Raw genomic sequence first — 72089 nt, 5'->3', positions numbered from 1 at the left:
AGGCGCGTTACAGAATACCACCTAATACAAAATGTTAAGAAATACCGGGACGTCTATGCAGTATTCTACAGGGTATTATTACTTTTTGCACTAAACACATAGTATAAAATGGGTTGTATCCAGTTCAGAATCTCAGGAGTCGAACTTATCCAGGAAGCATCTTGAGCAAGGCAGGAACCAGCTCTGGACGTGACGCAGCGCATTTCATGGCACGCTCGCTCACTGATATTCCCTCATACACAGAACATACTCTTCACATTCATTACTATTTTCAAAACGGCCATCATGCAGATCTCCGAACAAAAAATGAACAAAAACGAATATATAGAAAAGCAGACAACCAAGGAATTTTTAATTGCCATTAATTAACCCTTTCCTGAATGGAAGAAAACTTAGAAAAACAAGAAAACTAAAACAAATCATACGTTATTAGCTATTAACCATTTGAAATAAACATACATCCATCCCTCCATTATCCAGCCTGCTATATCCTAACTACAGGTTCACGGGGGTCTGCTGGAGCCAATCCCAACCAATATAGGGCGCAAGGCAGGAAACAAACCCCGCGCAGGGCGCCAGCCCACCGCAGATTAAACATTCAGCAAATTATTTTATTTCTAGTAGGCAGGCTGTCTGTTGGACAACTGACATTGTTGGTTTTCAACTGAGTATGTCTGCATACGCCGTGAAGCCAAAATAAAAAAGGACAAATAAAATCTCGCCAGTGACAAATATTTTGACAAGCCTCGATAATCAATAAAGAGGAAAAACTGCGGCTTAGAAATACGACAATCCACTCAGATTTATATTTCAGCATGGATCAGCAGCACATAGCAGTGAAAAAGGGAATTGGTTGGAAATGGAGACGCTCGACAGTTAAAACGTGACAGTATTATATGTGTTTTAGAGAGTTGCCGTGCGCGAGTGTGCGTGTGTGTGCGCGTGCGTGCGTGTTTGTGTGTGCGTGACATAATTTCTACAGGTAGCCAGAGATTCGGGCATGGGTGTTGAACAGAAGGTTGCATAGAAGAGGATGGGAGGCATGGCTACGAATTAAAACGGTGAATAAAAAGGCAAACGCCGTGATATTTTTCAGTTGGTTATACCCAACATGACAGCATCCTTTTGAAGGGTTCTAAAGAAGATTGATCAATAATACACATTACAAAATGTGCCATCTTATAAATCACCATTGTATTTATTTAGTTATATTCTGACATCACTGTTTTAAAGAGGATTGCCCAGCATTAATTCAGACATATTTTATGTTTTGAATCATTTCGAAATTTCTGGCATGTAAATTAATTACATTTTACTGCTCTGCAAATTTGTTTTAAATCAAATACAGTGGGAAAAGGCGGGGGTAAAAGCATCAAGGGTCTTGACGTTTATACTTCAAGACAGTAAAGACGTGCCAGATTTCCTAATTTTGCTGGGAAGGGAGACGTATGGATACGGACGCATTCGCAATCTGTCGCATTCCTATACCACTGCCATCATTTTATTGCACCTCGGTAATACGTATCAGAAAGCATCTCAACTTGGCCTTTCCTAGGGGGCGGGCAAGTGATCAGTGCGGAGGGGCGACCAGGATGTGACAGGTAGACTCTCTTGGAACCTGAGAACTGCTACTACGTACTTAAATGCTTTTTAAAAACTACGGAGAACCCATCCCGCTCGAGACCCCTCCCCTTCGATTCTTCTCTCCCTCTTTCATTGTTGCGGCTGAACAGTTTTAACAGTCCCAAGTGTAATGGTCTACGAGATAGAAATGAAAAAAGGAGGTGAACACCGATCAACCGAAGAGGTCTGATTTATTTGATTCTTTAAACGATCTTCACTGGAGGGTGTACAGTTTTCCGGCTTCCAATCAGGTAATCTGAAAATATTAGCTTCTTATACATTGCAAGTCCAAAGGGAATTGAACGGTTGTATCTTTACGCATTTTTGGTGGTATCGATATTCTATGTGGTTACTTACAGAAAGCCTTTCAAAACACGAGCATGTCAAGCATGTGATATCACTGCTTACATTCGTTTAATTGATAGCTAGCAGAGTTGGAAAGGTGGCGGGAGAGGTCCAGCACCTGCTGAACTTATTAAAGATCGCGCGTGTGTGTGCGCGTATATTGCCTGAAATATTTTTGAGTGCCCATCCGATCTGATTTCTGGTCGGTTTGTTATGAACAGCCTGAAAGTGGTTATCACTCAGTGCCATTATTCTGCAAACATGCCTTTGTGAATGTGCATGCGCCACGGTTATTCATCTGCTTCAATCCCGGAGTCATTTAAATTCTTTCCACGCAAATATTCATATTTTAAAGGGGCAAAACGGAGTCTACATTGCACAAAAACTGCGTCTAAAGATAGACTGATTGGAACCGGGAGATGACGCTTTTCGCTGTGTACTATTGAATACGATTGCGAAATAGGCAATTCCAATAACATTTCCAGAATACTGCCCACATGTGTGGCAGGAAAACAATGCAAGACACCTTGCGCTTTTTTAGTTTCAAATCAAATGGCGTGTGATAAAAACATTTACTTCTTTTGCTTGTTTTTGATGACAGTGACATCACAGACTTTCTATAGATTATCAAGAAAAAGTTCAAAAAGGAATACTGATTATGAGTTTAAAATATGCCTTTTAGTCAAACATTACATAATGTTTATACAAATTTAAACGCTGATTGCTCTCTTTCCATTTTCAATTTGAATTTTATCCACATTTTCTGCGTTTCCTATTCAAACGGAGTTGGTGCATATGAGGTTAAAAACTGACAGTCAAGTTAAAGCAGATAAACAACTCCCCGGGTTCTCTTTGTCTGTGGCAATCTTTGCCTAAAACATCCTGGTGAAGTCAGTAATTGAATATGGTGGGGCTCTCTATCTAATATAAAGATCTTTTAGAGATATGTCTTTATACCTCAGGATTTGATTACACCTTTGTATATCTTTTTAGATAGTAGATCATCAATAACCAATAGTACTGCTCCCAATGGTAATAATATATCAAACTTGGCAACAATGAATTTGGGTTAAGTGGATTTGGAAAATTGATTAATATTATTACAGTAGTAGTAATAATAATAATAATAATAATAATCCTACTCCTGCTGAAAGTAATCACAAAAACACTTGAAAGTCATCAGTTGAAGAATAATGGCAATCACAGTTCTGCCCATTTTCATATTTATTGTAAGCAAATCAATAGACTCCAGTATTTGCTTTATTTATTTGTTGATTTATTGTGATGCTTTTGAAAGCATGTATCACATCACACTTAAATTATGAAAATGAGTATATATTTAATAATTGTCTTTAAATACTGTATAGTGTGCCTGATATAAAAATAAAGGGAAAGTCGCCTGCTAGATTTCAGTTATTGAGACGTACTCTGTTTTGTGGGGTGGGGCATATTTCAGAATATTGACAAAAATGCTCAAGCCTGTGGAAAATTCAAGAATAAACAATAGCAAAAGTCATTAAATAGAGTAATCATAGTTGCCATTGTCCTCAACAAAATATGGTAAAGTTTTCATTTAGAGATACTGTTGGCTTTGATGTATTCTTGCAGTGAAGATTGATGCTTCAATTTCCAGTGTATTGTCCATAGCTTGTAGTACCTTGTAACTTTAAAACAGAACAATTTTTCACTATTGGCAAATTCCCATCTAACTCAAGATAATATTTTCTATCTCACAAAGAAAATAGTGAAGGTAAAAAATGAACATATAAAATAAAATTAGATTTTCAGAGTGATATTTTAAAATTTAATTTAAAGATTTTAGACTGGGCTTGCACTTCAGAATACATACTATCATTTTATTTCCATGTTTAAGGAACAATTTGTTGGTAAACAATTTAGCATATAATAGTTAAGAAGAATATACATAACACTCAAATTAATATTTTATAAGCAGTGCAGGTATGGTTAATTTTTGGTATTGTATTAAGTGGTCTGTCAATAAAAAGTATGTTGAGGAAATAAAAATGAACTAAAAATCTATAGAATTAACAAGAGAAGTAAATAAACATTTTTGACTTAAACTGACAATTTATTATATACTGAATGGTATCTTATATTTCTTACTTTTTAGTGAGAAAAATATGTATAGATATTAACAGAATGTCAGTTGCTTCCACAGAGTGTTATTGTGTGAATTAAACAGCTGTCAAATAATACATGTACTCAGCAGCCAAAGCTGAGATACATTGTAGTTACAGAGCACAATCATTTGAGCATTTGGCTGATAGTGTTGGGATTAGGTAATTTTCCCTGTTATGTTATATTGGGCAGCAGTTTACGCTGTACAGACCCAATACATTTTTCCCATTTTTTCTATATTATTGTTTCTGCACAGCCAGTCTGTGAAGCCTCAAAAATTATATGAAGCTTGGCGTAGTCATTTTTTTGGTTAACAGCAATAGCTTTATGAAGTGAAGTTGGTATTAGTGGTGTTCTCCATTGCATTCAATACAGCATACTAATGATATGGCTATCCCTGATTTGTCATTGGAACTTAAAAACCTGTAGAAGTTTTAAACCAAGCAAATATATTTATCCTTTATGCCAGAGGTAATCTTTACTTTGAAAAATGGCATGTGAGTAAAAACTGTGAAAATGTAATTGTCTTATTGTTAAACTTTTCTTTTAATCACCAAGCTGTTTTTGACTTGTGTAGTGATGGGTACATAAAACCAGGATTAGGTACATGGTTTTAAACAGCATTTGTTCCACTAGCTTTATGGTTCTGTCTGTTTTGCTTTATAAGTAATCTGAAATATAGAAATTAGAGCCATATATGCAGTAGTCTGAGTTTTCATTTTCAATATCTTAAATTGCCTTTTAGGTTTATTTCAGTTAGGTTTAATTTAACACATTCTAAAACTGAAAAAAATATCTGCACTGTGTTTTCATTTTAGGACTCTCATTAGTTTAGCTTTGTACACTCTCAGGGTCTGTAACCACCATGAAATTAGTAAATACTCAATAATGTGCATGTTTCGCCAGTGTCTGAATTTCTTTGTCTTCCAAAGAACTGGTGAGTCTGAATTGGCCCAGTATAAATGTTTGGTGCATGTGCCATATGATGGATTGGCAACCTTTCCAGGGCAGTTTTCCTCTTTTAGCTCAATAGGGCCAGAATAGACACTGGCTCCCCATGACCCAGAACTGGAAAAGTGGGTTACGAAATTGACTGAGCAATTTAAACTAAAAATATAAAATGTTTTAACCAGCTTTATTAGTGTAGTTTTCATTGTGAGGGATCTCTAGATAGCAATATCTGCAAGGTCAGAACATATCTGACATAATATGCAGCACAACTCCTGCTCCAGGGTTTGGTCTTGCCATGTCTGGACTATTGCAGCGCTCTGCTGGTAAGAGCAGTGGAATGTGTCACCAAGCAGCTGCAGAAGATTCAAAATGCAGCGGCACATCTGGTGTCTAACCAGCAGAAGTGGGCACATGTCACTTCACTTTTCAGATCACTACATTACCTTTCTGTAGTGGCACATGTTAAGTTGAAATCTTTGATGCTTGCTTACAGAGTAATCAAATAATCACAGCACCTATATATATATTGAGATACTACCGAGGTCTTATGCTTCTTCTCAAACAGTCAGGTCTGCTGTTGAATGGTGTCTGGTGATGTCACCTCTGCGTGGTATCAAATATCAATCCAGACTCTTCATGTGTTATGCTTGCCTGGTGGAACAAACTGCCCCCCTCCGTTCAAAATGCTGACTCCCTCAATGTGTTTAAGAAGCATTTGAAGACTCCTGTTTTTGGTGGTTTTCTGCTCAGCTGATATTAACTATTAAGTTGTGTAACTTAGAAATTGTAAATAACTTGAATTTTATTTTGAGCTCTTACTTGTGGTAATCAGTTTTGTAACCATGACTTGTAAAACCTGCTCCCAAACAGTCCCCCAGACTGATGTCCTCTTGATTATGTTGACCTCATTTGCTAGTTGCTTAGGATAAAGGCATCTGCTAAGCAAATAAATGTGAATTTAAACAGAAATGTAAGAGGTTGATAGGTATAAGGAAGCCATTCGTATGGCCTGGGGGAAAGGGGCCTAGATAACACTCTACTAAAGGCAATAGAGAGAGAATCATACTGTCATTGGCAGAATACTTTCGGATGCCTGTCAGTCATGGACAGTGCCATTTGTGCTGCTCTGAAACTGAAACCTTCTGCACCACCTGAGCAAGGGAGGGATAGAGAAAGAGGAAGGAAGAGCGAGAAGAGAGAAAGGCAGCCTGGGAATAACCTGAACAGATTCCCTTAGTATACAAGATTTCAGATAACCTGCTGATGACACACTGAGGTGAGAATCAAAGGCCTTGAAGGGATAGGGGGGAGTCACCACTAGAAATGGTCACGGGTAAGGCAGCTAAACAAAAAACTGTCAGAATCTTACTTGGAGACTCTATATGGACTATTTAGGGCTTAGGGTACAAGATAAGTGGACTACTTAGGGTTTGGGGGCAGCGGGGTTCATTAAGGGGAACACTGGTCTGATGTCTTTGTAAGCAAAGCAGGACACACCTGACCTTGTAAGTCATTCAGGGATTTAGCTGAAAATATTACCAGGGACTGGAATCAACTGGACTCAGGTCAGAAATCAGAGGTCAGAGGTAAGATGAACGTAGAATCTTAAGAAACGGCTCCACACAGGTTTACTGCAGGAGAATAAGAGACAAGGGCCAATAAAAAGAGAATTAATAGTGCTTTTGGGCAGTTTGTTAGGTGAGTAAATAGGTAAGACACAATACAATTACGGTGGTTACAGTATTTTTTCAGTTATATACCTTTGTTACTTTGTGTTCTCCCTGTATTGGAATTAGTGAATTTTGTTATATTTACTGTGCATTGCCATACTTCTAGGGGTGTAGAGACCTGCAGTTCATTTTCTTTTCACACTACGCTATTATGGACAAATTTAAAATATTTTCTGTTTAAAATGGAAATATCCACAAATATTAACCATATTTTAAATAGGATCTAGAAGATGACCTGCTATCAGCCTTGCAAGTATTAGTATGGTTAAGTACTTAAGAAGGGTGTCCCATAATTTTTTTTCCCATTGATTCATTTTTAAAACTTCTTAGTTTAATAAAGGGGTTTGAGGAACTGAAAACAGGGCAGGAGCCATCTTTAACACCACAGAGTACACTTACTGAAATTAGGCAAGTTTCAAGACACCAACACATCTGATAGATCTGGCTTTGAGATCTGGAAGGAACCAGGGTATCCGCGGAAAACCTCACCCTGCACACAGATATTGCCTTTGACTGGAGTTTGAAGGTGAGACATTGTAGCTGTGAGGTTGCAGTGCTTTTCACTATACCCTGTTTGTATATTTTACTGAGGTTTTAATCTTTCTTTTTTTCTTTCATATAACTTTTATATCCAAACACTGTTTGAAACCTACGGGTTCTCTAAGTGTGCTTATGGTAAAGTTGTGTATTCGTTGTAATGTAATCATTATTGGTTTTGACACTGCTGTTAGTAATGCTCCTTAAACAAATTAAAAATTAATGACTCACTTAAATTGCAATGATATGACACTAACTCAAAGTTTTAGAGTAACAAGGAAAGTGTTTTGCTAAACAAAGATTTTGTTTCCAGCCTAGAAAAGAGAATGTCAAGAGGTGGCACAGTCCATCATTGTTGTGTGTGTAAGCTCTGAGAAAATGAGTTTTTTGCTTCTGAACAATAGGTCTGTTATTGGCAGCTGGGACCATGACAGTTGATACAGGATTGGCAGTATATAAACAAGAGAGTGGGGGATTATGGGTTAAGTGTATTTCCTGGAGATAGGGTTGCCTGGGTCTTGGGGACTTTAAGGTTGACCTGTGAACAAGAAATAATAATAATAAATATAATAAATAATTGTTTCCCACAAGCTAAAGTAGCATGCAAAGTTTTCCTTTATATGTTTTTTGGGAATACAAAGGGAGAAAATTGTGAGGAACTAGTTGAGAAACCCCTGTCTTCATACCTAGCATTTGAGTGTAACATGTCTTTAAAAATCCATTTCCTAAACTCTCATTTCAACTTTTTCCATGGGTGTGATCTCTGATGAACATTGAGAGATGTTCCACCAAGACATCACTCAAATGAAGAGATGTTATAGTGGACAGCAGAGTAAGTCAGTGTTAGCAGACATCTGTTAGTTATTCCACACCTAGATAGAATTATAAGAAGACAAAAAAAAAACAAGTGACTACTTTTTGTAAGCAAAAATTTGATTATAAACAATTATATGTGTAATATGTAATGTTTTCGAGTCTAAATAATTAATTTTAAAAATATATTGCATTTTGTCTCTAAAATAGTTTTTTTTTTTTTTCATTTTAAATTTTCTTTCAAAAATTGGATGTCATAGAAATATTATTTTTCCAGATTTGAATTCAGCACCCTCAAATGTAAAAAAGAACACTAGAAATTCTTGACTGGAGTGAATAAAATAAGATTTTTTTGGCAGACCAGTGTTATTTGTCCTGAGATAAAAGAAATGAAGAAAAGCAGTTCTTTCCTTTGCCATTGGGGATATGTGAAGCTTTTCAAGTATTCTCAGGAAACCTTAAGGAACAGAGTACATTTTGCAGTTGATATGAGCATACATGGCTTATGGTTAGCAGGACCCTGTGTGCTTTATGGGCCCAAATCACATTCTATGAGAATAGTGGAGGATTACCACCACAGGGAGACATGGAGGCTCATGGGGACAGCCATTTTTTTTCCTTCTCCATTAAATATTGTAAGAATGGCAGAATGGACAAAACACAAAGCTATTTGGTAATAGTTTTAGGGGAAGGATTGCATTATGTCAGCTCCCAGTGAAGTAGAGAGACAAGTCTAATACACACAGACACACATACAAAAAAAATTCAATAATTTTTTTATACACACCATAGACAAGCTCACAGTATTGTATACAGTTAGAAACAGATCAAAAAATAAAATGCAACCAAAAAAAACACCCTGAAGTATCTACACATGATAAACATCTGTAGTTAGTAGTATTTTTAAATTAGGTTATTAAAGCTCCTAAAAGTGACAATATCTTCTTCTTCTTTCGGCTGCTCCCATTAGGGGTTGCCACAGCGGATCATCTCCTTCCATATCTTTCTGTCCTCTGCATCTAAAAGTGACAATATACTGTACATAAATGGCAGATTTATTAAGCTAAGGACAGTTGGATAAAACGTTACTCACACATTTATAGCATCTAGTGAACAAAAAATGGTGTGCTGACTGGATCCATCAACACAACGTGGTGATCAAATCTTTAAGGGTAACCCTTGATCCTATAAGTGCTCTTCAAAAAGAAATATAAATATGTGGGTCTGTTAGAATCCAGCAAGTGTTGACTCAAGAGGTCAAGTAGAATATTATTTCAGTGGAAGTTCTATATGAAGTTTCAAAAAGTGAAGTTTTGGGGAGCAAGGACATATGCATAATATACATAATAACATGTATACAATATATAACATGTTATATTATGTACTAGCCTATGTTATTTCTTGAAGACCGGTAGTAGAATAAATTATAAAATATTTGACATTTGATATATATTGCCCTAAGTGTATTTTCATCATTCCTCCAACACCTTTCGTCTATATATTTGTATGTCTCAATCTTTCTTGCCAAGTGCTCCCTCTCTCGATTGCATTCCTGTAAAGCTTGCTTTTCATACTCTGTCCTTTAAGGGTGTCTTGCTCTCCTCCTGTCCACTTTTTCACTACTGCCAATGGTAGATGGGCCCCCATTATGTACTGTGAAAACATTATTTGTATTCTTGCAAATACTCCCCATTTTTGAAAATGATTAGGGCTGTGCCACTTGGTATGCTATCTGGTTTGTTGCTGGTGAAATACTCCATTTTAACTACTTTTTTGTAAAAATAAAAAAATTGTCACAATCAGGAACTGAACTTTGCGCTCCTAACATATTGTGTCATCATTCCTAACACTGATTTACCAAAACCAAGCTGACCAGTCTGTTTGCTTTGAGGGATCAGACAAACATACACAGAAAGTAACATTTTATTATATAGTTGATAAATATGATAGGTATTGTACAGTATACATGCTGAGTTGTATATTATATGTTTTACAATGTAATATGTAACATTACATAGTAGATAGTAAATTCTGAACTCTACCTAGATTTTGGAACATAGAGGATTGGAGTCTAGCAGCATTGAATGCAAGGGAGTATTCAACTCTGGAAGGGGTACAGTTCACTGCATAGAACATTCATGCATGTGGCAACAACTGAAAGTCAGCTATAGCCTAAAATGAGTGCCTTTGAGATAACAGATGAAGAGCAAACAAGTATGTAGATCCGTCCATCCATCCATTTTCCAACCCGCTGAATCCAAACACAGGGTCACGGGGGTCTGCTGGAGCCAATCCCAGCCAACACAGGGCACAAGGCAGGAACCAACCCCGGGCAGGGTGCCAACCCACCGCAGAAGTATGTAGATATACTGTAATAATAAAAATAAACTTTATTTCATACATTTACATGCAACTCAAGGTGCTTTCCACAGATTAATCAGTAAAAACAAATTCCATTGGTTTCTTATCATTAATTAATACTATAGTAATTTCTAATAAATGTAAGTATACTAAATACAAAATTAAATAGGTATTGTTAAGCAAAATTTAACCACTAAAGTGCAAAACAAACCTTCACTTTTATCAGAAAAAATAAAATATTTACATAATTATATATTGAGGTTGACAATAGAATAATCAGATCTAATTAATATATATACAAATAAATATATATATTGTCACGCTTGGGTCACAGATTTGCACAGAAACACAGGAGGTTGTAGAGACAGGAACTTTATTCAAACACTGCAAACAAACATATGTCTCTTTTTCAAAAGTTTAAATGTGCTCCTTGACAAGATGGAGATGACAGTTCCGTCTCACAATTAAAAGAATGCAAACATATGCTTCCTCTTCAAAGGAGTGCGCGTCAGGAGCAGGGAAGGACAGAGAGAGAGAAAGGCAAACAATCAATCAAAAACTGACAGGTGCTGTTTGGACTTTTAAGTTTGTGAAGTACCGTGCAGATCGCGCGATTGATCAACCACAAGTAAGCCCAGCAAGCAAGGGAGCAATGTGAAGGTAGTCTTTCAGCGTCTTTCTTTTTACCTGTAGGGGTGCAATCAACCCCCCAGCTCACAATATATATAGTATGTATCTACATTTTTTTATAGACAACCCATTTAGTAGAAACAGTTTGATGTTATTAAAGTTAATAAAAAGATGTCAAAGCAAATAAAACGGTCCACAATGGTTTCAGTTGATTTAGGATGTAGATGAAGAATGTGCAATCATCACCCAGGCAGTAACCAGGCTGGGATTAGGACCCAGGACCCTGGAGGTATGAGGAAATAAGATTAACCACTGTACAATTCACACCTTTACTGTGGCTCCTGAAGTCTTTGTGACTTTAGCTTTCTCTTTCATCAAATGTGTGTGTCAAGTTGGCTATCAAATCTGAAGTAACTGCCATTTCTTTTTGGAGTGTCTGCTTTTCTGATAGTCTTCTCTTTTTGACACTTTTGGTTGTTTCAACATGCTGCAGTTTGCTGCTGATTGACAATCTCTAACCAAGCTATCAGAATTGGCACCAGGGCAAGGACACAACCTATAGCCATTCAACATGATCAGAGAAAGTTTGGTAGGATAACATACAAGGCATCCAGTTCCAATTAAGTCACATAACAGTTTACAGTCATTCATTTGGAGAGGATTCCAATAGGGTGCAAGGCTACTTAGTAAATCTGGCTGCCCTTACTGAATTGCCGGTCTAGGCAATGACCTAGTTTGCCTTTATGGACAGGCCAGACCTAGTAACAACAATAATGATCACTATGTCGCCATGTCAATATACAGTAAGGATAACATTACATTCTGAAACCTTTACAGTCCATTGGATTCATGGCCCCACTAAAGGTTTGATATTTTAGTATTTGTTAAGACAGACATTTAGACGTTTGCATAATTCACTCTATAAGAATATTTAGTTTGATTTTCACACTACAGAATGCCCTAGATAAATTCATATTTAGGTCAAAATGCTTTTTCTGAGCTTTAGATTGTTCCATTTTTTTTAAGTATTGCCATAGTTGTGGCAACAGGAAAATAAAAATGATGTATGGCTCAAATATGTGGAGCCATGGTGTTTAGTGAGTGGGCCTGAGAGTTAAGAATTGACAGACAACTAAATGGCTAATAATGGAGCCACCATATACTTTTGAATGACATTGGCAAGTCTCATACCAGCAATGCACTGCGTTTCTTAAGTTCCGCAGCAGTATAGCTATAAAACCTAGGGTGTGTGTTAATGGGCCTGCAATAATCATCCACAAATCCAAGTAGTGAATAAAATTTTAAATACAAATACCCTCTGTGCAGATAAAAAGTTCAGAAGAAAGGAAACTTCTGCGACAAGAACAGGCTAGAGAACAGTGGGTGAAACTGTCAAATACGTGAGAGACAAGGAAATAAAAAGGGGAAGAAGGCGACACTGGAAAGTTAATTATAGTAGATTAAAGTGATGCAATAGACTTAAAAACTGGGAACCCATGTGTGACTGTATTTGTCTTGGTATCCAGATTGCTTAAAACAATCCAGGAATGTCATGCAACAGGAAAGTAAATATTGTAGACAAATGTTCAGTGCATAATAGAAAGGGTCCATTATTTGCCCTTGCTTTAGGGCTGCTAGTGCAGCTTCAGTGGATATTGGTAGTATACTGCAGATAATTTCCATAATGTGCTCTTAAACATGAAAGATAACACTTATCATAAGCAAAGTCCCCATTTAAATAGTTAATCATATTTAATTTAATTAACTGCATTTGTACTTTAGTGGTAGATGTAGTCAGACAAGAGTCTAAGGTTTTTACGACAAAGGGCCTCTCAACAAAAATAACTGGAGTATTAGATATGAATACATATTTGTACAGTAGAGGCCCAACAAAAACGGATGGTCTTTTCAAATTTTAACACAACTCAGAAAGGAAGAGGGTAACTGTAAAACCTCTGCTCCAAGAACAGAACAGAGTTTCTTTGGTGTGGCTTCCTTAGCATTATACTTACCCCTGGAAAAACAAGTAAAAAATACATTAATTTTTTTTGACAAGAAAAAAAGGTTATTATGTGTAACAAAAACATGTTAATACCAAAATATTAACGTAATCACAGTAAGAAAGGAATGCATAGTGTTCATTGCTGTACTGGTGCAGATTTAGTACATATCCTTTAAGTGACATGTTTTGAAACACCCACCAATGCACAGCCCGATGTTGCAGTCGGGACAGAAAAAGCATGTTCCTTTGCACACTTTTCTCTTAATAATGTTGTTGTTTCCTGAGCTTAAGAGGGTATAATGTCAGTGCTTGATCCAGACAATGACACTCCCTTTGTGTTATTGTAGCCTACTATAGCACAAAACTTAGTGACTTTCACATTCCTCCTCACATGAACGACAGTAGCTGCATTGTAAACAGTGCTCATGAGAGAAATGTGTTTCTTGTCTTTCTTTTTGATTGCAGTCATTATGCCTTTATGCCACACACCTACCTGCACCACAGTGAACCCGTCAAGTGATCTGGAGATGTAGATCGAAAACAAAAGTGAGGTACCGGCATCAGCTGATCGTGGTGCTGAACACGTTCGTGTAGCTGATACACCTATGGCAACGTTCACCTGGGAGGACAGACACTTACGATGACATGAGGTACAAACCATATTGCGTCTCACTGCAACTGCCACCCCCGAGCACCTGTCTCACAAAGACACCCAGGCAGCCAGCCCACCGTGCATTCCTGCTGCCATAGAGCCACCCTCTGCAAAACTGCTGCTGCCGCAAACTGCAAACAGGCTCTCACAGCAGGCACAACAGGCAGCAACAGTCTTTTTATGTTGATTAATGTGTGAAACTAATGTTTTGTGCGCTTTTCAGAAAACTGAGTTTTTTGGAAAAAATATTAGCCCTCAAAGAATTGCTACTGAACATAGACTGTTTATGCTGCTCCCTCATAAAAGAAAATGTTTCTGCTGGTATCTGTTCAGATAAAAAAGAAAACAAATTTAGAAATGTTAACTTGCTGTTGTTTTGGAAGGTGCCTGTTATAATGTTATGATTGTGGCTCTGGACTCTGAGGATAACTTGTTTTTCTATAACAAACTAGATAAAACGTTAATGCCCTGGCAGTGGCAAATAGCTTTTGAGTTCATTATTGAATTTTGCACATAACAATGTGATTGTTGTGATTGTCTGTGATTAATCATAATTTAAAATTTTAATCACTGCCCAGCATCAATATATATATATATATATATATATATATATATATACATATATATATATATATATTGTAAAAGCTTGAGGTATCCGTGACCCCTTGAACCCTTGGATCAGACGTCAGACACCAGATAAAAGTCCAATTATTATTTATTATATAATAATAATGTGCACCAAGCACCCTCTACTCCACAATACTCATATAATTAATCAATAATAAACACAATAATCCTCCACACTCCCAGACACTTCGCCACCCTTCCTCCCAGCTCAGCTCAGTGTTCTGGGCTTCCCACAATCCTTTTATAGCCCCTGACCTGGAAGTGGTTCCTGGCCAAACCCACAAGTCCGTTTTCCTTCCGGGTCAGGGCAAACAGTCCTCTTCTTCACCCCGGGAGCACGTCGCTTCCTCCAGTCACGTGACTGTGACGCACTCCCGGGTTATAGGGCACACAAGAGCCCACTAGCCCCCCTACAGCGACTCCCGGTGGTCCCCAAGGTATCCAGCAGGGCTGTGTATAGAAACTACAAAGTCCATGAGGCCCTGCTGGAACTCGGGGCACCATCATGCTGTCCGGAGGGCTACTCCTAGCGGCCTGGGGGTGGCGACCGGAGTCCATAGCCGGTCGTCCATCACAATATATATATATATCTTGTCACGCTTGGGTCACAGATTTGCACAGAGACACAGGAGGTTGTAGAAAAGAAAGGAACTTTATTCAAAACACTGCAAACAAACATTTGTCTCTTTTCAAAAGTTTAAACGTGCTCCTCCATGACAATTCAGAGATGACAGTTTCCCCAGGAGGAGAGAATGTCTGAGAGAGGGATAAGGAGAAGCAAGCAATCAGTTTTACAAACTGATAGAAGCCCGTGCAGGCTTTTTGAGAAGGCGGTGCACCGTGCGAGAGGCACAGTACGCGACAGAGGGAAAGGAGAAATGTGAAGGTAGTCTGTCTATGTTTCCTAGGGGTTTTCCCAGAGGTATCTGTATCTTTTGGGGGTACGATTAGCTTCACAGCTCACACCCCCTCCCTCAGCTTTATTCACGTTTTCGTGAATCAAGCGATTCTCCAGACCAGGTTCAAACAGACGTGACAGGACATCAGCATTAATGTGCTCAGAGCCAGGTCACTGCCTGACTTCAAAATTGTAAGGTTGTAATCCTAAGAACCACCTCATGAGACGGGATTTTGTATCTTTTTGACGGTATAACCATTGAAGTGGAGCATGATCAGTTACTAATGTGAACTTTCGTCCCCATAAGTAATAGCGTAGTGCTTCTATAGCCCATTTAATTGCCAAACATTCTTTCTCAATAGTTGAATAATTGCGTTCTCTGGGGAGTAATTTCCTACTCAAGTATGTGATAGGGTGTTCTTCACCATCAAATACCTGGGAAAGGACTGCGCCTACTCCGAATGCACTAGCGTCTGTTTATAGAATAAAATCTTTAGAGAATCAGGATTTCGTAGCACTGGAAAAGAAGACAAAGCTTTTTTTAAATCTGAAAAGGAATGTTCGCAAGGTTCTGTCCATATAATAGGGCTTTTTTTTTTTCCTTTAGTGAGCTCTGAGAGAGGAGCAGCCCTATTTGCGAAGTCAGGGATGAATCTTCTGTAGTAACCAGCTAGTCCAAGAAAAGCGTGCACCTGTTTTTGCATTTTAGGATGTGGATAAGCGAGCACCTCCTGTATTTTCCTTAATTGTGGACGAAGTAAACCCCTGCCCATGGTGTAACCTAGATAATGAGTCTCAGACATACCTAGTTTTCATTTCTTAGGGTTAGCAGTTAATGCAGCTTGTTTCAGGCTATCAAGTACAGCCTGGAGACGTTTTTAAATGCGAATGCCAATCATTGCTGAAAATCACCACGTCATCAAGATACACCCCAGAATATTCAGAATGTGGACGCAGTATCTGATCCATCATTCGCTGAAACGTTAAAGGGGCCCCATGAAGACCAAACAGGAGTCTTGTAAATTCATAAAGTCCATCAGGAGTCGCAAATGCTGTTTTCTCACAACTGTTAGCCTCTAGAGGCACCTGCCAATAACCCTTTGTGAGGTCTAGCGTGGATATATAGGTCGCCTGACCCAGTTTTTCCAAGAGTTCGTCTACCCGGGGCATTGGGTAAGCATCGAATTTAGACACCTTATTCAAGCGCCTAAAATCGATACAAAAGCGAACCGAACCGTCCGGCTTGGGAACTAACACAACTGGACTACACCAGTCACTTTTGCTTTCACGAATCACAGCTAGCTGCAGCATCTTCTTGACTTCATCGCGCACAATATTTCTTCATGCTTCCGGGATTCGAAATGGCCGCATCTCCACCCGAACACCGGGTTCAGTGGTGATTTTATGTTCTGCTAAACTAGTGACGCTTGGCAAGTCTGAAAAAACATCAGTGTTCTGTTCTATTAAGTTTAATAACTCTGTCTTTTGTGAATCAGTCAAATCGTTGCCAATGACAACATCAGTCTGAGAAACAGCAGTCAAGGAAGTGTGAACCTCTTGTTGGTCATGCCATTTCTTTAAGAGATTAATGTGCAAAATTTGGAATGGTTTTCGTCGGCCTGGTATTCTAACCTTGTAATTTACTGGTCCCATACGCTCCTCAATAACTGCTGGGCTCTGCCATTTAGCTAGGAATTTGTGCGGGTCAGACGGTACCAGGACTAAAACACGATCGCCCGGTTTGAATTCGCGAAGTTGACTTTATCTATTGTAAAGACGTTTTTGTGTTTCCTGTTCCCATTGTTGATGCTGCACAGCAATAGAAGAAAGTCTGGAAATTCTTTCTTGTAAGGAAACTACTCGCTCTGCAAAACCCTCCCCAAGCGAAGTTGTTTCACGTCCTATCCATTCTTCATGTACAACATCTAGGACGCCTCTTGGGCGCCTGCCAAATAACAGCTCGAAGGGACTCAAACCAGTGGATGCCTGCAGCGATTCTTGTACGGCGAACAAAACAAAAGGCAGGACAGTGTCCCATGTTGTGCAGATCATTATGAGCAACTCTTCTGATCATTTGTTTTAAGGTTTTGTTAAATCGTTCAGTCAAACCATTAGTTTGTGGATGGTAAACGGTGGTGCCCAATTTCTTAAAAGCGAACCGTTTACATAATTGTTTCATCACATGAGAAGTGAAAGGTGTGCCTTGGTCAGTTAAAATTTCCCTAGGAATGCTAATACGAGTAAACATCACACAGAGAGCTTTGGCTACAGAGGAGGAGTTGGCCTTTTTCAAAGCAGCTACTTCTGGATATTGCGTTGCATAGTCAACTAACACCAGCATATACTGGAAACCATTTTTAGTTTTAGGCAAAGGTCCTATAATATCCAATCCCACCCTCTGAAAGGGGACATCCAAAATAGGCATAGGGCAAAGGGAAGCCCGAGGAGGCTTATAAGCGGAGACGATTTTACAGTCAGGACATGAAGTGCAGAACCGTTCAACATCTTTTCCCATATTCAGCCAATAAAAATCGTTTCGATAACCGCTCTCTGGTTTTATCAGCCCCCAGGTGCCCTCCCAAGATGTGAGAGTGGGCCAGCTGTAAAAGAATTTCCCTATGTCCCTGATAGGCATTCCTTCTGCCTATCAGCAAAGGCCAAGGGCATGAGTCAGAAACAGCAGACCACACTTTAAAGTGACGACCCTTATAAGTTAAAGGAAGAAGTAATGTCTCATAGTTTTTAACATCTCCATGTACACAGCGTATTTTTACAGTCTCAGTATTACTATGGTAACTGTTGTCAAGACAGTCGTGTCTGACAACACAAAGGTCACTGCCTGAGTCCAACAACGCTGTCACCTTTCGGCCCCCGAACTTCACCGAGAAAAATAAGTCATCTTTCTTTTTTGACGGATCCGGAATATTCGAGCAACAAACCTCTGCTATGCCAACTTCCATTGAACGAGCTGGAGACAGGCGACAATCTCTCACCAAGTGACTAGGTTGATCGCACCGGAAACATCTTCGTTCAGCACCACTGAGTCGGCGACGTCCACGACCTCTTTCTCCAGAAGCAGGCATCTCATTCGTGATTGCACCAACTGCGTTCCCTGGAGGCCTAGCCGACGACATCCGATAATCAGTTGCTGATGGTTGACGACGTTCCGGTCCACGGTCAAGTTGATGAGGATACTCTGGGCGATCCCTTATAGGTTGTAATACAGGATACGGAGTACCGAAGCCACCGCTTGTTCTCAAAGCGGTCTGTGAGCCTTCTAAACTTTGGGAAATAACATCCAGTGATTCAAGGTTGTGACGAAGAAACTCATCTTGGATGGGTGCAGGTATTCCAAACAGCACTATGTTCATAACAACCTTTTCCATGATGCGCTCTATCTTATCTCCCTCAAACCAGAAATGCACTTTATGAATCAAATCTTGTATTTGTGCACAGATGGAACTATCCATATACAGCCTCCAGTTGTAAAGTGCAAAACCTTTCGACAAAAAGGTCGTGGCTTTCCGCAAAACAATTTGATCCTTCAAAAAACCATAATCGCCAAGCTTTTCGGCAGGTACATTTCGTAATGAAAGAAGGGCGTCACCAGATAAGAACGGGGTGACGATAACAGCCCAAAGACGTTTGTCCCATCCTAACAAAGTCGCCACTTGTTCAAAAGCCAAAAGAAACATCTCCAGGTCATCAGACGGACCCATCTTCGTCAGCACATTCTTAGCATTGTCCGGAAACAGAGGCAGAGGAACAACTCGTCTATCATTTTGTGGAGGATGCGGAACATACTGTTGAGGGACTGGAGTAGTTCTCCGTCGGACACTTGGAGGTCGGACACTTGGAGGACGCTCGGGAGATAAATCATCTTCTGGATCATAAGGGAGGGGAACATTCTGGGTGAGTTGAAAAATGTATTCGGCTTCCAACTGTGCATCCATCTGTGCAACCACTCCTGGTACCACTTGTCACGCTTGGGTCACAGATTTGCACAGAGACATAGGAGGTTGTAGAAAAGAAAGGAATTTTATTCAAAACACTGCAAACAAACATTTGTCTCTTTTCAAAAGTTTCAATGTGCTCCTCCATGACAAGTCAGAGATGACAGTTTCCCTAGGAGGAGAGAATGTCTGAGAGAGGGATAAGGAGAAGCAAGCAATCAGTTTTACAAACTGAAAGAAGCCCATGCAGGCTTTTTGAGAAGGTGGAGCACCGCGCGAGAGGCACATTACGCAACAGAGCCGGCCAGAAGGGAAAGGAGAAATGTGAAAGTAGTCTGTCTATGTTTCCTAGGGGTTTTCTAGGGGTTTTCCCAGGGGCGTCTGTATCTTTTGGGGGTACGATTAGCTTCGCAGCTCACAATATATATATACAGTGGGTACGGAAAGTATTCAGACCCCCTTCAATTTTTCACTCTTTGTCATATTGCAGCCATTTGCTAAAATCATTTAAATTAATTTTTTCCCTCATTAATGTACACACAGCACCCCATATTGACAGACAAAAAAATGAATTTTTGAAATTGTTGCAGATTTATTAAAAAAGAAAAACTGAAATATCACATGGTCCTAAGTATTCAGACCCTTTGCTCAGTATTTAGTGGAAGCACCCTTTTGAGCTAATACAGCCATGAATCTTCTTGGGAAAGATGCAACAATTTTTCACACCTGGATTTGGGGATCCTCTGCCATTCCTCCTTGCAGATCCTCTCCAGTTCTGTCAGGTTGGATGGTAAACGTTGGTGGACAGCCATTTTTAGGTCTCTCCAGAGATGCTCAATTGGGTTTAAGTCAGGGCTCTGGCTGGGCCATTCAAGAACAGTCACAGAGTTGTTGTGAAGCCACTCCTTCGTTATTTTAGCTGTGTGCTTAGGGTCATTGTCTTGTTGGAAGGTAAACCTTCGGCCCAGTCTGAGGTCCTTAGCACTCTGGAGAAGGTTTTTGTCCAGGATATCCCTGTACTTGGCCACATTCATCTTTCCCTCGATTGCAACCAGTCGTCCTGTCCCTGCAGCTGAAAAACACCCCCACAGCATGATGCTGCCACCGCCATGCTTCACTGTGGGGACTGTATTGGACAAGTGATGAGCAGTGCCTGGTTGTCTCCACACATACCGCTTAGAATTAAGGCCAAAAAAGTTCTATCTTGGTCTCATCAGACCAGAGAATCTTATTTCTCACCATCTCAGAGTCCTTCAGGTGTCTTTTAGCAAACTCCATTCGGGCTGTCATGTGTCTTGCACTGAGGTATGTGTGGAGACAACCAGGCACTGCTTATCACTTGTCCAATACAGTCCCCACAGTGAAGCATGGCGGTGGCAGCATCATGCTGTGGGGGTGTTTTTCAGCTGCAGGGACAGGACGACTGGTTGCAATCGAGGGAAAGATGAATGCGGCCAAGTACAGGGATATCCTGGACAAAAACCTTCTCCAGAGTGCTAAGGACCTCAGACTGGGCTGAAGGTTTACCTTCCAACAAGACAATGACCCTAAGCACACAGCTAAAATAACGAAGGAGTGGCTTCACAACAACTCTGTGACTGTTCTTGAATGGCCCAGCCAGAGCCCTGACTTAAACCCAATTGAGCATCTCTGGAGAGACCTAAAAATGGCTGTCCACCAACGTTTACCATCCAACCTGACAGAACTGGAGAGGATCTACAAGGAGGAATGGCAGAGGATCCCCAAATCCAGGTGTGAAAAACTTGTTGCATCTTTCCCAAGAAGACTCATGGCTGTATTAGCTCAAAAGGGAGCTTCTACTAAATACTGAGCAAAAGGTCTGAATACTTAGGACCATGTGATATTTCAGTTTTTCTTTTTTAATAAATCTGCAACAATTTCAAAAATTCTTTTTTTTGTCTGTCAATATGGGGTGCTGTGTGTACATTAATGAGGGAAAAAATTAATTTAAATGATTTTAGCAAATGGCTGCAATATGACAAAGAGTGAGAAATTGAAGGGGGTCTGAATACTTTCCGTACCCACTGTATATGTATATATATATATATATATATATATATATATATATATATATATATATATATATATATATATATATATATATATACAGTATATAAAAAAAAGAATGAATTTGAAAAGGTGTACTTAAAAATGCAAGCCACAACAAATAAAATAACTCCACTTTCCCAAAAACTAATCCTTTAACACATTGACACATGCCAATAAAACTGAAGTGTTACTGGTAGGTCCAAAATCCCAGCTTTTTAAGGCATCCAATTTCTCTATTTCTATTGATGGTACACTTGTCAGACCTGCTCCTGTTGTCAGAAATGTTGGTGTTTTGTGTGATTCATCACTTAACTTTGAGCTACACATTAGGTCTCTTTCCAAAATTTCATTCTATCATCTCTGTAACATTGCCTCCATCCATTTCTGACCTTTAATGATGCTCAAACTCTGGTTCATTGTTTCATAATGTCTCGTATTAATTACTGTAATTCCCTCTTCATTGGCCTCCCTGTAAAATCTATACAGAAGCTACAGTATATTCAGAACTCCACAGCTAGAGTCCTCACCCACACAAAGCATTTTGCTCACATCTCCCGTTCTCTCCCAGCTTCACTGGTTACCGGTTCCATCAAGGATTAAATTCAAGATTCTGCTTCTCACCTTCAAAGCCCTACATAGCCTTGCCCCTCTCTACCTCACTCAGCTACTAGCTCTTTGCACTCCTTGTCGCTCTCTCAGGTTCACGAGCAGTAATCTCCACCTTGGGAGGCAGGTCCTTCAGTGCTATAGCCCCTCAACTCTGGAACTCTCTTCCTCAGTCTCTTCGAGATTTCTCCTGTTTCTGCACTTTTAAATCTCAACTGAAAACTTTCCTCTTCTATAAACCTTTGTCATCTGTGTAATTTTTTATTTTCACTCTGTATGTAAAGCATCCTTGGGTTTGTTAAAGGCGCTCAATAAATGTAATTTATTATTATTATTATTATTGACTGCCACACTGAAAATAGGTAGATTTGTGTGTGACACCAATGTAAACTAAAGGTGTTGTTTTAATATACTTATTACATGCATTTTGTTATTGAGCAACACTCACAATAAAATAATAGATTTTCTCTAAAAAAAATCTGCTTGAGCTATCCCATAGTTGGTGCATGGATCAGAAAATTCCTTGTGCACACCATTTACATGATAATGGTTTTGTGCATGATAGGAGTGCGTTAACTTGGCTAGGTCTAGCAAAAAAGTTCTTCTGCAATTCATTGCAATCAAATGTTGCAGATTCCATTTGAACTTCATAGTGGTGAGACATTAATTTTGAGAGATATTCAGGTGGTTGTGGTTCTACATATATACATTATTTTTGTGAAACTAAATTTTATTCAAAATATGGCTAATAAGAAGAAGCTACCTAAAAATGAAATATTCTGTTCAATGACACCATGTTGATTTTTCTTGTGGGTGTTTCTCCCAGTATTGCAGTTCTCCTCCCTCATGGCAAAGTCATTGACAACTATAAGTTAGCTTCATGTGTGCTTGAGTAAGCCCTGTGAAAAATTGACACCTCGTATAATATTGATTATATTGCATTAATTTATTTGGCTGATACCTTTATCAAATGTCTTGCACTTGATGTTGCTGCTGTGGAATAAGTGAGCACAGGAGTAGGAGGGGGTCCAGCACTACACAAATGAAAAGGTTCTGAAAACATTGTGCAATGGAAACAAATATGAGTTTTATATAAAACGGAGCAGAGGTTCAAAAAATCAATAATCACAGTCCCAAAAGAAAATCCAAAGACAAAATTGAAAAACAAAGCACTTGTTCAAAAATCCAGAAAACAACAGCAATAGCACCCAAACTCACAAAAAATCTCTACTCCCTAGCGCATTCAATGAACCGCCAGGAACTATAAGAAGCCCTCCCTTAAATAGGGTGGAGGATTGGTTCTCGTCGTGATTGGAAGGTGACCTCAGACCCTTTGGGAGCCACCTACAAAACACAAGGGATATTACCTAGGCCACACCCCTTTTCCAACACAAAAACAGAAAAAGGTACTTTATAAACAAAAGAAACATTAATACAAATAAATAATACAAAATTAAGCCATACAAGTAAGAAACACAACTTTGAACACCGGCCAGGGGGAAAATGCAGGCTGAAACATGACATCTGATTAATATTATTATTGATTCATTTTTAGCTATTATTTACTTAATCATATAATTGATTGATTAATTATTTGATTGATTTCCTTCAGTTTCTATTACATATTGATTAGTTCATTTATTTGGCTTCTGGTCAGCACAGTGTCAGAATTTGTAGTGTTAGCACAGCACTGAGCTTGCATCATTGATTCTATCCTGCAATTACATAATTGAGGAATGCCTTTACTTCTTTCATTATTTCTTCAGTCTATCTATTTTTAAAATCTGCTTAATCAAGTTGTAGGTTATAGAGAATATGACCTTATCCTGGTAGCACTGGGAATGGGACAGGAACCAACCCTGGACATGTAGTGAAACTGATTTTACTACCCCCGAAACTGTCAGCACAACTGATAATTTTAAACTGCACTTTTTTTTGTGCATATGCTTATATTTGTTTGCAACATCATGTCTGAGGAATAATTCCTGCTAACTGTAGCACAGACAGGGACTGAGTGCTAAGAAAAAAGGATTTTTTTCCTTTTTGTTATGAATATATATTTGCTTTCATCATATTTTCTTTACATAAAAGTGAAAAAAGCATTACTGGAATTATTCACTTCTACCTAGTTAAAATTAAATATTTTGACAGAAATGAAGAGAGGGAATAGACTTAATATTAACTTCAAATATATTGTGAGGTTTTTCAACTCTGTTGGGACCCCCCACAATGGGACAACACACCGAAGCACGATTACCACGTCTGTGGAAGACTGCCTGATCGTCACCAAGGCAACTGCAGCATAACACCGCAGAAGCAACTCCAAGCCAATTGTGGTTGCTCTATAAGCACCTGTTGTCAACAGGTGATGCAAGGAGCATTATAAATGCAGGGAACAGTATTACTTGGCCACTATCCTGGCCTCGACCCTGCCCGTCTGCTGTTTTGCTAAAGTATTGAGACTCAGCCTTATGTTTTGGGGTGCAAGACAGTGACTTATGCTTCACGTGGTACCAGGAGTTGGGGTTATGCACCAATGGAACGCCAAAAGACATATGATAACCCTATTCCAGCGGAGGAAAATGAGGCTCCTGTGGGCTCTCCTGTATTCACGCTCCCCAGATATGTCCTGGTGTAGATGGCTCCCTCGGACAACCCAAAGTGCTTCCTATACTGCTTTGAACATATGGTAACATTGATGCTCTGGGACAGAGGAGCCTGAGCAGCTATTGTGGCTATTTAACCAAGGAGGCCCTACAGGTCATCTGAAACCACCCTTCTGAAAGGCTCAATGATTATGACTTCCTGAAACAGGTCTTCCTCTGCACGGCTATGAGCTCAGTGGTCAAGGTACGCCAGTTTTGTCTGTGGCACATTGACCCAGATTGCCCTATATGAGGACAGATCTAGGACTTAGTGGACCTGATTCAAAGCTGGATTTGTGGGGACACTTTTGAGCGCATTGTGGAGAAGCTCACTACTGATGCATTCCTCTCAGGGATAGATGAGTACCTTTAGAATGAGATGCTCCGGAATGACTTCCACTCACTGTTAGATCTGACCCACAGACTGGAGGGCACACAAGTTACCTGGAAACAACAAGTCCACCCAGACTTGACCCCGACTTCAAACCAGCTGGTACAGACTCCTAGGCTCATCGGCATCACAAGTGGAAGACGCCATCGTGGGAACACCATAGTGTAGACTGAACACAGCTGCTTTCGCTGTGATCAACTGGGACATCGGTCTCAGGAGTGCCATCTCCCACCTGCACAAACCATGACTGTCGGTCTGGCCAAGGTATGCGGTTCTCAAGTGTCCCCCAAGATGTTAAAGGAGGACAGTTTTAAGGTCTCTATTATGATGGCCAGGTGGGAAGTTACGGCACTGTTGGACTCTGGTAGCGACCTCTGCCGTGACTCACTCCAGCATACCCCTTATAAAACTACAAAGAAAGTGCATATCCACTGAATCCATGTGACATTAAAACATATGAGACTATATTACTCCCTCTGCAATTTAAAGGAAAGAACTTTAAGGTTTGGGCTGCCGTATCAGACACCTCACCTTGGCCACTCTTAATAGGTAAGAGAAATGCCCTCTTCCCATCGGTCTTAGCCACCTGCAGAGTGCCTCCCCATGCAGTGGATAGAGTGGATAAAGAGGGGCTTGCTGCTGACAATGTTAGTCAAGGAACTGGGTTTGAAATTGAACTGGAGTTGTCCAGTGAGGTGGGGGATGAATCCTCAAGTGAAGACCAGGGAAAGCTGGCAGACTTTTCCACACTTTCGCTCGCACCAACAGCCTCCTCAGACTGAACACCCAGTATGGACCCAGACGAAAACGAAGTAGCAATGGGAGGTGAGCGCGGTTCTGTATCAGACACAGGGGAACCAGCGGCTGCCATTCAGACGGAGTTTGTTCATCTGCAATGAGCCGATAGCAGCTTGGATTTCACATTCAAATAAGCCCATGTCCCAAATAACACACGATCTGGAGAGAGAGGACCCAAACTTTAAAACATCACATTTTTTACTTAAGGATGGTTTCTTGTATTGGGTGATTTCTGATTGCATGGGCAATGAGTGTATCGAGCAACTGGTGCTGCCAAGTGGGCATAGGGAGAAGGTTTTAAAAATTGCTCACAGTCATGTTTTGGGGGTTCACCTAGGCACAGAAAAGGCAAGAGAATGTATTTTGAAATGGTTTTATCGAGTGAACATGGGCCGGAATGTGGAGCAATTCTATTAGGCCTGTCTCATTTCTCAAATAGTTTCCGCTCACAGACCTGCCAGGGCACCCCTTGTACCGATGCCTATTTTAGATGTCCCTTTTGAGAGGATGGGATTAGACTTTGTTTGCCCACTTCCCAGGAGTAAAAGTGGCTTTCAGTATATGCTCGTGTTTGTCGATTACACCACAGGATACCCAGAAGTGGCCATGCTGTAGTGCGTGGACACCCGATCTAGTGCAAAAGCTCTCTCAGAAATCTTCATGCATATTGGTATCCCTCACAAGATTTTAACTGATCAGGGCACTCCCTTAATGTCTCGTGTCATGAAGCAACTATGTGAAAGTTTGCAATTAAGTAGTTATACTCCACAATTTATCATCTTCAGACGAACGGCCTGACTGAATGATTTAATAAAACCCTAAAACAGATGATTTAGCTGGTGGCCCATTATGGCCCATTATGACTCCTGGGAAACAGTAGTGCCTTTCCTTTTGTTTGTTGACCGAGAGTCCCGGCAAGCGCTCACTGGGTTCAGTTCTTTCGAACTATTATTTGGCCGCCAACTATGTGGGGTGTTAGATATTTTTCAGGAAGAATGGACAGGGACTCGCGAGACACCCCGTGGAGGGAGATTTGGTGACCGACTCATTTCACTGCAAGAGCAGATTACCAGATTTTCCTCTATTGCGGTGGAACATCAGCAGCACAAGCAGGAGGCACAAAAACATAAATATGACAAGATGAGTAAACTCCATGAGTTTAAGAAGGGGGATTGTGTGCTGGTGTTGATCCCGTCCGATCCACATAAATTTCGGCCTGAATGGCAAGGGCCGGCAGTAATAGAAGAGCATGTGTCCCCAGTGAATTATAAAGTCTGCATTCGCGGACGATGGAAACCGGTACAGATTTTGCATTTTAACCTTTTAAAGGAGTGGCACGACCCCCACAAAGTCCTGGTTACATCCGCAGCGGTCCCCCAGACCGAAGTTGCTATTGGGGAGGATTTAACTGCCATGCTTTCACTGACAGAGGGAAACTCCATGTCTGGCCAGACAGACATTGTGGAATACAAGATCGAAACTCTGCTCAATGTTACTGTACAAGTGCCACCGTACCACCTACCAGAGGCAACAAGGAAGGTGATACACGACGAAGTCTGGCAGATGCTCCAGTTGGGTGTAATTCATCTGAGCAAAAGTGCATGGCAAAGTCTGAATGTACTTGTTTCAATACCCAATGGTTCGGTTTGGTTCTGTGTTGATTTTCACATTTGAATAAGATTTCCAAGTTTGACATGTACACACATGTGGGTTAGCTGATGGAGAAGATTGGGCAGGCCTTGTACATTTCCACCCTAGACCTCATGAAGGGTTACTGGCAGGTGCCCTTGGAAGAGTCCAGTTCCAAGAAGACCGCGTTCATCACTCCGGACGGGCTGTTTGAGTTTATGGCGCTCCCTTTTGGTCTCCATAATGCACTGTTGACCTTTCAGCGGATGATGGACCAGATCCTGCATCTCCATTCTGCGTATGCAAATGCCTATCTTGACAATGTTGTCATTTTTCAGTAATGACTGGGCATCTCATCTAGTCCGTCTTCAGGCGATGCTTGACAGTCCACGACTAGCAGGGTTGACAGCTAACCCTAAGAAGTGAAGGCTGGGTATGTCAGAAACCTATTTTCTGGGATATTCCATGGAGAAGAGTTTGCTCAAACCTCAAATAAACAAGGTGGGGGAGGTGCTTGCATATCCACATCCCAAAACACAGAGGCAGGTTCGTGTCTTCCTCGGGCCTGTTACAGGCAGCATAACATTCTCCATGACTTCTCCAGACCCTTTCATGTCTGTCACATGTCCTCAGGGTGAACCTGCTCTCATCTGTGAAAAGCACAGGGTGCCAGTGGTGGATCTGCCAATTCTGGTATTCTATGGCAAATGGCAATTGAGCTCCATAGTGCCGGGCAATGAGCACAGGACCCACTAGAGGACATTCGGGCCCTCATGTCACTCTCATGAAGTCTGTCTCTGATTATTTGGTCAGAGATATTCACACCAGTGGCTCTGGCAGTGCTCATTCTGTTCCTCCTTGCCCAAAGTAGCAGATATCGGTCCTGCTGATGGGTTAAGGACCTTCTACAGGCCTTTCCAGCTCTCCTAGAGTAACTGCCTGTCTCCTGGAATCTCCTCCATGCCCTTGAGACTGTGGTGGGAGATACAGCAAACCTTCTGGCAATGGTACGTATTGATGTGCCATCCTTGAGAAGTTGGACTACCTATGCAACCTGTGTAGGGTCCAGTTATTGCTTCATTTTACCAGTAGTGACACTGACCGTAGCCAAATGCAAAACTAGTGAAAAAACAGATGAGGAAGGAAAAATATCAGTGGCCTCCACCTGTTAAACCATTCCTGTTTTGGGGGTTGTCTCATTGTTGCCCCTCTAGTGCAACTGTTGTTAATTTCATCAACATCAAAGCAGCTAAAACTGATTAACAACTCTCTCTATATACAACGTATATATATTTTATATAAAATGATGACTTTTATTTATATAAGATATATATATATAATGATTTTAATAAAACACCGAAGGTCAACAATGTCAAATTATAGCATACTTTAAAAGAAATACATATCTTATACATTGCCTGTATATAAAATTCTGTCCGATTGGAAATGGAGTGCTTTGTAAAATAGTGCACAGTGTTGTAAAGGTGTGTTTCCTGGTTAAAAAATACAAAATACTTGATGAAAAATTGCTTGGCAGCCAGGCTTCCAATTGGTCACACTGCCTCTCAATGTCAAACAAAACATTAAGAAAATCAGAAGATAGAAGATCTCATTAGTGTCATCTCTAGGACTACTGGAGCCCCAATATATCATCTAAGTTAATAGATGGCATCTCTGGCACTTAACTGGACAAAAAAAAAATTGTGCCTGCACTTGTACTAGCATGTCTGTAATATTTTGCTTAATGAGGAAATTAGATTTCAATTGCAGATTTATAAAAAGAGACAAAGGATAAAAAATAATCAAATATGAATGGAAATTACTTTTGAAGTCCACTTCAGATGTGATTTATATTTAAGATATGATTCTTGGCTAAGCAAAGTTTAGTAGCATTTGAGATAAAGGGTTAATCTGTCTGTATTATGACATTAAATCATCTGTAACTCTAAAACATTTCTGAAATGTAACAAATCTAAAAAATGATCTACACAAGATAAGATAAGATTCCTTTGTTATCATTGTATAATACATACAATGAGATTCTGGTACACTACCTGAAACGATGCTCAAGAGTATACTTAAAAAAACACATCTAATATCTAATATTCTCACATATACAGCTTACACATTACCCAACTGTCAGCATATACAAAAATGTTTTTTTTTATATTGCAGAAGATAAGATAATAAAAAATAATAATCATGAATATGATATTTCACAATTACAGTATGACTATAAGGAGAGGAGAAGCTGAAATATTTTGTGTGCTGGGTGATACAAGTCCTTTATGATGGACAGCAAGAGATGTAGATGACTTCCAAGGTAGGCAAAGGTGTATAAGTAATTTTCTGTGCTGTTTTTATGATTCTTTGCCTAGACTTTTTTCAGCTGCTGAGCTGTTGCTGTACCACATGAATATCCCATGAGTCAGGACACTCTCAATGGACCAAAGACAGAATGACACTAGAAGCTTTTGTGACAGATTAAACTTCCTGAGATTTGTCAGGAAGTAAAGTCACTGTGGTGCTTTTTAACCATTGAGTTTGTGTTTATTGTCCTTGTGAGATCTTCCGAGATCTACCTAAGAACCTAAAACTAGAGACTCTCTAAACTTCGCCACTCTTTATATGCAGTGGCCAATGGTCGTCCTGCATCTCCCTGAAATCAGTCATCAGTTCTTTAGTTTTTTTTGGGTGTTAAGTTTTTCTTTATGCACCAGTCTGCCAGTCTTCATACCTCCTCCCTGTATGCAAACTTGTCTCCATCAGTGATCAGCCTCACTATTGTTGCATCATCTGCATTTTAATTTAATAACCCAGGCAAATACTTGCTGTTTGCACCTTCCATGGGCTCAGACAGAACCAGACTATAGACCGCATTCGGCCCACAGGCCATACAATGCCCAGGTCTGCTTTAAACCCATGCTTGAAATTACTATACACGTGGTCAAGTGTGTTTTTTCCTCTCAGCACAGCCTTTAAATTTGCCTGCTATTCTGCTATTCTTTCAGGGTGGGCATTCAGTTGTTTGCTAATGGCAGTTAGCAGAGAGCCCAAGGCAATTGTAGTGTTACCATTTGAAAGTTTGTATACAGCAGCTACCATAATAGCTAAGTTCTCTTGGCAAATAGAATGAACAACATTTTATTGACAACAAAAGTACAGGATGAGTATCTTTGTAACTGTGTAGTTTGGCTTTGGTTAAATGCAACCTTTGTAGTCATGGTATAGGTTAATTAAATTGTGAAAACATTTTACATGTGGCATTAATTTTAGATATTCTTTTAATCTATCTTAATCATTTAAAGTTTATATAATCTTGGTTGTTTGCTGGTGTGCACAACTAATTGGTAAAATGGTTATCTGATCTGTATCATCAAATCCTGTTATTAGTATTGTAATTATTCAGTGCCTTTTAGTACTGTATATAAAATCAATCAGTCAAATCACTCTTATTCCTTTAGCTTTGAAAGTCATTTAATGGAAAATATCTTTATCTTATATTTTTTTAAATCTTATTTTGTAAACTGTGTGCAATGTTCCTTATTTAGTCTTCCTTTCACTTTTTATTGTTTCTTGTGCAGCAATACCTAGGTATCATCTTGATTCCTGTGATTTAAAGGTTTGAATTTAAATCCAGGAAAAGTTACTAAATATTATTTTTTCATGAACTGATCAATTTATTTGCAGCAATATCACTTGGAAGTAAAAGATAACCCAAGAACAATGGGTTTAAGGTAAAATCCCACCCTGTCCAATATCATTACATTAGAAGAGCATTTCACCTGAGTGTTGCATTCCTTCTGTTACAAAATAATTGCTCAATTTCTGAGATCATGCAGGTTTATTAGTTCTGTGAGATACAGCTGATCTTTTTGAGTATAATCAGACAGTTTCCACTTTTCCTAGGTTAATGCTCATCATATCAGATAATGTAATTATAATTAAGCTCATGTAATTATTTTTTATAAATATCAAGTAATGATTCCAATATACTTATATGTCTAGATGCTCGGTAGCAATTCATTATGTTTAGTCAGTTTTCAAATTGATTTTAAAATCTTGCTGCTAGTTTTTAAATCTTTACATGTGCTTGCTCCTGCCTATTTATCCAAATTATGTGTTTTACACCATCCATCCAGAGTGCTTAGATCTTCTGGTCAGTTGTCTCTTGTTGTCCCTCGTACCAAGTGTAAAATTAATAGGGACAGGGCTTTTGCAGCTGCTGCTCCTCGCCTGTGGAACTCTTTACCTCATCACATAAAGGAGTCGTCTACAATTGAACTGTTTAAAACAAGATTAAAGACTCATTTCTATTCACTTGCATTCCGTGACCTTCAGTAATACTGATGGTTTCCTCATTGTGATTATGTAACATTACTTCTATTTATTATTTATTTTATTAATGTTCATTTATTTTATTTCTATTTATGTTATTCATGTTAATTGTATGTTTTTCTTTAATTTTATGTTTTTCTTTAATTCTATTATTGTAAAGCACTTTGGCCACCACATTCCGATGTTGTTTTAAATGTGCTATATAAATAAAGTTGACATTGACATAGTCAGTTGACTATAACATTGATGAAATTTAACAAATACAAGTGTTCTTTGTATTGTGAATTTCATTTTTCTAATAAAATGAAAAGTAGATTTTTCATTGTACTACAGTTACATGTTAAATATTTTGAAATTTTTTAGACCCCAGCACCCTCCAAAGGGAGCTCAACACCCTCCCAAGTATGCTGTGTGCTGAAATAGGCATAAATTGGTTGTCAGCTGCTGGTTCAACTGCAAATTCACAGGCCCACCACATAACGCATCTATCACCCAATGGTTAATGCGGGGAGCATTTTAAACCAGGTGCTGACCTAGTCGTGTGCTCACTTTTTATCGTCTCTCCTCCAGAATGAACCAGCTTGATGAATGAGGCTATCAGTTCCTTTAATCAGACGAAGGGAGCGAATGCAGGAGGATTGACAATATTACTGCTTGCTTGCTGTGTTTGTGTGTATTGATGTGAGAACTCCCCTTTGAATGTACTGTGTAAGACTGTTCCTATCTTCACAACAATAAAGCTGATTTTCTTGGACTCACCTCCTTCTCTCTTGTGCAAGTCAGTGACCTATAGCATACATAGATTCATCCATGAAATGTCCCTATCAGAATGTTAAGGAGCTATAGTCAAATTCAAGCACCCTTAACATGGGAAAGGCACTATATAAATAAAATGGATTGTTATTATTATTAGATAGATATTATTATTATTATTATTATTAAATTTGGCAGCAACAAAGAAAGTCAGCTGCCTGATATTATTGGTGATACTGGAAAAAATGTAGGGGAAACACTTGGTCTGATTGAACAATTAAGAACTACAGGAGGAAGCTGTTGTTATAATAATAAGAGGATTGTGTATAGGAGTATATTGTACAAACTGGGAGAACTGTTTCTTACATGTCTGCCATCTTAAAACTACCACCTCCTCTGCATCACTCTTTACTTTCAAATTCACTGTTTCCGGTGCTCTTTACTGCACTGGATACACTACAGAAACTTGCATCACAAGAGGAAACCTATACAAATATAACTAAATTATGCAACATATGCAGATTTTTCATTATAAAGTACTGTGTATTCTGTATATTGTGATGTGTGGGTCACTGACTTGCACACGAGAGAAGGAGGTGAGTCCAAGTTTCTGAGAAAATCAGCTTTATTTTAGTAAAAACAGGAACAGTGTTAGCCTTTATTCAAATTTGTGCTGTCACTTCAGTTCACACAAAATCACAATCAAGCAGTGACATTGTTTGTTTAGAAGAACAGAGAGCTTCTCTTGTCAGGTAGGTTCAGTGGCTGAGGATCAGTGGTTGGAGTTAGCTTATTCTAGAGGAGAGAAGACAGAAAGGAGAGTAAGGCCAGGTCAGTGGTCAGTTTTAAATGTTCCCCGCATCAACCATTGAGCAACAGGCCCGTTACACGGTGAACCTGCAAATTTGCAGTTGCACTGGCAGCAGAAAACCAGTTTCTGCAAGTATTAACAGAGTTTTGACACACAGAACAGTTAGGGTTTTAGGGGGGGTTTGTTGAGGGGGTGTTGGGAAGTCACAATATATAGACAATCAGTAAAGTAAGCTTCATTTTACAAATTGCTATACACTAACCCCGGGACCTTTGTTAGACTAATTAGAGAATCCATATACCTTCCGATATAACATGTTAATTGTACAATTAAATCAGAAAATATACATATGGTGCTACATTTAGGTGTGCTCAGAGAGCTTGGAATGATGGTCAAAGATTATTTGAGTGTAATATAAGCACTGAGTACATGTTTATTCACTCTGTGCATAGTGGCGTAGACAGTCACACTTAAGGAGTGTTGTTTTCTATTAATTTCTAGAGAGGATAAGTGACTTTCTGATTTCCTTGGTTGCATTTCTTATTTTTCTTACTTTTTATGATTATGAAGTGTAAGAGCCATTTGCCAGTTATTTAGGTAATGTTAAAGTCTTCTTCTTCTTTCGGCTGCTCCCGTGAGGGGTTGCCACAGCGGATCATCTTTTTCAATATCTTCTTGTCCTGTGCATCTTGCTCTGTTACACCCATCACCTGAATGTCCTCTCTTACCACATCCATAAACCTTCTCTTAGGCCTTCCTGTTTTCCTCTTGCCTGGCAGCTCTATCCTTAACATCCTTCTCCCAACACACCCAGCATCTCTCCTCTGCACATGTCCAAACCAATGCAATCTCGCCTCTCTGACTTTGTCTCCCAGCTGTCCAACCTGAGCTGACCCTCTAATGTACTCATTTCTAATCCTGTCCATCCTCGTCACACCCAATGTAAATCTTAGCACCTTTAACTTTGCCACCTCCAGCTCTGTCTCCTGCTTTCTGGTCAGTGCCACCGTCTCCAAACCATATAACATAGCTGGTATCACTACCTGTAGACCTTTCCTTTCACTCTTTCTGATACCCATCTGTCACAAGTTACTCCTGACACTCTTCACTGCACATTCCTCCCTGCCTGCACTCTCTTTTTCACTTCCCTTCCACAATCCCTGTTACTCTGTACTGTTGATCCCAAGTATTTAAACTCATTCACCTTCACCATCTCTACTCCCTGTATCCTCACCATTCCACTGACCTCCCTCTCATTCACACACATGTATTATGTCTTGTTCCTACTGACTTTCATTCCTCTCTTCTACTAGAGCATATCTCCACCTATCCAATATCTCCTCCACCAGCTCTCTACTCTCGCTACAGATCACAATGTCATCAGCAAACACCATAGTCCACAGGGACTCCTGTCTAATCTCATCTGTCAACCTGTCCATCACCATTGCAAATAAGAAATGGCTCAGGGACAATCCCTGATGTAATCCCTCCTCCACATTGAATGCATCTGTCACTCCTACCGCAGACCTGTACAACTCTTACATACTTCTCTGCCACTCCCAACTTCCTCATACAATTCCACAACTCCTCTCGAGGCACCTTGTCATATGCTTTCTCCAGGTCCACAAAGATGCAATGCAACTTCGTTTGGCCTTCTCTATACTTCTCCAGCAACACCCTCAAAGGAAACATTGCATCTGTGGTGCTCTTTCTTGGCATGAAACAATACTGCTGCTCACTAATCATCACCTACCTTCTTAACCAAGGTTCCACTACTCTTTCCCATAACTTCATGCTGTGGCTTATCAATTGTATCCCCCTGTAGTTATTACAGATCTGTACATCCCCCTTATTCTTAGAAATCGGTACCAGCACACTCCACTCTTCAGGCATCCTGTCACTCTCCAAGATTCCATTAAACAATCTGGTTAAAAACTTCACTGCCATCTCTTCGAAACACCTCCATGTTCCCACAGATATATCATCTGGACCAACAGCCTTTCCATTCTTCATCCTATTCATAGCTGTCCTTACTTCCTCCTTGCTAATCCATTGCACTTCCTGATTCACTATCTCCACATCATCCAACCTTCTCTCTCTCTCATTCTCCTCATTCATCAGCCTCTCAAACTACTCTTTCCATCTTCTCAACACACCCTCCTCACTTGTGAGTATGTTTCTATCTTTATCCTTTATCACCCTAACCTATTGCACATCTTTCCCAGCTCAGTCCCTCTGTCTAGCCAATCAGCATGGATCCTTTTCTCCCTCCTTAGTGTCCAGTCTCTCATACAACTCATCATACACCTTTTCTTTAGCCTTCACCACCTATCTCTTCACCTTATACCTTATCTCCTTGTACTCTTGTCTACTTTCTGCGTCTCTCTGACTATTCCACTTCTTGATCACCATCCTCTTCTTCTGTATACTCTCCTGTACTTCCCCATTCCATCACCAGGTTTTATTTTCCTCCTTCCTCTGTCCAAATGTCATGTCAAGCGACCCTTCTTGCTGTCATCCTTTCTACTTCTGCTGTACTTGCCCAGCTGTCTGGTAACTCTTCACTGCCACCCAGTGCCTATCTTACCTCCTCCCTAAACTCACACTTGCAGTCTTTTTCAACTTCCACCATTTGATCCTTGGCTCTGCCCTTACTCTCTTTCTCTTCTTCATCTCCAACGTCATCCTACAGACCACCATCCTATGCTGCCTAACTACACTTTCCCCTGCCACCACTTTGCAGTCTTCAGTCTCCTTCAGAATGACTCTTCTGCATAAGATATAATCTACTTGTGTGCATCTTCCTACACTCTTGTACATCACCCTATGTTCCTCTCTCTTCATAAAATACACATTCTCCATAGCGATGTACATCATTTTCATAAAATCCACTATCATCTGACCTTCATCATTCTTCTCCTTGATACCATACCTACTCATCACCTCCTCGTTTCCTCTGTTCACTTCACCAACATGTCCACTGAAATCCACTCCAATCACCACTTTCTGTCCCTCACTTCATTCAACTCACTCCCGAAATCTTCTTTCTCATTCATCACACACCCAACTTGCGGGACATATGTACTAACAACATTCATCATCCATCCATCCATCTATCATCCAATCCGCTATATCCTAACTACAGGGTCACGGGAGTCTGCTGGAGCCAATCCCAGCCAATACAAAGAGCAATGCAGGAAACAAACCCCGGGCAGGGTGCCAACCCACCACAGGGCACACACACCCACACACCAAGCACACACTAGGGACAATTTAGAATCGCCAATGCACCTAACCTGCATGTCTTTGGACTGTGGGAGGAAACCGGAGCACCCGGAGGAAACCCACGCAGACACTGTTCCTTCAGAATAATAACTACCCCATATTTCCTCCCATCCAGACCATGACAGAACAATTTGAATCCACCTCCAATCCACCTGGCCTTACTCCCCTTCCCTTTAGTCTCTTGCATGTACAATATATCAACCTTCCTTCTCTTCATCATATCGGCTAACTCTCTCCCCTTACCAGTCATACTGGCAACATTCAAATTTCCTACCCTCAGTTCCACTCTCTTTACCTTCCTCCTCTCCTCCTGTCTCTGGACATGTCTCCCACCTCTTCTTCTCCTTTTTTGGCCAACAGTAAACAATTGAAGTTTAACAAGAAGAAACATTTTTTTTGCCTTTTATTCTATGTGTGTAGCAACCTTTCTCTATTCTTGTGTGGACTGTTTGCTTTGAAATTTCACTAAGCCTTTTTAAAACAAACTTTTTTGGACTGTGAGATTTATTTTGGTACGTGTTTGGCTCATGCTTGATCCTGCCTTACTCATCAGCAGCTACATGAAGAATAATTTAACTTACCTGTTATAAATTCAGGCAGGAGAAAAACTGACTTGGTATTGCGGAGAGTTGTGCAAGTCGATGTGACTTTGAGTTCCCACCCACGTACAAGACTCTGCTGGCGCTTCAATAACTTGTACTGGCGATCTGTTTTGCCATCAGGAACAGCAAAGACAAATATACAAGTTGAATTAACTTCTCTGAAGGGAAAAGCCAAGCAAAATGACACCTTTTATTGGCTAACTAGAAAGATTACAATATGCAAGCTTTCGAGGCAACTCAGGCCCCTTCTTCAGGCAAGATGTAATCAAGAAGGGGCCTGAGTTGCCTCGAAAGCTTGCATATTGTAATCTTTCTAGTTAGCCAATAAAAGGTGCCATTTTGCTTGGCTTTTCTCTACATTCATAATGGCTAACACGGTACAACACCCTAGTACTTCTCTGAAGGTAAATTTTAATAGTAAATTAATCAGTAATGGGTGTGTATAATATTAGATAGATAATTTTGGAAATAGGCCAATTCTTTCTAAGTGACAATGACAATAGGTGATTGGCATTATACGCAAACATGCCTTAAAAAAGAATCAACTGTTCCCCATGTTCTGCTGCCCTCTATTGGCAACTTTAAAATAAGATTGTGAAAATTCACAAAAGCTTTTAAAATGGAAGTTTTTAAGATTTCAAAAATGTTCATAGCACGCTATACATGAGATTCTCATCAGAAATTGACTGCCTGGCATGCAGACATATATGATGATGGCAACAGTTATATTATAATAATAATATAATAATATATTATTTCATCAATAATGCATTTTCAAATTTTGCATACAAAGAAGCAAGACGTAAATGTCCACTGCTTTTTTTATTATAAAGCTTTTAATTCTGTCTGTTCTCTGTTTTTGAGATTCATTATGTGACTGTTCCTTCATGCTTCTGAAATGAAACAAATATAAATAACATTTTCCACAAGTGGTGGCAGTTACACACTTTGATGAAGTTTTGGATTTTTTTTGTTCATAGCCTTCTTTAAAATGCAGTACATTCTTAATAAGACCTTAACAATTAACAAGATGCTGCATACTTTGGAGCACAAAAGCATAATCATATTCCAGGTTGCACTATATATTTCTGAAGATGTTGCTAATGAATACAAATATTTTGTTATATTTTTGCAAATACACTTTTGTGTTCTTTGATTCTGTAATAGAATAATCATATCCACAAAATGAATGAAAAACTTTGACCCTGGATTGTATTGGTGGAATGCAACACCATCCATCTACGGGAAATTCCATCATTTAATGTTTATTGATAGTCCCAAAAAGCATTGTTTAAAGTACCACACTACAATATACCATAAGCCTTTAACTGGGTTGAGATATAGTGGCAGGAACAGCCATAGAATATGATTTAAATTGTTGCTATTTAAATGAATAATGGATCAATTATGTACCTTGAATGGGTCATTCTCACATTGGAAGACTCTACTATCATCAAAATAGTAATGTTTCACTCAGACTTGCTTTGTATTTATTGGCATTTACCTTACTTTCAAAGTAATATAATTGATCTACGCTGCAGGAAGTCAAATGCACATATAACATGGCAATCGAAACCCTTTACTGTGGAAAACAAGATTTAGGCATGTTGAATTATTTGGGTGTATACCACAAATGTTATTGTTCCTTTTGTTTAAAACAAGATAAAGGATGACAGATCTTACAAATTTTTACATCTCTCAGTGCACAAAATCTAAAGTTCTTTATATCACATTGCCCACAAAAGTGCATTTATAACATAGGTATAGCAAGTTTTTTATGCATCACTAATGCCGTTGTTATTAACATCTGAATCTGTGAAATTTTCATCAGACTCTTTTATTTAAACTTCCTTCTCTGACTTTAGATTAATGTTTGCAGTCAAAGGATCTAGATTTGCAATAGAATACAATACAATACAATACAATTTATTTTTGTATAGCACAAAATCACACAAGAAGTGCTGCAATGGGTTTTAACATGCCCTGCCTCTTGACAGCCCCCCAGCCTTGACTCTCTAAGAAGACAAGGAAAAACTCCAAAAAAAAAACCCTAGTAAGGAAAAAAAATTGTAGAAGCCTTGGGAAAGGCAATTCAAAGACTGACCCCTTTCCAGGTAGGTTGGGCGTGCAGTGGGTGTCAAAGAGAAGGGAGTCAATACAATACAATACACAGAACAAAACACAAGTAATCCTCAATATGGTATAACAGTAAAATAAAAATAGTACAGAGCAGAATTTAACAGTAGACAGTAGATGATATCACATAATATGATTTGGATTTGTTTAAAGTTCTGGAGACCTCAGCCATCAAGCTGCCTCCCCCAACTGGCCATTCCACAGCTGGGATAGCGCTGGGCCAGGCAATCCAATGAAAGGGTTCCTTTACCTGATAATTCCTGTGATCCTTCTGTCAGAGATGACTTTACCTTAGGCAGGGAAAACAACTTGGCAGGTGGGCAGTGGCAGCAAGTGCCACATTTGAGTGTTGGGAAGAGAAACAGAATAGGTGAGGTTTAGTAACAAATTATAACTTAATTGTAATAATTATAATCTTATTACTTATGTTTTAGTGTTAGTGACCAACATGAGAGATGCAGTCTGTACAGTTAATCAGCAGCTCTAGCCAGGATATGCTAAACTGAAGTAGTGAGTCTTCAGGCGGGATATGAAAGCTGAGACCGAAGGGGCATCTCTTATAGTAGCAGGCAGACCATTCCACATTTTAGGGGCCCTGTAACTAAAAGCTCGACCTCCCACTGTTATTTTATTAATCCTTAGAATCATAAGCGGACCAGCATCTTGAGATCTTAATGTGCGCTATGGTTTGTAAGTCATGATAAGTTCAGACAAGTAAGCCGGACTTTGGCCATTTAAGGCTTTACACGTTAAAATGAGGATTTCAAAATTTACCCTAAACTTAACTGGGAGCCACTGTAAGGATTTAAGAACTAGAGTTATATGTTCGTATTTTCTTGTTATTGTAATAAATCTTGCAGCAGCATTTTGGATTAACTGGAGGCTGTATAAAGAACAATTTGAATATCCAGTGAACACAGCATTGCAGTAGTCAATCCTACTAGAAATAAATGCATGAATTAATTTCTCAGAATCCTGTTTATTTAGAAAGCACCTTAATTTCCCAACATTTTTAAGAAGGAAGAAACATGATTTAGACAACTTTGTAATGTGCGCTTTAAATGACATGCTAGAGTCAAAGATAACTCCTAGATTGTGGGCTGATTCTGTAAAATTAATGGTGATTCCAACTGAGTTAAATGATGACAAAATATTGTTGTGATCAGCATCATTCCCTCCAATAATTAACATCTCTGTTTTATCAGTGTTTAAAGATAGGTACAGTAGTTCGCATTCATCCACTCCTTCAATTCACTAACACAACTAATTAAATACAACATTGGAGAAACTTCATTGGATCCAAAAGAAAGGTATAACTGGGTGTCATCTGCATATGAGTGAAAATTAACATTATGTTTCCTAATGACAGATCCCAGTGGAAGCATGTAAAGTGAAAAGAGTAAAGGTCCCAATACTGAGCCCAGTGGAACACCATATCTCACTTCTGTGTATAATGATGGAGTACTGTCAGCACATTTATGTACATAATGGTATCGATTTGATAAATAAGAACTAAACCAAGCAAGCACAGTGCCTGTAAGCACAATATCATTTTCTAGCCTGTGTAGTACAGTATAATAGAATGGTCAATAGTGTCAAATGCTGCACTTAAGTCTAACAACATAATTACAGTGGAGATTCCTTCATCAGAGGATATCAGAATGTCATTTACAACATGCGTTAGTGCCGTTTCTGTACTATGACTAGTGTGGAAACCAGAATGGAATTTCTCAAATAAATTGTAATGCGTAAGGTGTGACTGAAGCTGATTGGCGACCATTGTTTCTAGTATTTTGGAGATTTTGAAATGGGTCTATAGTTATTAAGAATGTGTGGGTCTAGGTCTGACTTTTTAAGTAATGGTTTAATGACTGACACTTTTAGTGCATCAGGTACTGTACCATGCAATATTGAACTATTGATAGTGCTAAGAATAGGCGCTACAAGAACATCCATTGTACTTTTTATGAAGTTTTTTTGGCACTGGATCTAGGAAACAAGTTGTAGGTTTCATTTTAAAAATTAAAGTTAAGACTTCCTGCTCAGTTACAGGATTAAAATTTCTAAAATGTTGAATGCAAAGTGAGACAGGGTCTGCCAAGCTAGTATGTGGTTTGCACTGTGATGCTGAGATCTGGGATGTTATCTTTTTTAATTTTCTCATTAAAAAAGTTCATAAAGTCTGTACTGCTAATATCTGTTGGTATTTTGCACTGTAAATCTGAATTCCCAATTTGTCAATTTAGCCACTGTTCTAAACAGTACCCAAGGATTTTTATAATTGCTATCTATTATTGTAGAATAGTATTCTGAGCAAGCTTTAAAGAGAACTTTTTAAAATTTTTTAACACTCTTTGTCCATGCAATTTGAAAGACATGTAGCTTTGTTGTTTTCCATCTGTGCTCCAGTTTTTGACACTCTAATTTAAGAGCTTGAGTTTTCACATTAAACCAGGGAGAGTTTCTATGTGCTTTGATTACACCCGACTTACCCAAAGTATCTATAAATTTTGCAGCAGAATTATAATCTAGATGTCACACTGTTTTTGTTTTAATCTATGAGTGTATTGGTAAGGGCAGGACTAAATCAAACATAATTAAGTAGTGATCAGAAATAGCTTCATTTAATGGATTAGTTATTTAAATTTTGAATTTCAACTTTGTAAGTTATTATTAAATCTAATGTGTGGTTATGATTATCAGTTGGACCTTTGACAATCTGACTAAATTCTACTGAATTTAACAAATAAGTAAAGAATTTGCTAAAAGTGGCAGTTTCCACATCAATGTGTACATTAAAATCCCCCATCAATACTACATGATCATAATTTATAGGCAAATCAGATAAAAGGTTGCTAAATTCAGTCATAAACAATGAATATGGCCCTGGTGGTCTATAGACTAGCACTATAATTGTGTTGAATCTGTTTTAATAATTAAAATGAATGCCTCAAAGGATGTGAAATCGCCTACATTTTTAGTGGTGATTTCTATTTTGTCAGAATGAATTATTCCAAGGCCTCCTTCTCGACCAGAATCTCTAGACTTATGAAGGAACGACTATGGTGACGCCTCAGCTAGGTTAACAGTGTCAGATTTGCTAAGCCAGGTTTCAGTGAGAAGACGCAGATCAGATTTTGTACTTAATATAATATCATTTACCAAAACAGCTTTACTTCCAAGAGAGTGAATGTTCAATAAGCAGCATTTAAAATTGCATGCTTCTTTCTGAACTGCTGATCTATTTTTTTGTTTTAATTTGAAGTGAATTTCTATTTCAGGTTCCCTGGTGGAGGGTCTGGTTTTATCTCTTGGTCTAATTACACACCTTATTTTTTTGGTTATCTAGTAAGTTAAAGTCTGTATCTTGACTAAATTTACTGGATGCCCCACAACAGGAATTATGGGTAACAGCTTCAGGAAAGTAACAGGTGGGATAAACAACAGCCTGTGATTTAAAATCATATGACTTTGGCCTGGATGGTGCTCTAATCAGTCAGCCAGGCCGTTTTGCTGCCATATTTTGGGATAATACATACTGTAAGATCCCTTCCAGTTAGGTTGAAGACCATCTCTTTTGAAAAATCCAGGCCTTTCCCAAAAATCATCTCAATTGTTCACAAAGGCTATGCTTTTATTTGCACACCAGGTTTCTAGCCAGAAGTGAAGGGAACGCAATCTGGTATAAATTACATCCTATCTATATAATCTTGGTAAGGGGCCACATACAACTAAATTCCAATTCCTATTAGGCATATATAAATATGTATCGCAGATTTCTGCAGACAATGGGTCTTTTTATTTCTGGTACATGCTTCCTCAGTTGGTTTGCCCAGTTGATTTCATACATGGGACGCTATTGGCGGATGGCTGAGAAGCTACCCTATCAGAGCACGTGGTTAAGTTCCTGGGTGCTGATTGGCTCAGCGATTGAGAGTAGCATTCGATTCCGCTTTGCGAGTGAGGAAGATAAGGAACAAGAGGACCCAGCACAGGAAGAAGACGCCGGCCTAACTCTCAAGCGTCTCGCGACCATTCTACGAACAGCAAAAGATCTCCAGACATCGGTTGAAGAATGGGACTCGCAAATGATTAGTTCTTTGCAATTTAGAAATGGTCTTGACGACGCCACAGAAGTGTATAAAAACCTCCTTACACAAATGAAAAAGCAGCGCCAGCAACTGCCTATCACAATGTTCCTTACCTGCAAAACACCGCCTAGTATGCCTTCAGTGGAAGAAGAAACTGCAGACTACGACGGCGGTGCTTCACAGTCGCCTGAAGAGGCTCCTTTAGAAGAGCTGTAACACTCTCCTTTGTTGTGCAGTAACATTTATCTCATCGTTATCAGACAAGTCGTCGTGTCATTGTTGGTGAGTACCAATAACTAATTTTCTATGTACTTAGTACATGTACGTACATTTAGTGTAACTGTACACACATTTTATACAATTTTTCTTGCATTGTACGTATTTATTGCGGGTGGCCTGTCTATCGTAATGGCTGTAACATATGTGATATCGGAGATGCTCGATATCTTTAAAATAACATTTAGGTTTTACTGTATATAAACAGTGTGTTTACATACATAATTGCAACAAATCTTACCTAATATCTAAGAGAATATAAAGGGTTTATGCTGTATAACTGTGCAGGAAATGTTTATAAGAGTGTAGGAGAGTTTATATGGGCTTAAAATATATAAAAATAACCATATAAACATATGGTTTTTATTTCGCGGATTTTCACCTTTCGCGGGGGGTTCTGGAATGCAACCCCCGCGATTGAGGAGGGACCACTGTAGTGCTGACATGCAGCAATAAGGTAGATACTTCATTATCGGTGACACAATCCAATGCAGCCTCTATGTCAGAAATCTTGGCCCCTGCAAGGCATTTAACATTAACTGCTGGTTTAACATAGTTTGGAATTCTAACATTCCACACTATGGAATTGCCAATTGTGAACACTTTCTTATTCTCAGTATCCACTGTTCTGGGTCATAATTGGTGACCTGGATACAGAGGAACTAAATTTTGGCTTCTTAGACCCCCTTCTTACTGTTACCAACTCGCCCTGTAGCTGAATTGGTACTGCTGACTTCAGTCACGCCATGACTACAGTGGGACCTGGAGAGACAGAAGCTGAATCAGAAGTAGCCGAATTGTCTGAACAAACTGAGTCAATCCAATTTTCGGTTTGCCTAATTGCTATCAGGTTCCTTACATGTTCCTCCAATTCGCATATTTTCCCGACCAACTCTAAATTAACTAAACATTTTCGGCAGGTGAAGCTGTCTACATTGTCGGCTGGAAAACCTGAACTGTACATTCCACAGGACACACAACATATACACGTGCCCTCGATGGGCAGAGAACAGATGGAACTTACGTTTAGCGCTGATATCATCGTCTCTGTTTTTGCAGTAACTTCAGTGCTTTCGGTGCTTTTCGCATTCAGCTGAATCACTTAAAGACCGTCGGCTTTAAGTTTCTACCATTTGCTGAGCAATCGACTTCGATTTATCACTGCCTTGGCATTCTTCTGGTTGGCTGTCGGCTTTACTCAAGTTGAACTTACTCGGGTGTTTGCGAAGGGCCATGTGCCTATGGGAGATACCGCTGCTCTGTGCTTCCACTCGCTGCTACTCCGAAGATGTGAGGCCTGAAAGAGGGAAAGAGAGAGAGTGGTCAGTCAAGAGTGTCCAATCAATGCAAGCTTTTGTCCACAGATATCCCTGGCTGATGATGCTCTAATAACCAGCTGTTTCTTAAAGTCACTGAAATCTTATTTGTTGGCCATGTCAACCAATATAATGAGAAACTAGATCTGCTAAACATTTTTATACTGACCTCAAGCATGATAGGATGTTATTTACTTAGTTATCTCAATCCCATCTCCATTCAAGACACTATAATATGCATCCTTCATGTAGTCTAGTTTTTTGTCATTTTGTAGTCTTTTAATAAAATCCTGAAAATAACTTTCAAGGTTACAATGATAACATAATAGTGGTGATGACCTCTACTCAGCCTGGCAAACACATCATGTACTATGCAAGTATGCCTCAGACCCACTCTGAATCCTGTGGTCATAGAACGTTTACAAATGGATAAAAGCCAAGGACTCTTTCTAGCTTATTTGCCTAGTTAATAGCATTGTTGTTCTGTTATATAATCTAATCAGATCCTAAAAATTGGAAGGATATGTGTTTCAACTTCACAACTGAACATTACTTTAAATGTGTAAAGGTGATTCCAGTTATCTGCCTTTTCCGGTTAATGTAGGGTTGTGTCAGGTATTTCAAAGACTTCTGTACCTTAGTTACCCAGATTACTGTATATTCTTTATTGTGGGGATTCATCTGGTTTCTCCTCTCTGCACAGATTCTAGTAGAAATGGTATACTGTATTTCTTAAATTTGTGAACCAGATATGAACACTTTTGTGCAAGTGATTTCTTACTAGTGTCTGGAGAAATTTAAACTTTATATTATTTGAGTGTTATCTGACAGTTTATTATTTGTTGTTGATATATTTTGTTTATTTTATCAGTTTCACATTATACTATTCTTTCTAATTGCATCTACAAGTTGTCTGAGGAATGAAACATGTAATAAATAATACGTGTATCACTTTCAAAAGAAAACTTTTTGTAATTCGTAGTTTTTCATATTGCATTTTTGATCAAAGTTACTTGGGCAAGGCTCTTTGCATTTATCTACATTTTTGTTAGTGTTTACAGTTTCGTGTTATTTTATTGCCTTCTGTATTTGTTTCTGTCTTTTCATTTTTAATATCATGTCTAAAACTTAAAGTTTACTCTTAATATCTGAATCTACATTACAAGAATATATGCACTAATACAGATCTTAGAGAAACTTTATTGATCACTTCACCTATGTATTTACATTACTACTGTATTCCTTTTCATTTATTTAATTGAAAGATAAGTTTTCCTGTTTGGCTTTTTGTTAGTGATATTTATTTATAGAATCAGATTGCTAATATTATGCCTTCTTATTATAATAATTATTACTAGTACTTTTCAGTTTCAGACAAGAAATATCTTAGGAAACAACAAATAATTTGCTGCTCCACTAAGGAGCAAAAATATGTAAATGAATCTTTAACATGAACAGATTAATGTAATATTTCATCTCCTCTATATCACATTTAACTGAAATCGTTTTGGCAACACCATTCACTGCATATTTGCATATTAGTGAGCATAATAACAATAGCAATACACCCTGCAGTGCTAGCATTGCATTGGCCAAAAGCCAAGTACATTCATTAATATGGATTTGATCGCAAGTCCAATGCATTTTAATATTTTAATCTGAAATCTTTTACAGTATGATATTTCAATAAACCTCACACACATAGGACAAAAGACTTGGATCTCTAGATGTAATTATGTATGTAGGCCTGCTAAAAAGCTTATGTATAAGAGAATCTCCTGAGAACATAGAGAAAAAGAAAGTAATAAAAAAACAGCTGATTTCCTAAGTAAAATAAGAAAAAAAGAAAAAGGCTAATTTCAAAAAAAATATTGGTAATATATTTTTTAATTACGTAGCATATAGTAACATTCCTCCATCCGTTTGCTGAATCCAATTTGGATTGGGCACAGTTGAAAGATTCATGGCCTAGGAGTACCCTGAAAAACTCCATTGAAGAATGCATTTATACTCTCTACCCCAACTACAGCACATTACTGCCATTAGTCAAACTAATCCGTATTCACAGAAAATCTACACGACATAAAAATTGCACATAGCCAGTGCCTGACATGTCACTTGAACCCAGTAATGTGCAGTGTGGCAGTTTTACCAGCCATTCTGTTGCCAAGTTATAGTAACCATTTTAACAAATTTTATTGCTTACTTAATTCATGCTTTAAAAGCATTTGACTTTCCTGCAGTAAGAAATAAACATTTACATATACCCAGTAAAAGAAAAAATATGACTATAGACGGGAATTTTGGTGAGGTTTGTTTCACAGCACTAGTGTTTATAATGCAATCTGGTGTTTTTTTCTCTAGTACAAACCAAATACCTTAAAATTTAAATAGATTATAAAGAAAGGAAGTGAGGTAAAAACAATCTTCTGAGATATATGCTAACATCTCACAGATTATAAAATACTCAAGTGGTTTCTATCCACATATACTACTGAAACAAGAAGGCAGGTGACCCCAACAGATGGTATACCTACCCCAGATGAATTAGGTCTAGTACTACAGCAAATCCTAGATTTGGCAGACATAAATTGAGGAAATCAAGCAAAACACAAATGATCTTCATAGAGCTGAAACCCCAAATTAAGGCCTACGTTTTTATGGACATGAAAATAGTCAAGTCTCTTCATGAAGGTCCAACTGATAATAAAGAAATCCTGCCTTTTTGATTAAGACGAGGCATAATTACTGTTACTATACTGGAAACATATAACTTATGAGAACTTAAAAGTAACTGGTGACAATCAATCCTAAAAAATACCAATATTATTGGACTATAAACAAGCCATAAATTTAGAAATGGTTTTCAGTTATCTTACAGCTTTGGTAATTCTCATATACAAAGTCTAACTTCCAGTACATTTTGTAATAATAATAAATAATACTAAGCTGCTTCTATAAAATATATTTTTAATTATGCATTCTTTTGTGAGCCAAATATTTTGTTGTATTTTTATACTTGTATTCTTAATATTCTTAAATGTAAGCAGTTAAATACAAATAAAGTTTATACAGTCAACAAAAAACTTTTGTGTATCAGTTTCCATATGTATGTTGGGAATTTTTCAGGATGACCTGATGACTTGGTAGGAAAAATGGGAACTCTTGGTCTCAGACCTGTAAGCAAACTTGAAATAAAACCTACAAGCTAGTGACATGGGACCATAGTGGGCAAAAAAATGGAAAAGTCGTTACCAAATTAAAAAAAAAAAAAAAAAAAACTTTGCTGAGGCCACTTCTGCCATCAGATCTATTGGAGCATGATATGCTAGTCGTGTGCATTTTATGGCTTCCACTTACTGCAACCAACATATCAAAGAAAGAACTGATGCTTGGCTTTTTAACATCCATCAAATCCACAAATTACTTGATGGGATCAGGTGGTAATGCACCAACTGACTGACTGATTGTTGGCATAAAAAACAAGTAAAACATATTACTTTTAGGGTAACACCATTATGAACATTCTTTACCCTACACCTGTGCATTTTACTTTGGAGTACAAGGAAGAGCAAAAGCTTATCGAGAGGAAGAAGAAAAATGACCAGACAATAGAAGAATGGAAAAAGAAAAGAGTGAGGGCAAAGAGCGCTCTGATAAAGGGCATGGAAAAAGAAAGAAAATTCCTCATGAATATTTGCTCATGAATCTGACAGCTGCACTACTGTAATATTGCTTGGCAAGTTAGATATTTTTTCTTTTGTATTTTTACTTTCAGTATTACCACTATTATATTAAACACATGTTTAATAATGTGCAATGCCCATCTTTTTGTTTCTGTGTTGGGGATAAAACTAGTAATTTATGGTAATAACCTTGTACCACTTTTTGTCATTTTTTTATAATACAGTATTATACACAATACTCCAGACAATTTACATTCTCACTCAATGGAAAAATGAAAAAAGAAAAAGAGGGAGGGAGATGATTTTTTTTTTCATTTTAATCTAAATATGGCCATCACCTAATTGCAGCTGTTTAAGGAAGCCTTCCAAGAGATTCTGTACTTTACCATGTATTTTAGTTGCTGTTATCTTCTCATCAACCTGCCAGTCATATTATCACCCACACAAATGACACACCAGTACATCTTCTCTTACCATCACAAAGAGCATCATGAAACCTTCCCATATTGCAAAATCTGTAAAATGCATGAGTAATCAGTCTCACTATTTTCCATCTTTGGCAAAGAAAAAGTAGCATGCTTTTAGTGTTATTTATAGCTTCCTCTCCTGCTCAAGAAAATGCTTCAAAATAGAGTATTCTATATGATTACAGATTTTTTTCTTTTAAACATAAAAGGGTCAGCAAAAAAAATGGAAAGCATGTTAAGAGGGACAGACTGCTATTTGATAACCAAGATAAAATTTTATCTACTTCAGTACATTGGTATGCTACATCTTCTTCTTCTTCTTTCGGCTGCTCCCGTTAGGGGTTGCCACAGTGGATCATCTTCTTCCATATCTTTTTGTCCTCTGCATCTTGCTCTGTTACACCCCTCACCACATCCATAAACCTTCGCTTAGGCTACATGGTATGCTCATAATGGTAGGAGTTTGGAGATTGATAGTATGAATGTTTTGTGGTGTTATCAACTTCAAAAGCAAACAGAGGCTAAATGATCACTCAATTAATTGAGAAAGTCTTTTTAGTGCTGCACAGGAAAGCAATATGCTAAAGTTTCCAATGTGTTTCACAGTTTTATGTTTTTAGTTTAACGGTATAGTGTAGTTCTTCACTGAATTCTAGAATTCTTTTTTCTACAAATACAGTATTTTATCTTACGCATACATACACACACATTATATACCTATACTATATAGGCTTAGCAGGGAATGAGTTTCCCATTTTCCAGAGAAATGGGTGCATGTGGAACAGGGAGAGAAGAATTGAAAAACACACACGAGCACTGGAAATTGAAGTTTTCATATTACTATTGACTGAAGAGGGCAGGTGACTCAGAAGATGCTTGGAGTTTAAGATCTTTTCTGGATTGTTATTAGAACATTAGAACACTCTAGACGAGAGCAGGCCATTCAGCAAATCAAAGCTTGCCGATCCTTTCCTTTTAATTAATCTAAAATAAGTCTAGTTGTGAAAGTCCCTGAAGTCCTGCTGTCTACCACACTACTTGATATTTATTTCCATGTGTGTATGGTTCTCTGTGTAAAGAAAAACTTCCTAATGTTTGTGCGAAATTTACCCTTAACACCCTTTCCAACTCTGTCCCTGTGTCCTTGATGAACTCATTTTCAAATAAGTCTCAATCAACTCTACTAATTCCCTTCATAATTTTAATCTTCTTTTGCTAAAACTGAAAAGGCTCAGCTCCTGTATCCTCTTAAACTTCTTTTGTTTAAACTGAAAAGGCTCAGCTCTTTTAATCTTTCCTCATAATTCATCCACTGTTACCCTGGAATCAGCCTAGTATCTCTTCTCTACTTTTTCTAGCACTGCTATGTCCTTTTTGTAACCTGCAGACCAACACTGTACACAGTATTCCAGACTTCAACTCACCAGTGCTTTATAAGCTTAAGAATATTCTCCTTGGACTTGTACTCTACACATGCTATCATGTTATATAACCTAACTGTCCTGGCTTGGCAGGAAAAAAGATAACTAGTTTCTTGAATAAACTGGGAGATGCGAGCAAAAGGCAACATAAAAAAATAAAAATAAAACCCAGAGGAGAGGCAAAAATCACAGTCAATAAACAAGTCAAAAAACAGGCAAGACACAAAAAATAATCACAATGAGAATTCAAAAATGTAAATAAGGTTTTATCCGCAGATTCGTCACGGCTCAGTGCAAATGCTTGACCTTTTATCCCATCTGCTGATTAATTTATGGTCGCAACCCCAGAGACCATGCCCCTAGATATGTGGGAATGATCCTGACAACTGTATACAAAATGGCCTCCGTAAAAGGAAAAGGCTATAAAGCCTCAAATTTCAACCTAAATCATGACACTAACATTCTGATTCTGCCTTTTTAATGACTTCTGAACACTATCTGGAAGTTGATAGTGTCAAGTCCATAACAACCCCTAAATCTTTCTTATGCGTACCTTCAATTTTCAGGCCTCCCATTGTGTATTCAAACCTAACATTGTTACTTCCTTGGTGTAATACTTTACGTTTGCTTACATTAAATTTAATCTGCCACAAATCTGCCAAAGCCTGTATGCTGTCCACCCAGAGGTTATCCATTTCCTCACTTGTGAAGACCTCAGAAAAATGCTCCACAAGGACCTGAAAAAGGTTTGACACGTCCAATTATGGGGTTGATGGCCCTGGACAATGTGCATCCTTTACCTTCAGTACTGTGACTGTGACCCACCTATCTCTACCTATCTTGTCTATATTCTTTTCCCCTGCCACCTTAAGGTCTACCGATTTTTTAACTACAAGGCAGGTCATCCAACTCCTCCTCCAGTTCAGTGACCCTCAGCTCAAGATGCTGAATCAGCTGGCATCTCCTGCAGATGTAGCCTTCATAGAAGACTGCCTCCTCCAAGCCATCCTTTAAAATTTTCAGACTCCAACAACCCCCCAACTGCACTGTGCGTCAAAACTCTGTTAATGCATGCAGGGATCTCTTGTCTTCTACTGTGCAACTGCAAGTTTGCAGGCTCACCATGTAATGTGTCTGTCACTCTATGGTTGATGCAGGAAACATTTAAAACAGGTCGCTGGCCTGGCCTTGTGCTCACTTTCTATCTCTTCTCTTGTGTTGAACAGCTATCTGTTCTTCTGATCTGAGAAAGGAGTGAATGCAGGACAATGTCATTGTCACTGTTTGTATGTTGCGTTGACAGCGCCCGTTTGAATAAATGCATTGAGAATGTTCCTGTCTTCAGAACAATAAAGCTGATATCTTTGGAAAACTGGACTCACCTCCTTCTCTCATACTGTCTTGCTGGCGCATTTACTCTAGCCGCCTGCCGACTTACCACTAAGCCCTTCTCTTTACCGCTTTAAAGTCAGATGCTACCTTGTTTTTACCCACTAAGCAATCGTTGTTTCTGTTACTTAATACGATGCCACTTAATTACTTACAGAGATTCCAATGTCGGCTACCGCTACTTCCTGCCCTTCCTTGCTGATGCAAGTTTGAATACAAATAGGTCATGTCAGGTCAGGTTGGTGAGCGTGCATTGGTACAGCATGTTGCCGCACCCATCACATGACGAAACAACTCAGGACCCTGTTAGCAAACCCCCAGCCAGAGATGCTGTCCAGCCCCACCCTCCGGAAATAACCATCTATCTGCTGCAGCCAGGTGTTATGCGGGTGTCCCCTTGGCCTGGTCCAGCCACTCGGCTCCTCAACAATGAGGATCCTGTGAGCAGGATCACCCTTAAGGAATTGCATCATATGGTAACTGACGCTTCCTCACAAAGCAGGTAATGTGCCTCATTTGGGACTCCATGATCAACCGCCCATTTGACACAAAGTCATACCAGTGATACCCATGGATTCTCCGAAGAGACACAGCACTGAAGGAGTCCAGTCTTCATCTCAGATCACTGGATACTGTCCATGTCTCACAACCATATAGCAATGCAGGAAGCACCAAGTCTCCCTTCATCCTTTTGCAAAGATATCAGGAGCACCACACAATCCTTTCCAGCAATCTCATGACCCCCCTATGCTCTCCCAATCCGTCTACTGACTTCAAAGGAAAAGTCACCAAAGACATGAATGTCGCAGCCGAGGTAAGTAAACCTCTCAACAAGGTCAACACTCTCTCCGTAGACAGGCACACTGCTGGTGGCTGTGCCTAAGAGGTCAATAAAGGCCTAGATCTTGGTTTTTATCCAGGACACTCGCAAGCTCAGACACTCAGAATCCTCACTCAGTCTCTCGAGAGCCCCAATCGAGCCTCAATTGACTCCGCTGAGATCACAGCATCATCTGCAAAGTCAAACATCAGCGAATCTCTCTTCACCAACAGATGCCACACAGCTGCTGGACCCCAAGACCCTGCTCAACACCCAGTCCATGGAAGCACTGAACAGAGTAGGAGCAAGAACACATCTCTGGCAAACCCCAGAATCATCTGGGAAAAACGCAGAGGTTCCTGCCGCCACTGTGCACACCACTCACAGTACCAGTGTACAGGCCAGCCATGATATCCAGCAACATTGAGGTGATCCCACGAAGCCTCAGGATATCCCACAGGGCAGCTCGATCAGTCGAATGTTTTGCGAAAATTGACAGATGATACAAAGAAACTCTGCTGATATTCGCGTTTGTGCTCCATGAGAACCCTCAGTAACGATCAATGGTAGACTTCTTAGGCATAAAACTAGACTGCTCCAGTCTCTGGTAGTTGAGCAAGTGATCACAGATGCTATTGAGGATGACTATAACAAGGACCTTACCTGGCACTGGAAGCAGCGTTATCCCCCCGTAGTTGCCGCAATCCAGGTGATCACCCTTCCATTTCCAGATAGGGACGACAAATCCCGTTTTCCAGTCAGTTGGGATGACGCCTGTCTACCAAATGGAAGCAAAGATTGATGCAATGCTGGGAGGACAGCCTTATCACCAGCCTTGAGAGGTTCACCCCGGATACCACAAATCCCTGCAGCCTTCCCTACCCTCAGCTGGTTCACCACCTGTGCAATCTCAGTGAGACTGGGTGGTTCACAGCTAATTGGAGGATTAGCCTCAAGAACCATGGACCCAGAGATATCTAACGTCCTAGCCAGAGGATCAGCTTTAAATAGCTGCTCAAAGCAGCCAGCCCAGCGGGTCACAACTGCAGTGTCATCCATAAGGACCATTCCATCAGCCACCCTGAGTTACTCTCCGAGTAATCAGATTTGGATGTGCATAATGCTTTGATTCCACTGTAAGTAATTGTCACTTGTTCACAGGTTCCACTAACAAATGCCTCCTTATCTGTCCTCAGAGACCTCACAGCCTTCCTACTCAGTTCTAGTAACACCAACAGAAACCTCAGCAACCTTCAGGGACTTGTCATGGAAGTCCCATATCACAATAGGATGAGCAGTCACACCCAAGTCTGTAAGTTCCTCACACAAATTGTGTACAGACCAGTTAGAAACAGCCTGATCTTGGAGTCTGGTAGCCTACTGGACCAAACCTGGATCTTCAGAGTAGCAACAAGTCTGTGGTCCAAATTCAAAAACTGGGCACTTCTGTAGACGCTGCAGTTTTTTAGAAGCCTCCAGTGTCTTCCCATGAGGAAATGATCACTTCTTCACCGCACCACCAGTATTGGAGTACCAAATCTAACGATGTGGCTCAGTGTGGTAGAACCAGGATCCAATGCTCGGCAGCCCCTGACTTTTTGCAAAATCAAAGAACATGGAGCCACTTTCATCACAGTTGCCAGACCCATGGGAACCGACTCAATCCTCATTGACAGCCATGTCAGTGCCAGTGGTCGCATTGAAGTCAGCCATGACCAGAGGAATGTCACCTCGTGGGCACCCATCAACCACCAAGCAAAGTTGCGAATTAAATGTCTCCCTCACTGAGACATCACTCACCGAGGTCAGAGCATACACCGAGACAACAGAAAAGGCACCCAGAGAGTGCCTTAATCTGAGTCTCATAATACACTTATTGAAAGAAGTGACATCAGACACCATTGGAAGGAGTTGATCCATCAGAGCAACAGCTACTTCCTGAGTATGACTGCCATCAGAGTGACCAGACCAATAAAAGGTTCTCCCACCTACAGAGATCTGGCTAGTCCCAAGTCTGCACACCTCAGACAGTGCCGCCACTGAAATACAGGGTTTACGAAGCTCCTCCGACAGCAGAGGAAGATGATTATCATTCTGGAGAGACAAGATGCCTACCCGGAGGGGCTCCCTCAGATTGGTACCTAAATGCTGCTGTGGAGTGAGTGATGCCTCAGCACCACACCAGTTCCAATATCCAACAGGCCTGACCCCACTGGCTCTCCAACGGTTTAGACTCTTCCAGGGAAGAGGCTCTCGAGGGCTTTCCCTCATCCCTGAAATAATGTGCGGCTGCAGCAGAACTACTCCCAATGAGAGCAGAAAGGAGTCCTGTCTGTCATCACAGAGCTGATGAAGTTTTTTTTTACGTGGCTGGAGTGCCAATCCTGCCACCAAATCCCATTATTTCCCTGCAAGTTGGAGGACCGCTTGCAGGTCCAGATGCAGTTTAACGTCATACCTTGAACAGGACTACAAATAACAAGTAGCTTTTCCATATGCCCCCCCAAACACTCCGCTAAAAAGAAAAAAAGCCTTTACAAACTCCCACATGGTTCCTCAGCATCATCCAAAACACAAAGTTTTTTGGGAGGAAAATGTATTTTTTAATTAACTCTCACACCACAAAAACGCAAAACTCTCAGCTGCTTCTCCTCCATTTGCAAGGATGACGTCAGCACGCCATTACGTCTCAGGTCAGCATGTCAGTATCTCTCTGGTCATAAGGAGGCCAGAGAAAGTCAACCTGAAGTCACAACACTTTCTTTTAGAGGTAACAGAAAGGAATTCCTCAGAAAGCTGTCCTGGTATTCAAGAGAAGTTTGTAGGCTGATATCCCTAGGGCACAGGTAGGGCTTCAAATGGTTTTGGTCAGAAATGATTCCAGCATGGGGCTTAAAGCTACCTAACAACGAGAGGCTTGTTGAGTCCAAAGGTGTATGGGAGTTGACAGGAGTATTTTGAACAGTACTTTGAGATGGACAACTGGTTGTGATAACTGACTAGGCAGGTAGAGTTCTAGACTTGTGAAGATAGGTTCTGAATTGTAGCTGGTATGTGTTTTCTGTTTATATTGTAGTCTTGTGGGCCCCTTTCATTTGCCCATTCCTGTCTTCTTAAAAAAGGCTCACTTTTTGCATAATTTCTGCCTCTTTGTAATGTGTTCTAGGTCCAAAGGATTGTTTTAAGAATTATGCATTGTTGGTTCAAATAAGGCGCTGCAGTTTCCCACAGGAAAATGTCGGGGTGCCAAACCTCATTTAATACAGTCAATATGAAACAAAAAAGGGCCTCTATGCACACCACCACAAGAAAACAAGAACAAGGCAAGTAAGTTGTTTTTTTTCTCGTTCTTCGTCATTAAGTTTTTGGGAGGTTCACTATCTGACTCAGTTGGTTCAATACTGATAGACTCTTTCTGGCCGCAGCAGGGAAACTATTAGGGGAAGTGTCCATTGCCCCCCCTGGTAACCTTCTTGGCGCAGCAGAGGTTAAAAGAAGATGAGAAGGTTAGCGTGATTATCTCCCTTTCGGGCCAGATACGTGTTTTAAATGAGCCTGGAGGGTGATCTATAGACATGAATGCGTGACAATACACTAACATATGCACAAACACACACACACACACACACACATACACCTATATAAATTGTGCAATTATATTGCATTATTTCAATTATAATTTCATATTTTGTTAGATTTCTTTTGTATTGTAAAAAAAATTAAAGGGCCAAGCAGAAGAATAAATCAATGGTAACATTTTTAGAAAAAATGTTTTGAATAGTTTATATGAATCTATGTTCATTTTTTATTTGAATAAAAAATATTCACCTTTTGCTTTTCTTGCAAAATTCTATTCTTGTTGGGAGAAATAAATGGCAAACTCTAGCAGCAGAATTTCTGAGGACAGGGTGAATTCTCAAATTACTATTATTAAAAAAAATTAAAAAACTAAAATGCAATTAATGATGATGAGGATAATTCAAAGAAGCCAGTCACAGAACCCAGATGAGAATGCAGAATATTTCTCTAAATGCACAGAGACATGCACAAATGTCTCAGTCCATGGAGTGAGCAATCAATTAAACACTTCATTTGCTTTTATATTTTTCTATTACCATTGCCTCATCTAATACATCACATCATCTGACTCTTAACATGCATAATATGCAGTCCAGTCAACTACTACAAACCAGTATTTTCTGACTCCTGTTGACTTCCCCATTAATCTGAATGTCACCTCGTTGATTGGGGTGTTCTGCAGATTCTCTTATCTTTTCCATTAGTTTATCCTTGATTTCTAGAGGGGTGTTCATTACTCATTTACCTCATTCTAACCTTGGAAAATCAAGTTGGTAGTTCCTCTAAAGTGAGGCAGACTTCACTGTTTAAGCTTTAAGCTATATTTACTTAAATATCGAGTTACCTTCAGTCTTTTTCCTTATGTTTTAATAATTCATTGTTACAAATTCATTTACGTATATATTAATAATAAATTGTATAAGATTATAAAAATTCCATAATATCACTGCAGTTATTAACTGACTAGGAGATGAAATACCCACCACTTTTACTTCTGGAAGTGCCTACTTCTCAACAGCCCTATTTACAGCAACAACATACTTGCTTTATCTTCTATACTGCTAGGTTTTTCAGGTAAGGAAGACAGGAGTTTCAAGGTAAAGTAATTATAGTTTTTAAGGCAAGTGAGGTAAGGAGGTTTGAGGTAAGGGTTATGCACATTAATCATTGCACCAGACAGTAGCAACATTGTTGCATGTTGAATAATATGTGCATGTAGGAATTATACCCTGCTCTATATACATGATAATAATGAGCTTGTAAAACATATGAGTCTATATATAATGCTAATTTAATATAAAAATTAATCTTCATTTGTCTGGTTTGTGAATAAACTAATGCACTTAATGTTCTGCCTTTGCAGAGTAAATATTTATTTTCTGGATCAGAAGATGAAACAGGAACAAAACAGAGATAAATCAATATTTTGCCAATCCAAAAATGGGAGACAAGAATCAAACTTAAGACTGAATGTAAATCAGAAAACTGAGAAATACAGAGAGGCACACATTAAGTCTTTAAATTTATCTAAACACAGATTCCAAAGCACTTCATAATATAACAGATGTGCAAAATCACAAAATGACACAGCCATCAATATTCAAACTGGTGTGCCAAAAGACAACACAAATGACAACTTTGCTTGGAACTAAGATAGGGTGAAATGTTTGAATCATATTCCTCGATCTCAGAAATCTCAGAATAGCCACAAATAAGTCCCATAAACTCTTTTTAAAAAAGGGCAAAAAATTAATGAATAGCAATCACAATTTGGTCCCCTTCTTAAGGCATAGCCTCTGAACACACCTATCAGGTTTCCATGAAAATTGAGCTGTGTGAGAAATCTAGTCAATAACTAAGGGGCATGAATATATTCATAAACAATCCACAAGGGTTCCGACTAGGGACCGGAATAGTGTTTAGTAACCCATCCCCACAGAATTGAAAATTAAGGTATTAGAGGGGGCACATGTGCCCCACTTAATAATATCTTTCTTTACCTAATCAATTTGAGGATTATCTTTCTTAACCAGGGCATACCCAAAAAGGGGACTGCTTCATAATGTAACATAAGTCTGAAATGGAAGAAACCTTGAATAACCATGACTCTTCCTAGAGTTAGCTGCCCAGACAAAATGAGAAAGCGGGGTAATGGTCTTGGTATGAGAGGTTACCAAGAACCCAATGGTCACTCTGGCTGACCTCCAGAGAACCTGTGTGGAGTTTGGAGAAACTTCCAGAAGGATAACCATCACTACAGTACTCCACCATTCAGGGCTTTATGACAGAAGTCCCTCCCTGGTAAAAGACACATGAAAGCCTACTTGAAGTTTACAAAAAGCCATCTAAGGAACTCTCAGACTGTGAGAAACAACAGTGTGATGAAAACAAAATTCAACTGTTTGGCCTTAATTCCAAGCACCATGTATGGAGCAAAACTAGGCATCTCCTCTATACCATTCCAACTGTGAAGCAAGGTTGTTAGTCAGTAGCAGGGACTAGGAGACTAATCAGAGTCAAGAGAAAGCTGAATGAAGCAAAATACATCCATCCATCCATCCATTATCCAACCCGCTGAATCCGAACACAGGGTCACGGGGGTCTGCTGGAGCCAAGCCCAGCCAACACAGGGCACAAGGCAGGGAACCAATCCTGGGCAGGGTGCCAACCCACCGCAGGACACACACAAACACACCCACACACCAAGCACACACTAGGGCCAATTTGGAATCACCAATCCACCTAAACTGCATGTCTTTGGACTGCAAAATACATATATATCCTTAATAAAACCATGCTTCAGAGTGTTCAGGACATCAGACTGGGCTGAAGGTTCATCTTCTAACAGGACAATAATGCTAAGTGCAAAGTAAAGACATCAAACGAGTTTCTTAAGGACAACTCTGTGAAAGATGTTGAGTGACCTGGTTAGAGCCCAGTCCTGAACCCAATCAAACATTTCTGGGAGTTTTTCCTTGTCTCTTAAAGAGTCGAGGTTGGGGGGCTGTCAAAAGGCAGGGCCTGTTAAAGCCCATTGCGGCACTTCTTGTGTGATTTTGGGCTATTTAACAATACATTGTATTGTATTGTATTGTATCTGCCAACTAACAGTCTCACCATTTAACCCAATGGACCCTGAGGGGATCTGCAGAAAAGAATGGCAGAAAATTTCCAAATTAAAGCTTGTGAAACTTGTCGTTTCATATTCTAGGATGCTCTAGGATGATTTAATCAAGTACTGAATAAACCGTCTGAATACTTTAGCCCATTGGATATTTCAGTTTTTTATTTTTAATAAATTTGCCAAACATTTGCTAAAATTCTGATTGTGCTTTGTTATTCTAGGGTATTGAGTGCTGCTTGATAAGGGAAAAAATGAATTTAAATGATTTTAGCATAAGGCTGCAACATAACAAAATGTGAAAAAAAACTAAGGGGTCTGAATATTTTCTGAATACATTGTGAAGATTCAATGAAGCAAATGAGATATGTATTAATTTTTCAAATCAATGATACATGCTGACAAGTTTACCTTTACCTTTAATATAAACCTTCATGCAGATTTACTTTTTATAAAAATGCACCAGACCGGGGTCTATCATACATTTTTCTTAAAATACAGCTACTGGTAAACAGGACTTAACTAAACAACAGTCATTCAATATAGTAAAAAACTGTTGCTATTGAAAACACTTTTTCCCCCTTAGAAAATGACATTTATACATTAGAATTATTTTATAATGAACACAAGAGAGCACTCTTCAGAATGGAATATATACATTAACTCTTATACATGGCATATGCTGATGGTTCTTTAAAATAGAACCAAAAAGCAAATGAAAGCTCAGTTTAAAGAGAATGTGTGATCTGAAGAAATAAGGAATATGAATGAGGAAATCCCTTTGACTGCCTAATACATGTCATACAGTAAGTCTCTACAGCCTTGTCAAATGATGGAAGTTTCCACTCCCTAGAGGCGGAGGCTTTCCTCAGCTAGAAGCAGGGAATGAAGGTTTACTCTCATCAGCAGCATTGACAGTGTGATTGATGGACGATATCTCAGAAAGCCTCTGGCTCCCTCTCTTGATTAATAAAGGCTTCCTTGTCTGGCTTGCCTCATTTTTACAAGCCCACAAGCGTCTGTTGGAACAAACCAAACCACAATCGGTGTACTCCTCTCAATGCTAACATTCCACTGACCCTCAATTGAGAATAAAATAAATTTATTTGATTACTGTATCATGCCATATGTCAGTAACAGGCCCATTTATTCCCACATTGTGCTAAAGGGCAACACTGCCATTCTGAAATAAAATTTAAATAGTGCCCTGATAATGTCTTGCCATGATTAACAATTTGATTAGAAAAGCCTGGTAATTTTTCACTGCAGATGTATCATGCATAATGTATAAAATGGTACATTTTTAAGGTAATTTTAGTAATGGGTGAAAATTCCTTTAAATAACTGCAACCCCAAATTTGCTTAAGTCTGTGCCAAAAAGATATGTTGTTTTAGAATAATTAAATATCATACACCTAAATGGGTTTAGAGTAATTAAAAATATATCTTAGTAGAAGTCTGTCTTTTTCTTACTTTGCATCTCAAGGAATTATTACTGTTTCTTTCCCAGATATTTTATATATACAGCACAACAAACACTGTCTTAGTGTATATATACTGGGTACATGGCGTGGAGATGGTTTGGGACAGATTATCTCCGTCCATAACAAGGCCCAAAGATTTTACCAGAGTGGACTGTGTCACGCTGCATTTGCTGTCGGACCAGTCTCGCCTCGTTATAACTGGATATGGTGGATTTCAGAGCATCGCCACCTGCAGCACTCTTAAGGTACTCTCACAGTGGAGGAATCAAGTGGTGGGCCGATACCACTGACTTTCTTCATGGATAAAGGTTAGACTAGTCCTTTCACTTTGTCACTGTTGTGGTAGCAAAAAATGGTGAGTGACAATAGAATTGTTGCTGCCAGAATCCGTAAGTGCCAGAATCCTGTACCCATTAACCAACAGCACTCCCTTACAAGGAAGAGACAAGATGTTAGCAAAAACAATAATTCTCTCCTTTCACTCAGCTGCAGTCTGTCAGCTCTCAGAGTTGAAGGCAGTTCAGGATGGTATGTTCAGGTTCCCCGCACTTGAAACTGCGTGGGGCAGTGTGCGCTTCTCCTTAGTCCTTGCTGCGCATTCTGTGTCGCACCAGGAGGGCTCATGATGGGTGACACGTCCCATGCGGTCTTCATGAAGAGGAGGACTTTTCTGAATGCAACGCCAACCAATGTCGCTCAAGGGTAGCGCATCCATATTTTTTAACGCTTGTTGGCAGACCAGCTGGCCAAGGAATTTGGGTAGGGTATTAACCAAAAAAATCACAGGCCACTTGTACTACGACCTGTTTAGAATTATGTATATCTGACCATAGCCATTGCACCACCTTGCCCATAGATCAAACACTTATGGGCGGGAGGGCAGCTCTGGATCAAACCTCCACTCTCTGCACAGCCTCGCCTGCTGATCCACCGATATGCCGTATCACCTTGGCTTTTATGGTGTCATAGTGGGCAGTGTCTTTCTCCCTGAGGTCATAATAGGTCCTCTGCGCTTTTTCTTTCAATATGTTGGCCCATTCTGTTCGCTCCCAATGGTGATGCACAGCTGTGTGTTTAAATATCAGGAAATAAGACTCAATGGCATCATTATCTTGTAATGTTAACAGCACCTGGGATGGTTTCTGTGAACAGTTCTGTTGGATTGCGAGATGCGCTGGTGCCCATGCCCCAGCCTTAACAAACTGGATCCTGTACTTACCCATCTGGACCTGCAATTCTTGGAAGGGGGAGATTACGTCATTAGGAGGTGGGTTCTTCTGATGGTCTGCAAAGGGAGAAAAGGGAGAAGCATCAGGGGACAGTGCCAACCCCTGGTTCGGCAGAGAAACACTTACATTTGAGCCTGCAAACAGTCACCCATGCGCATGTGTGTGACAATATATATATCTATTAGAACTGCTGATTGATGTGATTAACACATTTTTTATGGCAACATTTAAATTTGTTATTTAAATCTGAGTAACTTGACAACACTAGAAGATAGTTGGAGATACTGCATCTGGTACTCCTTTCACTACACTATTCTTTTCTCTGCACTGACTGATCTTGTCCTTTTTGATATCACTACCTTTGACCCTGAGATCACTTGTCCACTACTAGTTTCACGTACATCGGCTTCCCCAAGTTTATTCATATGCAAAAAATGGCAGCAGTTGACTTTTCATTTGCAGCAGAAGGATGGATAGAATATGGGCTTCCAGAACAAGACATGCATGAAACAGAAAGCAGTTTGTCATGTTAATGACAGTTCTTCAGAAATGGCCAGTGGCTGCATTATACAGTAGACTCCTGTAGTAGTGATAGTGAAGCATACAAAGGTGATGGTTTTGATCTAATGGTAAACTGTGTTGCTTCTGACGCCTCTTCTTAATGTACATGGTATAAGAGCTTTGGGCGACTTACAAAGCTGTCATTCACGTATCTCCTGGACAAAAAACAGAGTTATCAGAAATTGTTAAAATAATTAGTTGCAGAAAAATGTTTTTAAAAGTTTCCCTTTCTCTCAAAATAGATGATTGAAGGGCTACACTCTCTTTTTAATAATACATTTAATAGTGTGATCTGATGCTTAAAAGATTAGGGTGGCATTGAGGTGCTGTGGTACTGCTGCTGCATTCTAGTAAGAACCGAGATTTGTGTCCTGAGTGTTACCTTCCTGGTGGTTGCATGTTCATCCCATTTCTTTGTGTGTCCCAGATAAGTTAGAAAATATTTAGCATCCCCACATCCCTGACTACTACTGTCCCTTGTGAGCATTTGTTTTCTGTATCTGTTGTTAATAAAAATAGCATCCTTGAACCTACCAATTTAAATAGGTTGGTGTGCTTAACCAACTGACTAAATAGTCAAAACATAATATAATGTCTTCTTTCCTTCATATCATTTTAAGAACATTATTGATAGAACCAATCAAAGTGCTAGACTCATTGGCATTGTGATGTAGCTTAAATACATAAAATTTCAATTAATATACAATTAATTTCAATTATAGATTTAATCATGCAATTTAAATATAGCAATATAATGTCGGGTGGCAGAGGACAGAGCTTGCAGGAGAGGAGTGGAGGTGGCAAAGGAAAAAAAAATAATGAGGAAGAAAAATACTGTGAGTTTGGGCTGTTTGGTGCACTGTGCTGTGTGCAGGAAACTGTAAATAAAAACGTGTGTTTTGGGACATTCTGAGTCCGTCTCTGTCTGTGTTCTGGGCGACATAAATAAGTGTGCTGGTGGTGAAATTTGTAAAAATCCAGTCCATGTCAGTTCCCATAATTATATCAAGTTAGCTGGTGGTTTATATTGAGTTCAAACAGTTCTCTCCATCTCATCCCTCTAATGGCTGATCGAACCATGCTCCAATAATTAGGTTAAGCTACTACTAAATTTGCTATAATCACAGTGGCTTGTGATGAAGTGTTCTGTATGTGGTGTGATTTAGAAAAAAAGAATGTTTAATTAAGAGAAAACACAGACAAAAAATATTTTGTTCTTTCATAAACCAGAATAATTGCATATTGTATATTTATTGCTATATTAATACATGTGAACCTGAACACAGACAATCTGCACATCATGTCTCTGAAGCCAGGAAGATGTCAAATAGTCCTTGTGTTGAAAACTGCATTGTGCTTTAATTGTGTTTATTGCATATGTAAAAGTAGCAGCCTACAAAATTGTTTTTTTTTGGAGTCTTATTATTTAAGACTTCAACAGCAACTGATGTTGTAGTTTTAACAGTATTTCAGAAAGACTGTGTGGTCTATAATTAGAATTTGGTATTTTAATTGAACTAATTGGAATTACAAAGCTAGTTTTTATGGAGTATGCATCAAATATTTCCTTCCTTGTGGCACACCTCCATACATAGAAAAATACCAATGAAGAAAAAAGGAAACAAAGATAGTCCCTTTATTAAATAAATTATTACCAAATGATTGCATCAACTATTCATTTTAACTCTCATCTCACTCGCCCTCTATTTTTCTGTCACTCTCTCCATACCCTGATATTTTTTTCATCAGGATAATTAATTGTTTTCCCCACTTATCTAATCTGCCAGGGCTACTGTGGTTATTTAAAACTTCATAATCGAGTCATTTCCATGCATAGGGCAACCTTACATTTGTTCCAGTGACATCAAGTTAAAACTCCATTTTACAACGTCTAGTGCACCTAAATCCCCATGAGCTCTATTTCCTTTAAAGGGTCCTGTATCCAAGGCAGTTCCCCAGCTGCCTCCTTTACAAGAAAGACAGCACAGCCTCGTACATCTTACCATATACCTATGTATGAATTCTTGGAGCATATTGCCACCTCCTAGTCCCCAAATCTAACCAGCACGTCTGTCTTTCCATGATAACTGATCAAATCCCAATAAAATGTTTCAAACATAGCAAAGGTTAAACTGGAATTCATAATTTTAGACAAATGAGTGTCAACAATCAAGCAAACTTATGTTTATCTCCTGTCTTTACTTTTAATTAAGGTATCAACAGAGTTTTACTGCAGCCTTATGTCAATTTTTGTTGCTTTTAAATGTTTAATTATTTCATCAGTGTGCATGCCATATTCCTAAACTTACTTGACTTTTCCTGAACTGCAGCACTTCAAATGCCCAAACTGTTGCAACACTGAAATTGTATTCAGAAAACATGATTGATGATATATTCTTTTTTTGTTTACACAAAACACTGCCACAAGCAACACCTTTGAATGTTGGTATCCAGGTGTGTCTCTCTCATCTAACTTGCACTTTACTGTATTTGCATATCCATTTTACGTCACTAAATCCTCTCTGGCCACTGTTATCAAAATTACGGAACATTGTTTTCCAGATGTGAATTGCTGTCTTTCTTCAGAAAGTATAAAACACTCAATGAGAAAATGTTACACTTACAATCAATTGAATTATTTCAATGTGCAATGAAGAATCACAGCACTCCAGTTATTTCACTTAGGTAGAAAATTACTATAAACTCACTTGAAATGGCAACACAATGTTTTTCACACACCATGCAACACAAAGTAAACAGCCAGCATGAGTTTGATATGAGGAAGGGAGAACACATGAAGTTGTACATAGTAGACAGAGTGATCAAACCTTGAGCGAAGACCGTAGTTGTTAGGAATCTCCTCTGACATCACCTTGCAAAGCTTTCTAGACACTGCAGAACCGACAATGAAAGTAAATGCAATAATAAATTGTAGGTTTTCTTTGTGAAAATGGAAGGGCGAATGCAGCGTGACAGCTATATTAAAATACTGGCACGTACACTGAATTATAAACACACACAATCACACATATTGAATCACATACTGTATATGGTTTGTTGGCAGATGCATACACACATAAAGAAAACTAACTGTTCAGTCTTATTTTTGAACACATTGTCAGGTCTGTCATGTCTGTGAAAATATTGCAAGTGAGTTGCATTCACTCATAGATCACTCCATCCATAATGTGCTATCTCAAGTGTTCTCTAATCTCTATGCAAAACTGATGCTGGGTATGCACTTGCAGCTCTACTAATAATGAAGTAGAGTCTATTACACTTTATGAACCATTAGTATATTATGTTTTGAACACTTTAGTATGTAATGTATTGTCTTTCGCTCTGTAAAACACCATATAATGGAGTGCTTCTTGAAGGATGCTATATAAAATAAGACTTAACTGACTAATCTCTGGATAATGAAAATCTAAGTGCATCAATAACATCTTACTATGGACTATATGGTACAGCTACTGTGGAACACCAATAGTATACCACTGTCAAGTAAGAAACTTACTGAGAGTAATTGATTGGAGACTAAGACGTGCTGACATGATCCTTGCAAATGAAAGACAAGAAGCTGAGAGTTTTTGTGTTTTCTGTGGTGTGAAGGTTCATTAAAAATACATTTTCTGCTAAAAACTTTGTATTTTGGTTGCTTCTAAGAAGCCATGTAGAAATTTTTAAAGCTTTTTTTTCCCTTTAGAAGGGTTTTTTGATTTTTTTCCACCAGCACAGGAGCAAAGGCAGCTGAGTGTTTGGGGGAACATTTGGAAAAGTTACTTGTAATTGTACTTGTTATTTGTATTCAAACTAGCATTGGTAAGGCAGGGCAGTAAGCAGGAGTAGCTGACACCAGCATCTTTGTTAGCAAATCACTGGTGATATTGGAATGTACGTAGGCTGGGGGCAACCATTAAGATGCCAATATGCACAAGCGGCTATAGGAGCAGACAAGACAGTAAGAAATTATGTAGCAGTGGATATTTAGTAAATAAGTTTTTCTAGATTAAACAGCTCTTAGCGGTCAGGAAAGCACAGCAGTTAAGAAGGCGACTCCGTAGGGGTTCATTAATACAAAGGAATAAAAATGGTGCAAGTGGAGAGCTTTTAAGTAAGAAATAAAAGGAGCTTAAAGTTAGGAGAGCAGACAAAGAAAAGTAAAGATTAACCTCATAGAAGAACAAACAGCAGGCAGTTGATGGCGGGAATATTATAGGATCTTAAGGGGTCAAAAACTGTAAAATAACTAGCAGTTCTTTAATGTAATTTTTTTGCCTTAACTTTTTTTTAAGTTTTACCAAACTAGTTCCCAGAAAGAGAGAGATAGTGATAGTTGGAGACTCAGTCATTAGAGGTATTGAAGTGCAAGTTTTCTCCAAAGAAAGAACGTCTCACATGATGTGTTGCCTTCCGGATAGATAGATAGATAGATAGATAGATAGATAGATAGATAGATAGATAGATAGATAGATAGATAGATAGATAGATAGATAGATAGATAGATAGATAGATAGATAGATACTTTATTAATCGCAAGGGGAAATTCACATACTCCAGCAGCAGCATATTGATAAAAAAACAATATTAAATTAAAGAGTGATAACAATGCAGGTATAAACAGACAATAACTTTGTATAATGTTAACGTTTACTCCTCCGGGTGGAACTGAATAGTCGCATAGTGTGGGGAAGGAACGATCTCCTCAGTCTGTCAGTGGAGCAGGACATTGACAGCAGTCTGTCACTGAAGCTGCTCCTCTGTCTGGAGATGACACTGTTTAGTGGATGCAGTGGATTCTTCATGATTGACAGGAGCCTGCTCAGTTCCTGTCGCTCTGCCACAGATGTCAAAGTGTCCAGCTCCATGCCTTCAATGCAGCCTGCCTTCCTCACCAGTTTATCCAGGTGTTAAAGGTGGGAGATCTCCCTGGAATTGTTGATAGACTCTTGGCCAAAGCAGGTGTAAACACAGCGGGCATTATCCATTTTGGAACAAATGACATACGTAATGATAGTCTGTCAGTCCTGCAATACAAATTTAGAGTTAGGTGCCAGGATGAGGAGCAGAACTGACAAAGAAATCTTCTCCAAAGTTCTGTTTATGGCACACGTCAGATGAGGTAAGACTGTGGATAATAGAAGGCCTAACACATGGCACAAATCTTGGTGTATGATAAGAAGGGTATGGGTTTATGGGGCAACAGGACTCCTTTTGGAATAGATGGAACCTGCTCTGCTGCAATAGGTTACATCTGAAACGGATGGACACCAATGTGTTAGGGAGGTGTATGAGGAGGTTAGTCGAGGATTGTTTAAATTAAGGTATGGAGGACAAAGGGTTAAGACAGATGAGGTTTAGAATTGTACATGAAGGAACAAACAATAGTGTAAAACAAAAATGTATACTAATGTCAATTCTAACCCAATGTTTAAATGCAAAAAAAAGAGTAAATAGCTTGCCTTAATGCTAGAAGTATTAAAAATAAAACCAGAAAGTTGGAGTTGTATGTAGTGGAGCATAATCATGATATTATAGCAATAACAGAATCCTGGCTAAATAACAAAGATGAGGATGAGTGTAACATAGAGGGATACACATTTTTTAGGAATGATAGAAAGAAGAGAAAAGAAAAGGTGGGGTTGCTGCATATGTCAAACAGAATTTAAATGCAGTTGGATGATGAGCCCCATTTTAGCGAGGACATTTGTCTTTGTCTGGAAGCACTACAGAAAGAGGTCTTATTTTAGGAATGTGTTTTAGTCTGCTCTATGCAGACAATAATTTTAATGCATATCTTTTTAGTAATATTGAAAAGGCAAGTTTGCATGGACATATTATAGTCACAGGGGACTTTAACTATTAACTGGAATAACCTTGTAAACAGTGAAGCACAAGAACAGGAGTTTTTAGACGTAATCTGTGACTGTTTTTTAGTGCAGTATGTTAAAGCACCAACAAGAGATAAAGCCTGCGTATATTTAGTATTTTGTTTTAATCAGTGTAGAATTGAGAATGTAAAGGTGATTGACCCATTAGGGTCAAGTGATCATAATAAAATATATTTCTCAGTGTTTTCCAAAAGTGTAGATGGAAAGACTAAAACTTTTAAGTTTAACTTAGATAGGGCAAACTATGAGCAGATGTGGCAAAGTCAATGAATAATAGACTGGGATAAGCTTTTAAGTGGGGAGAGAGTCAAGTAGTAGTGGGACAGGATTAAAAATGTTTTACATATAACACAGGATAGGTACATACCAAAATCTGGAATTAGAAGAAAGTTTAAAAAAACTCCACTGGGGATTAAAAAAGAGTTAAAAAAGAAGCTGCCTTAGAAAAAAAAAACAGCTGTATAATGTGTATGAGACTAATAACTCAACTGTGAATCGAAGGGCGTATGCGAACATGAGTTCAACCATTAAGAAGGATATTAGGAAGGCTAAAAAACAGCTGGACAGAAATATAGCAGATAAGGCGAAAGACGACCCAAAGAGATACATTCAATATTTTAGTTGTAAAAGAACGGTCAAGGACGAAGTAAAGAGGAGGAGTGCATCAAGAATAGTAAAAGGGAATTAAAAGTTAAGAGACAGCAAAATAACAAAATAGCAAAATTGAGGAAGTGGATAACCTTCCAGTGGTAAAAGGGACCACTAAGGAGATACTGAGTGATTTAGAAATTGTAGAGGGAGAAGTACTGCTTAGACTAAATAAGCTGAAATCAAACAAATCTCCAGGACCAGATAATATTTACCCTCAAATTCTTATTAAGGTTAGCAATTACTTATATTAGCCCCCGATGCATATATTTAGGAAGTCATTGCACACAGGAGAAATTCTACAGGACTGAAAAAATGTCAAATATTATCCCATTACATAAACAAGGTGATCGGGCAGATCCAAGCAACTAGAGGGCAGTAAGCTTAACATGCACAACAGGAAAATTAACAGAAGGAATTATTAAAGATAAGATTGAGCAACACATGGCAAGAACAGGAGTTTTACTGAACAGTCAGCATGGGTTCAGAAGAAGGAGGTCATGTTTTACTATCATGCTGGAATTCTATGAGGAAGCAACAAAAGGGTATGATCAAAGTGGAGCATATGATATTATTATCTGGACATTCAGGAAGTGTTTGATATGGCGTCACATGAGAGGTTGGGCATCAAACTGAAAGACATGGGAGTTCAGGGTGATGTTTGTAGATGCATGCAAAGTCTCAGATACAGAAAGCAGAGGGTTATGGTGGAAAGAACCGTATCAGAATTGGCTGACATTAAGCATGTTCCACAGGGGTCAGTGCTACGTCCACTGCTGTTTTGAATATACTGTATATAAATGACTTGGATAGGAATATGAGAAACAAGCTGGTTAAGTTTGCAGATGATACCAAGATAGGTGGACTGACAGATAAACTGAAATCCATTGAACCATTACAGAGTGACTTGGACAGTATACAGGCTTCTGTAGAGTTGTGACAGATGAAATTTAATGTCAGTAAATATAAAGTATTATAAGTAGGAGGTAAAAGTATTAGAACATTAGAACACTCTAGATGAGAACAGGCCATTCAGCCCAACAAAGCTCGCCAGTCCTATCCATTTATTTCTTCCAAAAAAACATCAAGTTGAGTTTTGAAAGTCCCCAATGTCTTACTGTCTACCACACTACTTGGTAGCGTATTCCAAGTGTCTATCTTTCTTTGAATAAAGAAAAACTTCCTAATGCTTGTGCGAAATTTACCCTTAACAAGTTTCCAGCTGTGTCCCCGTGTTCTTGATGAACTCATTTTAAAATAAGTCTTGATCCACTGTACTAATTCCCTTCATAATTTTAAACACTTCAGTCATGTCACCTCTTAATCTTCTTTTGCTTAAACTGTATAGGCTCAGCTCTTTTAATCTTCCCTCATAATTCAACCCCTGTAGCCCTGGAATCAGCCAAGTCGCTCTTCTCTGGACCTTTTCTAGTGCTGCTATGTCCTTTTTGTAGCCTGGAGACCAAAACTGCACACAGTACTCAAGAGGTGGCATCACCAGTGCATTATAAAGGTTGAGCATAACCTCCTTGGACTGGTACTCCACACATCATGCTATATAACCTAACATTCTGTTAGCCTTCTTAATGGCTTCTGAACACTGTCGGGAAGTCGATAGCTTAGAGTCCACTATGACTCCTAAATCCTTCTCTCCTTCTCAAATCCTTCTCGATTTTCCAACCGTCCATTGTGTATTCAAACCTAACATTTTTACTTCCTATGTGTAATACTTTACATTTACTGACATTAAATTTCATCTGCCACAAATCTGCCCAAGCCTGTATGCTATCCAAGTCCTTCTGTAATGATATAACTGATTCTAAATTATCTGCTAATCCACCTATCTTGGTATCATCTGCAAACTTAACCAGCTTGTTACTTATATTCCTATCTAAATCATTTATGCATATTAAAAATAGCAGCAGCCCTAGCACTGACCCCTGTGGAACACCACTCTTAACATTGGCCAGTTCTGATGAGGTTCCTCGCACCATCACCCTCTGTTTCCTGTGTCTCAGCCAATTCTCCACCCATCTAAAAACATCACCCTGAACTCCCACTTCTTTTAATTTGATGCCCATCCTCTCATGTGGCACCTTATCAAATGCTTTCTGAAAGTCCAGATAAATAATATCATATGCTCCACTTTGATTGTATCCTTTTGTTGCCTCCTCATAGAATTCCAGCATGTTCGTAAAACACGACCTCCCTCTTCTGAACCCATGCTGACTGTTCAGAATAACTCTTGTCCTTGCCAATGTGACAGAACGATGGAGGGAGGCTTTATTTCAAAACTATATGCCTCCCCAAAATGCTAGATGACAGTATTGCTGGGTTTCTGATGTCAGCCATGAATCATAGGACTTGTAGTGCAGTAGGGCAGCCTTGCTGTGATCTTTGGGTGCCAGCAGAGGGCACTACAGGGAGTTGTGCTACCGGCTTTAGGAATGTTCTGATTCTGATGAGACTGTTATTTTAAAATGAGTTAATCAAAAACACAGGGACAGAGTTGGAAACTTTTTAAGGGTAATTTCCCACAAACATTAGGAAGTTTTTCTTTTCATACCGAACCCTAGACACTTGGATTAAGCTACCAAGTAGTGTGGTAGACAGTAGAAATACTTCTGTCAGGCTAATCCATGGCACCGGATGTACTCCTGGATCCAAGATAAAAGGAGCCTCCTAACCTCATTCAGCAAGTCAGAGTCAGTAGGAATAGGGCAACTTTTGCAGGAGGAAGAGGAGTTTGAGGAAAGAAAAAAGAAAAAAAGAATCACTGTTGATC

The sequence above is a fragment of the Erpetoichthys calabaricus genome, chromosome 1 (assembly GCF_900747795.2).
Source record: "Erpetoichthys calabaricus chromosome 1, fErpCal1.3, whole genome shotgun sequence".
Lineage (NCBI taxonomy): Eukaryota > Metazoa > Chordata > Cladistia > Polypteriformes > Polypteridae > Erpetoichthys > Erpetoichthys calabaricus.
This window is presented reverse-complemented; position numbering follows the sequence as displayed.